General features: G+C 36.6%; 1 protein-coding gene across 1 annotated transcript; it reads right to left on the bottom strand.

The window, feature by feature from the left end:
- Nucleotides 1-35310: 35310 nt before the first annotated feature.
- On the bottom strand, nucleotides 35311-70649 carry sfrp5 (secreted frizzled-related protein 5). The gene is made up of 3 exons (XM_056470739.1): nucleotides 69896-70649; nucleotides 51442-51519; nucleotides 35311-36101 (listed from the first exon to the last, which is right to left on the bottom strand). The coding sequence occupies exons 1-3, from the start codon at nucleotides 70419-70421 to the stop codon at nucleotides 35773-35775; spliced, it is 933 nt and encodes a 310-aa protein (XP_056326714.1). The 5' UTR covers nucleotides 70422-70649; the 3' UTR covers nucleotides 35311-35772.
- Nucleotides 70650-72089: the final 1440 nt, after the last annotated feature.

The raw sequence follows: 72089 nt of genomic DNA, 5'->3' as shown, positions 1-72089 counted from the left end.
TTTAAAATTGTTTTAAAATACAACAAATACACAGTAAATTATAATATCAGTTTAATATCTGTTATCAGTAATATCAAATATCTAACTATATTATAGTTCTTACTCTTTTAATCAAACATAAAGCATTGATGAGCATACACAACATTGTGTGTGTGTGTGTGTGTGTGTGTGTGTGTGTGTGTGTGTGTGTGTGTGTGTGTGTGTGTGTGTGTGTGTGTGTGTGTGTGTGTGTGTGTGTGTGTGTGTGTGTGTGTGTGTGTCTGTGTGTGTGTGTGTGTGTGTGTGTTGTTTATGATTTATATAACATTTATAATTTAAAATGTATACATATTTTTATGATTTATCTATGATCTATATTTACACCAACATATTTTTTATTGCTATAGGAAGTGTATTAATGCAGTAATCCATATTTATTATTAACTGTCATGTTTATAAACCGCAAGTGTCACTTTTATTCCACTAAAGTAATTGCAAATGAAATATCCCCTTGAGGTGAGGACAATCCCAAACATTCCAAGAGTGAGAGCCAGGCCTGACATTAGATAAAACAGAGCAGCTTCCCGCCCAGCCCGGACACTCTGTCTCCAGATCTGGACATGTCTCCACTCACCCCTGAGCTTTGACTCCCCTCTCATGTGTCTCAAACTCAGTCTGGGATTTTGGGATTCAGTGGTGGAATTCATCATCTTCCACTTTTCCTAGAAATGACAGCTCACCTGCCGCCCACCAGAAACAAACCAGAAAAAGACACTGGGTACATTCACATGGACATCAGTAATCTAATTTATCTGCAGCTGACCGTCTGCAGAAGCTGTTGCTAATAAATAAAAAAAAAAAACATCACTTAAGAACTAATCTAATCTTTGTATCTTATTCTAAAATTAGACATGTTAAAGTACATCAATTAGATCTTTGTCCCTATACAAAATTCCCTCCATAAGTGTATGTATCAGTATAGAGTTAATCTTTGTTATGGGACCATATACAGTTTTGGGTTTCATTTAAAATTTTCTAAAAATGTCAAGTACAGTTAACTGTTTGTGAATTTTAAGATATGCAATTGCTTATTTATAATGCAATAATTTATATGTGATATGAAATTTAAAAAAATTCACATTTACATTTATTTATGTATAATGTATATAAGCAAGCATCACTAGAACTTCTGAAAGTTAACAGCCCTGTTTTAGGGTGCACTTACACTATACTATCCGAACCATGCTTAGGCATGTTTCCTGGTTCGTTTGACAAGTGTAAATGCTCCAAATCTGGCCCAGACGCAGTTCAGTTGGTCGGCCCTGGCCCAGTTGGAAGAAGTGTGCCAAAGTTCAGATAATTGCGCTTCGGCAATGTTCAAGGCAACTGTACCGAGTGTGAGCATGCCCGTACTGTTGCTTAAAACAAACCAGACAAACACTTGAAACAGAGTGGACTTCATTGTTGTCCTAATGCGTTTCTAGCTTAATTGTATGGATATGTTCCAGCACCTATATATTGCATATTTGCATATTTGAATTAAAAAAGCAATCAAAATGATTTAGAGATGCGCCAGGCTGTCCTTCAGAGGGTGATACTTTTGTATTAAATTGCTAATGCAATTTTTATATAAACATATGCACATTTTGGTAGCATAACGTTGTGAACAGGTCGCCGGGTCCAAATGCAGTTTATTAAAGATTAATCAGGGAAGCAAAGCTCAAATCAAGTGCAAATCGTAGCATGAGGGCCAAACAAAAAATTAGTAGTGGTTAAAGGTGAAGAAGTTGAGGCAGGCGGTAAAACAGTAAACAAACAAAGAGTCAAAAACACGTTAAGTCAAGACAAGGAAAGCCCTTACGGACTGCTCACTCTGAAAACAAGACTCAGCAACGTATGTGTGTGTGGTTGTTGCATACAGTATAAAATCCAGGAAATCAGTAATCAAGAATAGATCTGGAACTGGTGTGTGAGTGGAGTGCATGATGGGAAATGTAGTTTAGTTCAGTTGCAGATGTGATGTGTAGAGTGCCCTCTAGCACCTCTGGTGGGCACTCAACTGGGTGACTGTGACGGTGTATCTGTAAAAGTTCTATACAATGGCAATAATGTGATTAAGGAACATGTTTATGCTCCACTTTGATAATGCAACTAAAATGGCAATAACAACACACATTCAAATTTGATTTGAAGTAATAATACTTTGAGTGTAACTTTAGCCATTTTAAAAGATTAGTTCACACACAAAGACACATTATGTTATTAATTACTCACCCCTTAATTCATCTTCAGCACACAAATTAAGATATTTTTGATGAAATTTGAGACCTTCAAAGTTCAGAAAAGGGACCAAAAACATTGTCAAAACATTCATGTGACTTCAGTGGTTCGAGTGTAATCATACGAAGCTCCAAGAATACATTTGTGCACCAAAATAATCTACTAAAATTACTTTGTTTGCCTTTTTCTTCCTCGTCAGATTAGGGTGTGTGTTTATTATGAGCAATACTATGCCTGGCTGTTGCACTGCTGACTAAAAAGTGCTGACAAAGTGTTCTTAAAGCTTTTTATGATTACAGTTGAACCACTGAAGTCGCATGGAATGTTTTATGGAAACATTCTAGACTGGTTCTGTCTAAAAAGGAAGAGAGAGCTCGAGGATTTCATCTTTTTTGTGTGTTGCAAAATTCAAGACATAGGGGTGCGTAGTTAAAAGCATAACTTTAATTTTGGGTTAACAGAACCCCTTTAAGTTTGTAAAAAAAGTGTCTGTTTAGATTCTTAATCAGAGTACTGTCTTAATCATGGTAATTTTGGTATAACGTTGTCCACATAAATGTACCGACTGCTGTCATATAATATTATTTCTCAGAGGAATTATGTTAGCCACAATAAAATACTTCTGCGATGAACTCAGTTTGAAAAACAATACAAAGCAGGTTTGAGTTTGTCCTTGGCTCTGGCCTTCCACATATGGACTCATAAAGGTCTCAGAGTTGACTTTACCTGAATGTGACGTCCATGTGCAGACAGGAGTTTAGTCCAGGGACTGATGAACTGCTTTGAGCAAATAAAGAAGCCATCAGCTCTCTGGCTTCTGGCTGCCAGCAGAATATCGCTCTCACTTTATACGGAGGTGTTGAGTGCTGGAGACAAAGCGAAGAGCCGGTGATTTAAGATCTAGGGAACAGAGGCAGCGCTATCTATGCAGCAGACCAACAAACATGGTTTCGGCTTAAGAAAGAAAAAAAAAAAAAACTCACTAGTGACAGATGCTTTGGTACAAATTAAGATGAATCACCTCAGGGTTCCAACACTGTGGAGAATTTCAGATAACCTTTTTAAAAGGTGTTTGGGTGTTCCTGGATCACAAATTCCAAGCAATTCAAATGCAATACAGGGCTAGTTCACCCCTAAATATATATATACTTTAAGTCATTTATTCATTGTCTATTTGTTGCGATGAAAAAAAATGTTTTTTTTTTCCTTCTGTTGAATACAAGGAAAGAACATTCATTGACTTCTTAGCATTTTTTGTTCCTACTATAGATGTCAGTTGGTGCTGTTTCCAACATTTCTTCAAGAATGTTTTCATTTGTGTTCAATGGAAAAAAGGTGTACATATAGTTTATAACCACTTGAGTGAGAGGAAATGGTGAGGATATTTACATTTTTGCGTGAACCATCTCTTTAAGTAACTTTAAAATCTAAAATGCTAAATGTTATTTTGTTTAATGGAATATTACAGAATTTATTATGGATAACGTATCAGTGCTCATCTTATTATTTTAAATTCAATCTCTTTAATCAACACTAAAAACATCTACAGATGTGGTCACTGAGAATGTGCAAGTGGATGAAAGTTACAACACTATAACACAAAAGACGTTGACCAGCAGGGGGCAGTTATGTAACATATGTCAACAAACAGAACTGATAAAGCAGCGCACACGGAGGGATTTACTCAAGTTTATAGCAAAATAAATTTAATAGGCTAATTGTCATTGTCTCATCAATAGTATTATCAAGATTTTTATGATGATTTGTTTACTGAAAAGTCAACCAAAAATCACTATCTAAAAACATATCTCTGACTACAACTTGAATGGCACTTTCGAATGCCATTTCAATGTTATTCCATTCATTAGTTTTTTCCACTTAGTCCCTTTTTTAATTTGTGGTTGCCACAGCGGAATGAACCACCAACTTATCCAGCATATGTTATTTAGCAAACTCCACACAGAAATGCCAACTGACCCAGCTGGGACTCAAACCAGCAACCTTCTTGCTGTGAGGCGATTATGCTACCCACTGCACCTCTAATTAAATAAATACCTCAAAAACCTCCCTAAAATTGTAATAAAAGAATTTCTCTTTGAACAAATTAATTCGGTCATTTGACATATGTGGCTTATACAGTATGTGGTGCTTATATGAACATTATGCATATGTTTTTATTTTAAGTCTTTTTTAGTTTAAGTCTTTTAGTAGTTTAGTAGTTTAGTAGTTTAAGTACTTTAGTTTAAGTCGACAAATTAAAATAAAGCATTTGAAATTACTGACTGCCACAACATCTGCTCAGGAATACGGCCTGGTCCAGGATTATGGATACCTATAGAAGTCCTTTATGGTTGGCATTATCTCTCCACAGTACAGATATTTGTCATGAGCATTAGATTTATCTATGGTAAATGTAGTAGCACATCACATAATATAATCCTGTTAGATTTTCAGACCACACATTCCGTAATACTTCTGAAAGTTTTTCACTAAGTATGTTTACATGAACACCAATAATCCGATTTTAATGCCATTCTGATTAAGGGGTTAACAATATAAACAGTGATTTTGTTTATGGCCTTAATTCAAAAGTCATAATCCAACTAAACAGAAATCGAATTAAGACATGTGGAGTATGTCGATTTTAGTCATATTATTGAAGTTCAGTAGAGTTAATTCAATTCATTTTTATTTCTCTAGCACTTTTACTATATAGATTGTGTCAAAGCAGATTAATTTAGAAGATTATAGTCAATAAAATCTGTGTCAGTTTAATTTAGTTCAGTTCAGTGTAGTTTAATTTTCACTGCTGAAAGTCCAAACACTGAAGAGAAAATCCATCGTTGCGCAGATCCACGAGTCTCAAACAAACTTCACCATTTGACGAAAGTGAAAAAAAAAACTTGAGAGAAACCAGGCTCATTTCTCCTCTAGCCAAACTTCCTGTGCAAAGCTGCAGTCTAGGCGCCAGAGGCTGGAGAATGCTGGAAATCCAACGTAGAGAGGCTACAGGTGTGAGTAGGTCACCGGCGGGTCTTCTGGCTGGCCCACGGGATCAATGCGGAGACTCGACTGTCACTGACTGCCACAACATCTGCTCAGGAATACAGCCTGGTCCAGGATTATGGAGACATCTAGAAGTCCTTTATGGTTGGCATCATCTCTTCACAGTACAGATATGTAAACACCCTAATCAAACTATTACCGTAGGTTTTTTTTTTTTCCATACGGCATGCGGTGTCAAATTCCATTAAAACAACACTCTTCCAGCCATCCTTACTTCGTACTTGCATCCGATATCTTATTTGTCACAGGGACATGGATGAAATATTTCCGAATAAAAGTGAAAGTGCCAAACTGCAGTTTAAGTCGACAAATAAAAATGAAGCATTTGAAATTACATGGAACTCTGGAGGAAACATGGATAACATCGTGAGGCAATGACGTTAATCGACTTATGTACTATATACCATGTAAAAAGGGATCATAAAAGGAACATTCAAAAAGCAACTCATGTAAACACCTTAATCATATTATTATATTATTGTATTATTCCGATTAAGGCGAATATTTCGATTACTGACGTCCATGTAAACATAGTCAGTCACTGTGTTGTTTGCTCTGTTTTGATTTGTGGTGGCATTTATAGGAATCAAGACTCATATACTATAGATAAATGTATGTGTGGCTGCACTTTTGTTAAAATGCATAGATCAAATGTGTTTTCTTTGTGTTTTTGACTTGACCATATAGACAACATCCAACAGCAGACTAAATCAACAGCACTCAAAAAACTTGTTAAAATGCTTAATTAAAATGAGCTGAAACAAAACAATGAGATTTCATTGGGACAACTTAATTTTTTTATGTACAATCCACATCAACTTGTTAAAAGTGTTACGTTAACTTAATTTGTGTTGGGACAACATGAATGAATTGTGGAACCCTGCATTTTTTACAGGGTGAATGTGTGATTGCACAGTTAATTAAACATTGACATCATAATTTTGTTAATATTTTACCAACTTCAGAACAACATGCGGTTCAGAAGTCATTTGATCATCATTAGCAGAATTTCAATTACTTGCGAAAACACCTTTGTTGAACTTGGTGAAGTTCCTAAAGAGCTAATTTGCTATAAAAACACAACATTTGGTAAAATTGACGCCAAGAATGTGACTTTTTTTAATACAAGTTTCTTAACAGAAAATATGTATAACAGCAAATGTGTTATGAGGTCTTTTTGATGGAATACTTGGAGTTCAAAACAAGTTTATCTCCATCAGTGGCGATCCATTTGTGGCGAGTTGTTGATTACTGCAGTGTGTAATTCACTTAATGTACTGCTCGGAAACCAGGAATGAGAAGTCATTTAGAGCAGTGCATTTAGAGAATTGATGTCTTTCATGATGGCAGACATTTTTTATTGATTTTTAGATCATGGGCTGTTGGATTAGCAAGAAAAACCAGTATTGAGAAGCACTCAAAGAGATTTAATGAAACAGAGTGTGTGCAAAACTACAGAAATCTCGTAAATTTGGCCTCTGTTCACTTCTGGACACATGCCAAAGCACATAATCTAAACCTGATTTTAAATATGTATGCTTTAGGGTGGGCTGAAATGTTGTGTTGAGTACAGGATTCACTCATCAGCGTTTGGAAACCGAGATGTTTTTTTCTGTGACTGATGTGGTGAGAGAGTCATTTTTGTGTGGATTCCTTTCGGATGTTGCATGAGAGCATAAATGAACGTTTTTATTTCATTATTTAAGTGTTTGTGTTATTCATTCCCGCACGTGACTGAATGTCCACCCATACGTACACACGACAGTCCAAAATCTTTCATGTGTGGAGAAAGAAAGGCTCGTTTTGCGCCAACTGCTCATTAAATGGAGCTCCAAGAACGTGAGGGCTGAGATGTTTCGCAGTGCTCTCTTTTGCCAAGGGTATCAGCTCAACCTCAGATCTTCGAATCTGGCTCGGGTTGCTTAAGCGAAAGGCTCTGTTGGCACTTAAAATGTGTCGCATGATTTCTTGCCTGCCTCATAAATGGACGGCACACTGGAGCTGTGATAAGCCCTTCTGATTCCTTTGAAGTGCATGACCGCGTGTCTTGGAAAGAGATCATGGCATGTATGAACAGAGATCTCAAATTCAGAATTTGCATAGACATCGAGTGTACGTTGTCAAAGAGAGTGATCGGGGTGCTTCAGCTTCCAAACTCAGAGCAGAAAAAAAAAGAGAACAACATAGTTGCTCGTTAATCATTTCAATATGCGACCTGGCTCGGATGTACAAACACAAAAGCACAATATTTGTGCCTAATTTTTTGTTCTCTTTCTAAACTATGCCCTATTCTAGTGCTGTGATGTCACTGGATTAGATGGCCAAGTTATTTCTAAGTCCATCTTTTTCACAGTTCAGAAATTAGTGGAAGGATATGTGTGGTAACACATTATTTTTGATGGTCCATTTGAGTATTAGTAGACTGTCTGCTTAATATCTGCTGATACTGCTCCTTCAACAGACATTGAACTGACTATAAGAAACTTTACAAGTACATGTCAACTTACACCCCAACCTAACAGTCTACTTATAATTGAATGAGAATTAGTTGGCATGTAGATGCACTGTGACTTAAATTTAACAAACGGATCATCAAAATAAAGTGTGACCAAATGTGCTTATAGAACATTAAACTTCACATCAATAGCATGAATGAAAAGAAAGATTAAAATGTCATGTTGACGCTTGATTCTGTTTTTTGTGAATACACACAAATATAGAGCGGGGAAAACATATTGAAAATGTCACCATTTTTTTTCAGAAAACATTTATAAGGGTGCTGTTGATGGATGTTGGTGACAAATCCACAGAAATACTATCCAAGGAAAACTAAAGAAATTAGATTACAAATGAAGCCATGCATAAAAAATAAAATGACACATGGAAAAAAAGTATTGAACACATGAAGAAAGGGAGATGTAGAAAGACAGTGAAAGCCCAGAGAGCAGCTGAAATCTCTCAGAAGTTCTTCAGCAACCCTGTGCCCTGAGTCATTGTAAATTAACATTGGCTGCTTCAGTCCAACATCTGCATTATCAGGATGATGAAGATGAAACCAGAGTGGACATTTCAGCAAGACAATGATACAAAAAACAGCCAAGGAAACGCTCAGATGCTTTCAGAGAAAGAAAATAAAGCTGCTCGAATGGTCCAGCCAATCACCTGACCTGAGTCCAATATAAATTACAAAATACAGCTCAGATTTGATAGACGAGATCCATAGAACCATCAACATTTTTACACTGTTCAATTCTATAAATAATAACAGGTGAGCAATCTGTGTGACTTCTTTCTTAATATGAGAGGCGTCTTTAAGCTGACATCATTAAAAAACTTTTATATAAAGTATTAAATACATTTCAGTAGTTCAGTACTTTCTCCTCATGTCATTCTATTGTTATTACACGTAACTTTTATTTTTATGTTTGCATTGTTTGAGTTTTTACCGAAATCTGGTTGAATTCTATGTTAACAGCTCCTTTAGAAATATTATTCCCAGAAAAAAAAAAACGTAACATGTTCAATACTGATTTCCCCACTGTACATAGTTTTACAATGCTGCATATTAGATTAATAATGAACTGATTCATTGGAATGATTCAAACTGATATAAGAGTCCTTTGGATGAACTCATTTACAAAAGTGATGCAGTCTGTCATAAAAGTTTGGATAGCAGAACAATTTTGCTGTATGAGAGAGCCGTTTGGATGAACCAATTAACTGAAATTCAGACTCAATGTCAATATAATAGCAAGATACAGGTTTAATATTCATGATACTGACACAAATGTTTTGGATATCTCCTTTGTCACACCCGTTACAGGTTTTTCAGTCTCTGCTAATGAGCTGATGATCTGAATCAGGTGTGTTTGATTAAGGAGACTTCTTGGAAAATGTGCAGAGCTGGTGGTCCCCAAGGAACACTGGTCTAAATAATCTTATTGATAATCTGCAGTTCACAGAATGAATGAGGTGATGATTCAGTAACCGTTCTTATGGATTTATTTCAATGAATGAATTATCCGACTGATTCAAACTTATGTGTCTTCTTGAACAAATTATTTAAAGAACCACTCATAAGAATCCCAGGGTTTGGAAATACATATCTACATACTCTTTATTTCACTTTAAAGAATCATCTCTTTTGTCTCATTTATAAATACAGTTGAAGTCAGAATTATTAGCCCCCCCCCCCCTTAATTATTAGCCCCCCTGTTTATTTTTTCCCCAATTTATGTTTAACGGAGAGAAGATTTTTTCAACACATTTCTAAACATAATAGTTTTAATAACTCATTTCTAATAACTGATTTATTTTATCTTTGCCATAATGACAGTCAATAATATTTGACTAGATATTTTCAAGACACATCTATATAGTTTAAAGTGACATTTAAAGGCTTATCTAGGTTACTTAGGTCTACTAGGCAGGTTAGGGTAATTAGGCAAGTTATTGTATAATGATGGTTTGTTCTGTAGACTATCGTAAAAAAATTAGCTGAAAGGGGCTAATAATTTTGACCTTAAAATATTTTTAAAAAAATTAAAAACTGCTTTTATTCTAGCCGAAATAAAACAAATAAGACTTTCTCCAGAAGAAAAAATATTATCAGACATACTGTGAAAATTTCCTTGCTCTGTTTAACATCATTTGGAAAGTATTTAAAAGAGAAAAACATAATCAAAGCAGGGCGAATAATTCTGATTTCAACTATATCTAAAACAAATTTTAAATTAAGAAGCATTTTCTAGCCAAACAAGAAACAATATGCAACAATAGTGAGTTTTTCCCCAAAACAAGCAAAACAATCTGCCAATGGGGTAAGACAAATTATCTTGTTTTTCTTTTTGACAAAAGATTATTTTTCTTACCTCATCAGCAGATTATCTTGCTTGTTTAAAGAAAAACTTGCTTTATTTTGACATATTATTTCTTAAAACAAGACTATATTTTTTGCTTGTCTATAGAATGCTTCTTGGTTTAAGTATTTTTAGGATTTTGAACTAGAACCAAGACCAAAAATTTTAGTAAGAAAAGCATTTTTTACAGTGCATTGGTTTGCAAATCAAAATGTTGTTGAAGCATGTTTTCTTCCTGTTCAGTTGGCGATGACAACCCAATGTGCTACAATTAAAGGTGTACAGTTTTTTGTGTCTATACAGAATCAAATTGACTGACAAAACAATTAAGTCATCATTTTAGCATTGAAGACCTCTCCATGGAAGTTCTCCCCATTGTGCAAGGGAAGCAATCTTTCCTTCTATGGCTTGGCAGGTTATAACCTTGAAGTGACACCCCTGAATGGATGGATGTATTTGAGAAAGTCTGTGACGTAAATTAAAAAGTGAGAGGGAGATATTGTGGCAGTGATTGAGTGCTTAATGAAAGGTTGTGGATCATACAAAACTTCCCATCTTACCAGGTCGGTTTGCCAGCAAATTTGTGCTGCAGGATTCCTCCAGGTGGAGCCCCTGATTCAGCACTAAGACCTAGTGTATATATGTATGTAAATATGTATTTAAATATATATATATATATATATATATATATATATATATATATATATATATATATATATATATATATATATATATGTATATATATGTATATATATATATATATATATGTATATATATATATATATATATATATATATATATATGTATATATATATATATTTACATTTACATTTAGTCATTTAGCAGACGCTTTTATCCAAAGCGACTTACAAATGAGCACAAGAAAGCAATTTACACAACTATAAGAGCAACAGTGAACAAGTGCTATAGACAAGTTCCAGGTAAAGTCTAAGAAGCAAAGCATTAGAATTATTATTATTTTTTTTTTTGAGAGAGAGTGCAGTTAGTGGTATAGCCAGAGAGTCAGTTACAGATTAGGAAGGAAAGTGGAGGCTAAATAGTTGAGTTTTTAGTCGTTTCTTGAAGACAGCAAGTGACTCTGCTGTTCTGATGTAGTTAGGGAGTTCATTCCACCAACTGGGCAGATTGAATGCTAGAGTTCGAGAAAGTAATTTCTTCCCTCTTAGGGATGGAACCACGAGGCGACGTTCATTCACAGAACGCAAGTTTATGGAGGGCACATACATCTGCAGAAGGGAGAGCAGATAAGGAGCAAAGCCAGAGGTCACTTTGTAAGCAAACATCAGAGCTTTGAATTTGATGCGAGCAGCAACTGGCAGCCAGTGCAAGCGGGTGAGTAGCGGAGTGACATGTGCTCTTTTGGGTTCATCAAAGACCACTCGTAGCATGTATATATATGTATATATGTGTATATATATATATATATATATATATATATATATATATATATATATATATATATATATATATATATATATATATATATGTGTGTATGTACATGTGTATATATGTATGCTTTAATGCTAAGTAAATCCTAATTTGATTGTGATATTGTGCACAATATTGTAACATATTATTTAACCTTTTTTTTGGCCACAACTTTCTCTGTATTTTAGCAAATTGAATGATTTTTGACAACGAATCTTATCATATTTTAATATTTTGGGAAAATGCTTTTGGAGTTTATCAAAAACTCAACAGTACACTCAAATTTACTACCCTTTGGTTATGTTATTTTCTGTTTTTGCCCAACTGACTTCAATTATAACAACATGTTTTGATTGTAAAGCCATCACATTGCTGAATTCATGAATTATTTAATGTAGATTTTTTTCCCTGTTGGGAAAAGGTAAAATTGGTCATTTTTACTATTGATCATTAGTCACAGTGCAAAAAAATAGTAGTTTCTGGCTTTTTTAAGAGTGTAGTGTGTGTGCATGTGAGACCAATGCAAATATACCATATGTTTGAGAAAATAAAATAATAAGTACCGTAGCTCTCAAAACATAGTAAGTGTATTTATCTATGCACACTTTAATTTGCTGTTTTACTCAATATAAAAGCTTGAAACTTTTTTGTCCAGGCTATCTAAATTATAAATTATAAAGGGCTATTAACCCTATCTAAAGGGTTAATAGGGCAAACTGATGATCAACAGTAAAAATTAAAAATTGTATCTCTTCCCAACAGGGAAAACCACCAACAATCAAGAGTGTGTGATTATATGGTGTCAGGGTTTTGCAATCAAAAAATGTTGCAAATGGAAGTCAATGTGGCAAAAACTGCCACTAACTTAATGAAAGGGTAGTCAATTTGAACAAAACACAAAGGTTAATGCAAAATTACCAGATTTTTGCACACTTTAGGAACAGTTAATAAAAACAGACCTATTGTATTACATTGTTACACCAGAATATACCTTGCATTAACTTATTTTCTGTCTTTTCTTTCCTACAGCATAGTTTGTCTCAAAACAAATTTCTGAGAAAGTTCTCTTCCTGTTTGTCAAGCAGTTTCCTGTGGGCCTGAGCAACCTGAGCTCAGTGCTACAGATGTATTCCAGTGGATCACCTTCATGTATGTGAAGTATGGGATGACAGCATTATGGCTGTTCTTTAAGTAATGTTCAGCTCTGTGCTTGAATACAGGCATTGAGCGGTGTTTCTGGGCAGGAGCCAGGTGGATGTGCTTTGGTCTCTCTGGAGTGAGTGGACAAATCCCTGCTGGTCCCACAGAACCAGGTGCTCACAGAGAATCCCATAGAAATCCTTTAATCCTTTAATAAATGAGACAATTGTTGGCATGCAGTAAGAGTATAGAGCTATAAAATTAAAGTCATGCTGTTCGCAAAGAGATTTTGCTTACGTAACCTGATGTACTTTTGAGTGAAACAGTACATTAAGCTAGAAAGAAATGAAGGGTGGGACTTTGTTTCAATGGGAATTGATTGGACTGTGGTACATAGGCGTTATATACTGGAACGGAGATAGGTGGTTTGAGGGATTGGGTTGAAAAAGCACAAGGCATTCCTGCAATTATTTCTGTGATACACAGAAAAAGATATTCATTAGTGAGTGGTTGACCAAAATGTGCTTTGCAGTGGCCAATTCTTAAAAAAAAATTAATTGATGACTTTTAATTTGTCAATTGAAGACATACAAGTGGAGACACATGTCATTATGGTCATATTTTTTCTCTGGAGAAGCATTCTTATGACCAACAAACTTAATCTCATAACTGTTTAGGAGAAACAAGATGTTTAACAAATCATTTTTCTCATTGGTTTTCTGCTGGACAACAGTAAAGATACAGTGTTTGCTGTTTTCATGATTCTAATCAGGGCTTGACATTAGCACCCGCCAAATGCAGGTAGATTTCAGCTGTGGTGGGTTAGACAGTCACTCCCACTAGAAACTTTGACTGGTTGAAAATAATTTTTAAACTGTAGTTTTCTTAAAAAACAGGGTTCGACAAAAAGGATGACCCAATATGCATGATAATGTGATCTTAGTATCGAGAAGCAGCTTGACTGACAAAAATAATTGTGTTCGTGCGAGCAAAAGAAAGGAGGTGAATACCGAATGAGAGGATGATCACTCACGCTAACAGCTGATTAGCGCGCGACTGTTTAAAATGCGTGTGCGCTCCCGTTTCCTTGCGTGAAGCAACCATGCCTGGAAACACAACAATTTGAACCAGCACAACAAAAAAATGTTTCTGAAGACAATTACTATATGATTTAACTTTACTATATGATTAGGAGAATTCAGCTTATGTTTACAGTTAGTTGCTTATTAATTATAATTTGTTAGTTAATTATAATAACTATATGAAGTACATAATGTGTAACAAGGACACCTTAAAATAAAGTTTTTTTTTAATTTTAAATGAGAAATTTTAAATACTCTCTTCTCTAGTCTCTTGTATTTTAAGTGTTTACAAAAAAAGTCACTACCTGCAGTTCAATTATTAGTCATGCTGGGCAACAATTATGTGTGATGAATTGCATCTAAAAAAATAAACATTTATTTTTACATAATAAATGTGTGTGTGCTGGGTCTATTTATTATTCATAGAGTTGAAGTCAGAATTATAATCCCCCTGAATTGTTAGCCCCCCCTGTTTATTTTTTGCCCAATTTTTGTTTAACGGAGACATTTTTAAACATTTCTAAACATAATAGTTTTAATAACTCATTTCTAATAACTGTAGATAATACTTTACTAGATATTTTTCAAGACACTTCTATACAGCTTAAAGTGACATTTAAGGGCTTAACTAGGTGAACTAGGCAGGTTAGGGTAATTAGGCAAGTTGTTGTATAACGATGGTTTGTTCTGTAGACTATCAAAAAAATATAACTTAAAAGGGGCTAATAATTTTGATCTTAAAATGTTTTTTTTTTTTATAGACTTTCTCCAGTAGAAAAAATATTATTGGAAAATATTATGAAAAATTGTGGGAAATATTTAAAAAAGAAAAAAATTCAAAAAAGGTTTAATAATTCTGAATTCAACTGTATAAATAAATACACAAATGCATGTATATATTTGAGAAAATGTTTATTATATTATATATTATCTTATATTATATTTAGATATAAAATATATATGTATATGACACAAATTATATCTACATTTAAATATCTAAAAAATGTTTCTATGTATGTGCATGTACCAAACATAATAAATATATATAATACACATATACAGTATTACAGTATGTCAAACTTTTAATTTGGATGAGATTAATCGTGACTAATCTTTGCCCAGCATTACTTATTTGCCACCGGTTACACTAAAAACATAAGTTTTTAATCGTATTACTCTTAAGTAATCTTGTTTGCTCCTTGTGGAACTGCTTGTGTAAGTCACTTTGAATGAAAGTGTCTGCTGGATGCATAAATAATGCATTTATGTAAAGCAAAGAAATGTTTCACTTTAACTTAACACGCAAACATATTTTTCAGCAGTGTCTTCCATTTCCATTTATGTAGATGTGGTGTCACATGCTCATTGAATTTTACCGCAGATTAAATGTTTTACAGCTTTGTGTCTGGCTGAAACTAGTGTAGAATAGACCATCTGTTTGAATCATTGCCACCGAGCTTGTTCCTTGTGATTTTCTTTGACATTGAATTCATAGTTCACACAGCAGGCAAAGATTGCATTGCCAGCCAGCGCTGGGCAAGCTACACAAAACATGTAGCTAGCTGTGCTAACAAATCCTTTTCAGAAAAATATGAGGATAAGGATGGAATCAACCTTATAGAAAAAGTGTATTGTTCAGACGTGTTACTGTGTGAAACATGGTTAAGCAAAATTATATTTTTGTATACAGTATATATAATGGCTTATTATTTACCTTTTTCATGTACATTTATTGTGTTTAAAAAAAGTCTTAAGATGTACATGTAGGTCCTGAAAACAGTAAGATTCGGTTTGGGATTCAGTTGTAGATATGCTCTTTATAGTTTTCTGTTCTAAAATATATTTTAATTCTTTTGCAAATTTAGAAGAAACTCTTTAAGATTCAGTGGTTTGGTGATATATTCAAAATATATAATATTTTGAGTTTAAAGGTGCTGTATGTAAGTTTTTGACTCTACTGAAGCATAAAAATGCTAGAATATGTTTTCAGATATTTAAGAAATATGCTAATTAAACATTCTTGTTTATCTGAAAAACAAAGCTGAAGTCAGATATTCTGCTTTAGAAAGGTGCATTACGTGCCACAACGTCTATCTTTTTTTTTTTGGTCCCTTAATACGCCTAATGCCAATTTAGCCAATTATATTTCAGCAGCCGAATCATTAATTAGAAAATAATATAAATATTATGAAACGTAAACATTAGGTGAGCAGGTGACATTGTAACCCCAAGTCCTAACAACACGCTACATGACGAGATTTGCAGTGATTAGCAATTTGGTTGTTTGCACAAGACAAAACACGACTGAAGTGTAAAAACAGCCATTCTGAAGCACAGAATATATGTTTACTTACTGCACCCCAATGAACTGGTAATGTTTATAGTCTAATTAATACATATTAAACCTCTTTATCATTATTAAATATAGATGCTGAATCACTGATATGTGTTAGTTTGCGCTGAGTCACAGTTCTAAAGTTCAATTTCAAGTGTTTTTTTTTTTTTTTTTTCATTTTAGAGATCTGAGTTGAGTTGCTTTCAGTATATGGCAATTAATGTCATGTAAAATGCCATTCAAACTCACATTATTAGCATTTAACACTGAATAAAGCACATGTGGTGTACCTGAGGTGATCATCGTACGTTTTCTGTTGTTCACCTGTGAGAAATAGAAGCCATTTCTAAAATATATATTTTAGGTGTTGGTTATGGCAAAAACATTCATATTAAAATATTCATTCTATCACATGCTGTTGCTTTTATTTAGAACATGGTTTAAATCAGCCTTCAGGCTCAACAATCAGTCACGCTGCCGTTGATGTCGTCAATCTGGCAACCTACGCGTGTTTTGAACAAGAAGTGCAATACCTAGTTGAACCACTGGGTGTCAAACTTACATACTGCACCTTTAATTGCGTGCATTAACTGGGGTTGTATATATACAGTTATTATATAATTTAGCCAGTAATACATATTCCACAAACAATATAGTATGTTACACAATTGTTTTGACATACATGCAAATTATAAATAATAATTTAGGAAGGATTATGTGTCACTTATTTACTATTATGCGTCACTTATGTTACAAATTTCAGGGAATAATATTCTGTTTTTACTGTGTTTTTCATAAAATAAAAGCAGCCTTGGCATAATGTTAATATAAAATCTTAAAATATTTAATTTATATTATATTTATATTAAAATTATTGTAACAACTTTTAATAATACTTTTAATCCAAAAACAACTAAAATAATTTTACACATGAATTTGCTGTAAATTTACTACTTACTACTTTTTCCCAAATTAAGTTTAACAGAGCAAGGACATTTTCACAGTATGTCTGATATTGTTTTTTTCTTCTGGAGAAAGTATTATGTGTTTTATTTCGGCTAGAATAAAAGCAGTTTTTAATTTTTAAAGAAACATTTTAAGGTCAATATTTATTGACTATTATTGACTGATATTTATACATTATTAGCCCCTTTAAGCTATATTTTTTCGATAGTCTACTGAACAAAACATCATTATACAATAACTTGCCTAATAACCCTAACCTGCCTAGTTAACCTAATTAACCTAGTTAAGTCTTTAAATGTCACTTTAAGTTGTATAGAAGTGTCTTGAAAAATATCTAGTCAAATATTATTTACTGTCATCATGGCAAAGATAAAATAAATCAGTTATCAGAAATGAGTTATCACAGTTTTTTTTTTTTTTTACAATGGCTATGACAGTTTTTTTCAATACATTTAACAAGTTTCCTAAACTCTTAACACAGTTAGCACAACATCCGTCTTCGTGGGCTATAAAATTAACACATTTCTTGTTGCTTTGACACAAAATGCATAGAGTTAACACCAATTTAAAATGCTTGTACTTCTTTTACACACAATCTCAACCAAGACCAAAACAATGTAATTTTACAGTCAAATTTATCAGAACAGATAACATCATGTTCTAAACACAACTTATATAGGCTAAAGTCAACGTAAACAGCTGTTCATATTGTGAATTTAAACACAAATATATTCCCTGTATTTTATTCCATTGCCAATTAGAAACCGCTTATTGCAATTACAGTATGCAAATACATAAATCACAGCAGATTCCCATCTAGGAACCACACTCAGGTGTTGAGGTTTTTCCAATCACATGATCATATGTTCTAAAAGAGGACTCTTTGGGTTTTTTAAAGCAACAGTGAGAGCATGTATGATCGCCGGACCTATGGTTTCTGTGCAGTATTGGCAAAAGTGCCAGGAGTAAAAATGTTACTATTTACCCCACCTGCGGGGCGAGTTGTAACCAACAGGGGGTTAGTTGTAACACATGCTCAAAAAGGCAGATTACACACAGTTAATTTAAATTTAGTTTGCTTTAAATATTAGCTATATTTTCTATGTACCTAGCTCAACTTATTTTTTATTCTACATAGCATGGAATGTTTATTTATTTATTGGATAAACACATTGGATTTATTTGTATTATTATCCATTATTATACCATGCATTTATTTGTAGTATTAGCATTAAAAAAAATGTGTCTATTAAAAAAAAATTATATCATCAAAAATCATTTTATTAAAAAAGTTCTCAACATTACACTCAAAATTAAAAAATATTGTGTTAGTTTAATTAGTGTTCAACAGTGTGTGGCTTAATTGTAACACCGTTACAACTAACCCTGCTGTGTCGTGTTTTCCTCAAAACCGGCTGGCAGTCACTGTGTTTCTTGAATCTTTCAAAATGGTTTCATCTTTTAGCCTAGAAGACGGTAATCACAACAATATAAGAGTTCACGTTCATACTTTCACAGATTTAAAAAAAAATATATATATATTGACTATAATAAAAATACTTTTATGCTGCAAAAATGGTTTCTCCTTTTTTTCTCATCCAAATTTCACTGAACTTTTTCAATAATTTACAGGAAGACACTGCCGATACTGTGGTGAAAACCTCTGAAGCATGCCACGGTTAACCGTGAGCAAATACCTTAAAACTCCGTGTTACATTTACTTTGTGCCCCGCGCGCCCCTACATTTTATAAAGCTACTCTGAAATGGTCGTTCAAGAAAAAGAATGCATGCATTTACTAAACTCAGCAAAACAAAAGTGTAGAGAGGCTTCAAATATAAGGGCAGAGCTGACACCTAAAATAATGCAGTTTCTGTCATTTCAGCTGATGATGTGTTCTGATTGACTAAATGTTCCTGTCGGAAGAGAACATGTGTTAGTGTTTTGAAAAATGATTTGATTTTGAAACATGTTTGCAGTGTTTTGTTAGACATGGTGTATTTTGTTAGACTCTTATTGTATTTTGAAAATATGTTTTGGGGTTTAGTTTACAAAGTGTGATTTTGAGCATGAAATTAACCGTTTTGTCAATTGTATGTTTTAGGTGTGTTGGTGCGTTAAGAGTTTAGCAGACTTGTTAAAATGTATTGAAAAAACTGTTATAGCCATTGTAAAAAACTGTTAAACTATTATGTTTAGAAATGTGTTGAGAAAAATCTTCTCTGTTAACAGAATTTATTTATTTATTTTTAGGCCTGTGGTAGTTCATAAGCGAGTAGCTACCAGCCCTTTCAGTGTCCAATACACACAAGCAAAATTAAAAGCAAAATTAATATGACAATAAATTTGAGATTTAATGAAGTGAGGTGATCTGTTCTTGGATGGCTTGAGGGTGAGTACATTAACAGCAAATGTTAATTTTCGAATCAACTTTCCTGCAACATCGATGCTACTCCCTTGCTAATAAGAAATGCACTTAAATGACTCGCTTTGTTGTTTGCAGAGACCCCACTGCCCAACACTGGCTCCAGCACAGACTGAGTTCAATAGCCCATCACATATATGCAGTATGACAGTCGTGAGTGAGTGACAGATTGATTGGCAGGTCATCAGTGGCTGAGCTCCCCAGAAGCTTTTCTCAAGCCACTTCTGCATATGAATGCGGGACCTCTGGTAGAGCTGAGGGTGGGCTCTAATACAGCAATGAGGGAGGTAAAGGTTAGTGAGGGGGTGGCACAACCCTAATGACCCCAATTCTACCACCCTGATAAAAAGACGTATTTCTCCCGCTAAAGGGGCTTTGTGCTTTCCATCCACTTGCCTCATGGGAACTTACTCTGAGGACGTGCTGTAAGGAGTGGGTCGCAGGAGCCAGACATGGCAGTCGGCCGTTCCCAACGAACAATGCCAAGAGAATAGCTTTATTTGTTAAGGTTTCTGGAGAGGAGCTTTTGGAAAGGCTTGAATGGCTTCAGACTACAGGCCCACTCTCACCCTCCACTGTCTCAGCTCTATTGATTGAGAAATGGGGGCTGATTCTGGATTTGGCAGATTATGTCAATTAGCAAGAGACGATGTCCTCGTTTAACTCTTGCCTGTTTGGCTCTCCCAGGCTTGAGCTCTCAGGGCCTGGAGGTCAAAGTTTATGACCTCTCTGCCAAAACACAGAAGCTTGTCGCTCTTTGTGACCTTTCCAACAACCTTGACCCCATAGGGCCCCCTGTGTTGGTTCCTCTCTCAAAGCAGTGACACCGTCCCGCAAGGGAAATGGATTTATTTATCAAATTCTGTTGTTTTTCCGTGGTGGAGTAAATCTCATGGTGGACGTGTTTGTTCTGCGAGGCAGTCTGTGGGATGATGGACTTTACAGATGCTGCGCTCTTAAATTATGAGCTCCTGTGCTCGCAATTAATTCTCCACCGCTGATGAGAGTCGAGCGATGCATCAGTCTCAAATGATTTTTCAAGTCAGAAGCCATGAGTGCCTTCACTGCGGAGGTTCTCACTGTATCCTGTGGAACAGAGCTGCCATTAACACCCATCTCTCAAAACAGAGCTGTCGCACCACACATCCCGTTCAGCCAGGAATGCAGACACATTCATGTCTCCATAGTGCAGTTTCAATCAGGAAGGATTGCAAGGTCTTGCCCTCTCAAGTATATCCATCAGGTGAGGCTGTATATGAATCTGCTAACAGCTTGTGCCAGTGCAGACCCACTTTTGTAATGGTTGGAGTTTACTGGGACATGCAGAAAAAAAACATTTGAAGAGGCTTTCAAAGATTTAAACTTGTAGGAGATTTTATTTCAAGATGTAAGGGAAGAGATTCTGATGTATTGCCCGTTTCCACTGAGTGGTACAGTACGGTGCGGTATGGGTCGTTACGAGTCACCTTTATCAGGCTTGTGTTTCCACTGCTAAAAGGGTACCAATGGTACTCTTTTTGTGGGGGTGGTGTATGACAGAAAGTTTCAGTCAACGTCATTTTCGTTCGAGAAAATGTCTAGAGTAAAGCTTTACGGGTCGTTCACATATCATATGAGAAGCACTTCTCACAATACAGATGCTTTTTACACAAATACTTGTTGTTTATTACTAACCTTTCTATGAACATGATTTGATTATAACTGCAGATCAATGACAGTGCGAAATAGCCTACTGTAACGTCTGCAATTATAAAGAATACATAAATGCAGCATATATGAACACATACAGCCCCTTACAGTCTCTGAAATGTTACCAATAACTGAAAAACTACACACAACATACATTTAGTCCTTATTTAGGTTCAAAAACAACACAAAATATGTCTTTAACCTTCACCAGCACATGTAACCTCTGTTAGACAGTAATTCCAACAATCCAAGTTTATAATAGTCCAAAAGGTAATGATAATAGTTAAACATGGCAGTTTGTTCACGTTTGCTAAAAAAATTATTTGCTCCTCTTTTTCTGGCTTCTCCTTTGTTTTTTTCGCAAGATCCTGCTCAAATTAAGCACTGATTTATATACATTTATCTACATATAATGTCCCCTGAGCAGCAACTTAAAAAAAAAACTTTTTTTGAAGTGTTGTGAATGAAGCGTGCTGGGACGAATGTCTGCGTGTGCCAAATAGAAACGAGGCAGCCAGCAGGCACGGGAGAAAACACTCCATGGCTGTAACTTTCACTGAGAAATGTTTCTCTGTCTGCGTCAAGTCCAGCCAATGTCCCGCCCCCCAGAGCCATATACCCCACCGTGATTGGTAGGTACGTTACATATCAAAATTGCGGGCCGCACTGAAATTAAACTTTTAAATTAAGGCGGGGGTCTCAAACTATCTTCCCACGGGCCACGAGTTTGAGACCCCTGGGCTACGTCCGAAACTGCTTACTACTCAGTAGCTACTGCATTTGAATTTAAATGTACTACTCGGCCGTTAGAAAAGTATGTTCTATACAGTATGAATGGGAGAAGTATATATTTAAATGGCGAACGTACTACATTCGCCAGTTTTTCATGGTCACGTGACCTACCCGCGTCAGTTGCGTCACTTCACTCCCATTCATTCATTCTCTCACGGGGCATCATGGGATAGCGCAGCGTGCATGGGATGCGCACTTCACAATCTCGCCGGAAGTAGTAAGTCATCCGGGTATTTCTCGCATACTGATTTTCGAATTCTATGAATTCGGACATACTAATCGGCTCGCATACTGATTTTAGCGTACTGTATAGTATGGAAGTATGTGGTTTCGAACGCAGCCTTGGTCAACAGACTTGTCATCAGACGGGCAAAGTTCCACCCATTAGCAACAATCTCCCCCTTATTAGCATACACAGCCCTAAGTGAGAAGCAGCTGTCCGCTATTAAGCCTCATTCACACTAATGACTCGCAGCGGCAAAGCGACAAGCGACTGTTAATTTCAATTGAGAGCCAGTGACTTCCACCAACCTCCGTCTACGCGAGCTTCAGCAACTGTTGGCGACCAGGTGGGCATGTCAAGCGACGTGACAAAGTTGAAAATCCTTCAACTTTATACAAATGAAGAGCGACTTTCTTGAGGGACAACCAATAGGAGCACCAGTAGAACTCACGTGATCCTCTCTCAGCTCGCTCAGAGGCCAGTTTGATTCCTCATGCTGTAGACCTACACACACCTGCGTTTGCAGCAGATCACCACACAGAGCGACAGGAAGCTACAAAGTCGCTGCTAGTGTGAATGAGGCATTAGTGTTTTTAGTTGTTCACACTACATGACTTTAAACATCGGCAGATCGCTGTGCCATTCATACTACATGACTTGGTTTTGTGTCTTTAAATCGCTGTGGTGTTCACACTATGCGACTCTACAGAAATTATCCACAAGAGGGCGGTCACACTACATGATCTGACAACAACTCGTTCCCCAACAGATCAGTCAAGCTACCAAACCATAGACATTGAAATGTTGAGGGAGGAGCTAAACACTTGTGTTCTGATGACATCCCGGATAGTGTTTTAAACTTCACTGAAAGCTTTCAAGGGAGTGTTTAAAAGCATCATCAATCAGCTGATGTCTGTCAAAACAGCATATTCTGTGCCGCGAATTAACTCCCGTTTATGAAAGTGAAAATGAAAGCAGGTGTTCTAGTAACGCAAGTAGTTATAGGCTGTATTACCAAAAAGATAATATTTTTAGTGTAAACCCAGAGTGAAGCGAGTGCATCTATGCTATTTTAGCCAATCACAGACATTTCTGTTGAGCTCCTGAACACAATGGCCATTCAGCTCATGCTGATATGCTCTCTCATTGGCTGCAGCTAGTCACTACATGGGACCACACGAGGGGTCAAGTCGGCCAACTGCTCTGGAATATTCAGCATGCTAGATATTGGATTTCCGTCTGCGAGGTGTCGGCGAGATGTCAGTGAGCGTCTTTGATGCGTTGTTCAGTAGTTCACACATAAAGACTGCCGAGCGCTGAGCACCCCCAAATTTTTCCCCGATCACAGCCCGATCTGTCGGCGAGCTTGGTAACTTCTAGGCTTAAGAGGATTATAAATGTGGATTTTTAGATGCACAAATAAAAACTGTAATCTCCATAGACGACCTTTTTCTGAGCTACTTCTTTTGGCAGTTTCAGTTTTTCTCAGAGAGAACATTAGTCCTCGTTTGAATGTGCTGCTATGGTGACACACAGTCGTTTGAAGCTCTGCCCTCCTTTATCTTCTTTGAATTTAATGCGACAGTCACCAAAACTGCACAATTAGGATCAGAGCCTCAAAGGGACAGTTTCACAGAGGTATTTTGAGCTGAGACTTAACATACACACTCTATGGACATCATAGACTTATTTTACATCTTGCAAAATGGGACATAACAGGTTCCTTTTAGGGTTCATGGTGTTTAGCTTAACCAACCATATCATGGCAATTTGTGGATTTTTGATGCAGTGGCTAATTTGTATTTATTTGTACGATCTCATCTGGACATTTTAGTATGGTTTGCTCTTCCTCCAATGATGGGTAGGGTTAGATGTGGGATTTGGGTGACACATCTCTTTTTAAAAATCATGGGTTCGAAAGAATTACCCAGTTTTCTGACAATACATAAAATAGTTATGAAATCGGGCTGGGATAATGGTGTTTGTTGGTGTTTGCTTATTTGCAAAAACATTTTATAAATAATTAATTGTGTAATGTAAGGTGTAATACTAAAATAATGACGTCAAAAGACAAGTTAAATATATTGCCTAATATTTCTTGTCATATTGGAAATGGAAGGTCAAGTTCATTGCATCATGGGATTATTTCAGGATTTTGAAGCAGCTTGTCAAACTCTAAGTGGTTGAAAGTGATCTGGAACAATTTGGAGGAACATTGAAAATTTGAGTAGGAGTAGTCAGAAACAGTAATATCAATGTTAAGTCCAACCAGTGCTCAAGATTGACAGAGTTTGAACGCATGCTCAAAATTTAACCTAACCACTCACGAACAAGACGTCAAAGCTATTAACGAGACAATGCAAACCCAGAAATCACACTAATTGTGAGTAGCCAATCCTGAATGCACTTTTTTCAGTGACATGCGTCTAATAAAGTGTCAATGTCATTGAGGATTGATGTAAGCCTTTTTTAGAAGCCCCAGTTTGATCTTCAGACATGTGTATATATATATATATATATATAACTTTTGGACCCTTAACAAGTGGGAGGCACATACGCACACTGTTGTAATTCCTACAGCGTTCACCTGATTTGGATGTAAATACCCTCAAATTAAAGCTGACAGTTTGCAGTTAAAGCACATCTTGATCATTTCATCCATTGAGAAAATCCATTGTGTTGGTGTATAGAGGCAAAAATGTTAGAATTATGTCGATGTCCAAACATTTATGGACTTAACTGTATATATATATATATATATATATATATATATATATATATATATATATATATATATATATATATATATATATATATATATATATATATATATATATATATATATATATATATATATATATATATATATAAATAAAGGTCCCCCACCCTTGTCCTAAAAAAATGTTAAAAAAAAAAAAAAAAATGGCTAGTGCCTACTATATAACCTACTATAAAGACATTTCAGCTTGGCCAGATGGGTAAATGATGAGTTATTTTCAGGGCTAGCCAAACATGCTGTATTAAAACATGAGATGGAAAGTATAGGCCTGAGCTCAGTGTTCCTTAAGATTTCTTTCAGCTGAAATCCGCTGCCAGGACTCAATCGCATCCTGTCTGTTATTCCCTGTCTTATATGTACCCCATCAGGCCTCATTCATGAAACATGAGCGGAACAAATTTCTGTGCAAATCATCCATATAAACATTCTTACATAAATTGTCGTATTCAATTCGGTGCAATGGTTTACTTAAAAAAGGACTTAAGAACAGTTTGCACAGAAATTAGTCCCGCTCATATTTCATGAATGAGATCCAGTATGTGTGTGTGTGCTGCATTTTTTAAACATTGACTTCAGAACATGATTTTTCTATGTTATGTTGTTGCATAGTGGTTGTTTTTTTCCAGAAGTAAATCTGTCTTGGAGTGATTTCTGACATGGTTAATTTGCTCAGCAGCTCACCTGGTATTGTACAGTAAAAACTCAAACTTTTGTCACACTGCTTAAAAATGCTAGGCTGTTTAAACCTACATTTGGGGAAATATGAACAAATCCAACTGTTTGGTTTAAACATTTAATAAATACAATAAACTCAAGTGTTGAGTTTGTCCATATTTCATCCAAATTTGAGTTGAGGCAAGTAAGCCTTTTTTAGGTTTACAATGAGTGGTCAGAAAATGGAGGAATTGATATTTATAGTTTAATATCAAATGTACAGCATTTGAAAAAAACAAACAGTAAAACTCCTTAAAATTCCTAATTTCAAAGTGCTTATGGATGGCTACTCATCAGATGCTGTTTTTTTTTCTGTAGTGCCCAAAAACGTGGCTCAACAAGTCCTCTACAAAGACACTGGAGTCTCTACTGATCTCTCAGCCAGTTTTTAATCAACCTGCAACAACGCGCCTGCAAGCACAGTAGCAGCAATTGAACAACACAAAGGCGCCATTCTCCATCCCTGCTGATGGATCCTGAGATTACTGGGGTGAGATAAAACCAGAGAGAGTGAGGGGTTTGGGGCCACTCTTGGCTGGGCCCTGCATTCCCGGTGATATTAACCTTTCAGGGAAATCAGTATGACACAGAAGCTGACAGAGGGTATAAATTATCTTTTGATTGCTGGTGTGGTGGGCTGTTTATATCACTGGTCATCTGGCACAAAGCGGAGCCCTGTTCCCCCTGTCTGCGGCCGTCAGGGCTTTTTTAATTACGGTAAGTGACCTTTGCGGTGATGCTGAAAGAAGGATGAGAGTGTGGGGCCAGGACTGTCCGTCTGATAAGCTGCTATGAGAAGACTCTTTCTCTTCTGGTGTCGCGTCTCTCTCTCTGCTGCACCGTTATCTCATGTTCATGTCTCGCTGGATCTTTCCTCTCCTCCTTTTCAGTCTAATTGAGCACGTCTCCATTACTTTCAAATTTGTACATAGTTTGTAGAATCTGATTGACTGCTCTAAGCAGTTTTCCTGAATTTGTCTGGCAAACGTTTTTTGAAACACCATTTTGTAAAGGAAAATCATTTCAGAAATTGATTCTGCATCGATTCCGATGCATTGCTATTCTTGTATCGATTCTGAGATTGATTTTTAACAGCATATGGCGCTGTATGCATTACAAACAGCCACACTGCTTGCATCCAATTCCTTACAAGTACCACTTAAACCTGAAATAATCATTAATACAGCAAAGAAAGGTTTCAGTTACAAGTGTTTATGGTGAGCTGTGTTTACATTAATATCATGAGATAAAAACCAACTTATATGATACAAAATATCAGAATCTATTTCTCAAATTATTTTTCACCACAGCTCCCCTTTTTATTTATTTATTTGTTTATTTTGCAGGGACAGTGCACATTAATTAGCATTTCTGCAAATGCACCAGAGTAGTGTATATGCAGAAGTATGCGGAAGGACTTTTATTTTGTCAGTAACCTGGGTCAAGCGCTTGTGGTGAACCGTATGCTGTTACAAAATCGGCGCGTTAAGGTCTGTTTTCTTTAAAAATCAGCTACCTCCACTGGAAGAAGCACTAGCTCCACATATACCCTATTAGCCAGAAGGCTATTTTCATCCGTTGTCCCTTCATCCACTGTGCCTCACAATTTACATTTTACCATTAAATTTTAATTGAACATGTCAATAGAACAATAAAAATACAGATGGGTACTATGGCTATAGCCCATCCTTAAAAGGTTGTCACGGTTGTAGGTTGTATGCACTTCCTGATGTGTCTGTGTTGTTGTCACATGATTTTGTTTTGTTTCATTCATGTGCGTTGTAGTGGCATGTTGGTGTTGTTTTGGTCACATGATTGATTGTTTTGCCAATCAGATGTGGTTAATTATCATGCCTATATCTGAGCGCTGAGTTTTTGTATCATTGTCAGTTCGTTATCGTTCATCGTTGTGAAGCCTGGTTTCATCTGTATCATCCTGATACTGTAGATGTTGGACTGAAGCAGCAAATATTAATTTATAATGACGAAGGGCAGATGGTAGCTGAATAACTACTGAGAGATGTCAGTTGCTGTATGGGCTTTCACTGCCTTTCTACACCTCACTTTCTTCGTGTGAAGAGTCCAGATGCAAAAGCAGCTACACGCCACTTCCGCCAAAAAATGAGATAATGACATTAAGTGCATGCTTTAGGCACATAGTATTTGTTCAACAAATAGATTTGCTTCTAATCATCTAAATCGCAGCATCAGCGCATTCAGAAATAACAGTTTTTTGGCAAAAGCCGCTAAACGCCACTTTTCCCTTGACAGCAAAAGCCGATATATCCCGAGAACCAATCAGAAGCTGTGAACCGAATCATATGTTTTCAATGTAACAGCGCACTGATACATCATCTTTTATGAGGAGTTTGATGAACTGGATGAGCCTGTACCACTGTCAGGGAATGGCAAATGAAAACGTCCCTTACCTCAAAACTCTGTGCATTATAAGAAAAAGAAAGCACACTGTACAGTCGGAAGTGTAGCATGCATTCATAACGTTTTATGCACAGAGACGCTACTTTGAATGAGTCCGATTTACTATACATTAAACGGCAACACGGTTTCACGAAAGAGTTAAGATGCTCTTTTATGTTACGTGGATGCTATGAGGATTAACAAGAGACCAAGACCTTAAGTATGGTGAGAATGAATGAATGACAGCTTCAAAAATTGTCTAAGAGACATCTCTTTTTGCCCAGTAGGCACACTACCTTGTGTTTTATTTGCTAATGTAAGCTGTTTTTAAAAAGATAAATATACTGTATAAAACTTTACATTATTTGTATTACTTCATAATATCTATACGTCTGATAAGCTTTTTATATTAATGGACAATGCACAGATGTTGATGTTTCACAGTGTTTTTACATTACTTATTTGAATCTACCAAGTTTAGTTTACAGTGTTTGCAATGTTTAGATTACTTACATTTAATCTAAATCCCAAATATCAGACAACAGATTGTTAAGATTTAATTAATGTCAGTTTTAATGTTATTGATTAAAGCACTTACTTGACAGATTTCGTTCATTCATTTTCATTCTGCTTTTTCCCTGGTTTACCACAGCGGAATGAACCGCTACTTACTTGACAGATTTATGTATTTTTAATTTTAGGTGGTTTGTGTAATGTGTTTATGTTTGATAAAATAATTTCTAATTGCATCTTTAGTGATTTTCAACAAATTACACTGTATTATCCCAATAGTGGATTTAGAGGTTTTTGCAAAAACAAGCACTGGTGGATTTAGCTGCTTTTGACACAAAGGAAAATTTACCTTGTTAAAAACCAAAGAATTGTCTAAAGTGACATTTTTGAAAAAAAGAGTATTTTATTTACTAGCTAACAACCTTATCATTACATATAAAATAAAACTTCTAAACGTAATTATTGTCACGGATTGGTCAGGCTCTCACGATCCCCACTCACGAAGATCACCATCACCTGACTTCTAATGAGCACACAGCTGCATCACATTCACGAGCACCAGATAAAAGCACAGCACTCCAGTCGCTCATTGTCCGGGCTCGTCTCGACGAAAGCGGACAACTGAGCGACCACTCAGCGTAGTCATCCTCAGCTAAAACAAACGCTTTACTTACCTGTTCTCTTTGTATTCCTCCTAGTCTTCCTGGTCCACCCGAATCGTCCTGTCTTCCAGTCCTTCCAAGTCTGTGTCATCCTCTGTCAGCTGTATCTGGTGTGTGCTGTCCATCCTCGTGTATTCCTGTTACCCAGCCACGGAGGAAAAGACCCCAACATCATTCCTGATCCTCCTGGCTATCCTTCATGTGCTCCTTGTTGTCATTTAATAAACACCCTAACGTTTCCTTACCTCTGTCTCCTGTCCGCTTCATAACAGAAGCCCGGACCTTTAACGACGACAACATGAGCACCCCCGATCACTTTCAAGAGCTGGTGGACCAGTTGAAGCGGATTCTACAGCCACCAGCTCCACTTTCCAACGCACCACCAGCACCGAGCACTTCCGCCTCCACAGTTTCTTCTTCGGCCCTTCCTTCCAGTCCCATGGCCCGACCAGCGCCCTACTCAGGCGGAGCGGGGGAGTGCAATGGTTTTCTGTTACAATGTTCCCTCATATTCGAAATGCAACCTTCTCTATATCCCACAGATAAGTCAAAGATCGCCTACATCGTATCACTACTCTCTGGGCCTGCACTTAAATGGGCTGAGACGATCTGGAACCAAGCCGGGCCGGTCATGAATTCCATCACTACCTTCACGGAGTATTTCAAAGAGGTGTTTGGACGTTCTGATGGGGAAGTAGCCGCTGGAGAGCAGCTGTATCATCTAAAGCAAGGTACTCTATCTACACAGGAATATGCTCTCCGGTTTCGCACTCTAGCAGCTGCAAGTGGATGGAATGAGAGATCGTTGTTGACCACGTACCGGCTCGGCTTGGAACCCACTCTCCGAATCCAGCTGGCCACATTAGATGATACTATGGGTCTGGAGAGATTCATCCAACATTCTCTCCGATGTTCCGATCGTCTCCGTTCCTATCAACAGGACACCATCACCCCCTCGTCTGCACTCCTCCAATCGCCTGAGTCAACAGCCTCTCCAGAACCAGAACCCATGATAATAGAGTCTGGAAGACTGACATCAGCGGAACGACAGAGGAGGCTGACCCGGGGTCTGTGTCTATACTGCGGTGTCAGTGGACACACCCGTATGGAGTGTCCCCTTCGTCCCATTCGGACTTCAGTGAGTGTATTCAGTACGAATATTGAACAATGTAAACCACTTACTACCACCGTACAAATAACTACTGCCTCTATTTCTCTCCTTGTCACAGCCCTCATCGACTCCGGGTCAGCAGGGAACTTCATCTCCCAATCCCTCTGTCGTCAACTCCACCTACGTACTGAGGCGTCCTCGCATATATACCAGATACAACCGATAACCCAGTGCACTCGATCTTCGACCCGTATCCATCGACAATGCGAAGACATCCTTCTTCAAGTGGGGTTGTTACATCAAGAGAGGATTCAATTTCTGGTTCTGGAGGGTGCAAATATGGACATCATTCTAGGGCGCCCGTGGCTGGTGAAGCACGATCCCATCATCTCTTGGGGCACAGGAGAGATAAAGAAATGGGGATCTGGATGTACACCTACCTGTTTTCCAAATCTCCCTCTTCAAGGTCGGAACCCCATTTCTTTGTTTACAACATCGGTCGAGAGTCCTCCTGAGAAGCAGTCTATCCACATTCCTAAGGAGTACAGCTCCTTTCATGATGTCTTCTGCCCCAAGAGAGCTTCCCAGCTACCGCCGCATCGGCCATGGGACTGCGCGATCGACCTAGTTCCAGATGCCCAGTTGCCAAGAGGTAGGATCTACCCGCTCTCGCTTCCAGAGAATCAGGCAATGGAAGATTACATAAGGGAGGCTCTGAGTCAGGGGTACATACGTCACTCAAAATCACCAGCCGCCTCAAGCTTCTTCTTTGTGGCCAAGAAGGACGGAGGGCTGCGTCCATGCATCGACTACAGGGTCCTAAATAACGGTACAGTAAAATACCGATATCCCCTTCCTCTGGTACCAGCCGCTTTGGAACAGCTCCGAGAAGCTAAAGTCTTCACTAAATTGGACCTCCGCAGCGCGTATAATCTGATAAGAATACGTGAGGGGGACCAATGGAAGACAGCATTCGTGACCCCTACTGGCCACTATGAATATGAGGTCATGCCTTACGGTCTGGTCAACGCCCCCTCCGTATTCCAAAACTTCATTCATGAAGTCCTCCGGGAGTTTCTTCACCACTTTGTAATAGTGTACATAGATGACATCCTCATTTACTCCCGGAGTGAGGCCGAACATCGCCAACACGTTGCGGAGGTCCTACACACATTGAGAGAACATCACCTCTACCTCAAAGCGGAGAAATGCTCATTCCACCAGAAGGTCGATTCATTTCTTGGGATACATCATTGACCAAACCGGTATACGTATGGATGGGAAGAAAATTGAGGCTGTTCTATCCTGGTCAGAACCCACTTCCATTAAGGAGCTCCAGAGGTTTCTTGGGTTTGCTAACTTTTATAGACGGTTTATCAAGGACTACAGCAGGATTACATCACCTCTCACTAATCTCCTCAAGGGTAAACCCAAAGGACTGGAGTGGACCAAAGAAGCAGCCGCAGCCTTCCGCCTTCTTAAGAAGGAGTTCACAAGGGCCCCACTCCTGACTCATCCTGACCCAAATCTTCCTTTCGTGGTGGAAGTGGACGCATCCACCACCGGCGTCGGGGCAGTATTATCCCAACATCATGATACACCGCCCCGACTGCATCCCTGTGCCTATTTCTCTCGGAAGTTGAGCCCGGCGGAGCAGAATTACAGCATAGGAGACAGGGAGCTTCTAGCAATCAAGCTAGCCTTGGAGGAGTGGCGTCACTGGTTGGAGGGAGCCAAACATCCGTTCCAGGTGATCACAGATCACAAAAACCTCCAATATATCAAAGAGGCCAAGAGACTATGTCCACGTCAAGCCAGATGGTCACTTTTCTTCTCACGTTTTGATTTCTCCATTTCCTATCGTCCAGGACCCAAGAATCTAAGAGCAGACGCTCTCTCTCGTTTACACGAGCATCACGATCATGAAGAACTCCCAACGAAGATTCTTCCCGAACACATCTCCATTTGTCCGATCACCTGGAACGCTCCTCCAGTCGTTGCCACTCCGGAAGCCCCTGCTCCGCCGGGATGCCCTCCTCATCGGCAGTTCATACCACCTGAACACCGGGTAGATCTGATCCACTCCTTACATACCTCGCTAGGCACTGGACATCCAGGGATCAACAATACTCTCTCGCTAGTATCCCAACGATTCTGGTGGCCAAACATGGCAAGGGATGTGAGGCAATATGTTCAGGGCTGTAAGGACTGTGCCCAATCCAAGAGCCCACGTCATCTACCCGCTGGAAAGCTCCATCCCTTGCCGATTCCGAACCGTCCCTGGTCACACCTAGGAGTGGACTTTATCACTGACCTCCCCTCGTCAGAAGGTAATACCTGTATTCTAGTCATCGTAGATAGATTCTCAAAGTTTGTCAAACTAATCCCTCTGAAAGGTCTTCCCACAGCCTTTGAAACAGCCGACAATATCTTTAATCAAGTCTTCAGGTCATTTGGTATTCCAGAAGATATTGTGTCGGACAGAGGTCCACAGTTCATCTCACGTCTATGGAAAGCCTTCTTCAAGCTCCTAGGTGTGGCCGTCAGCCTCTCTTCTGGATATCATCCCCAAACCAACGGGCAGACAGAGAGGAAGATTCAGGAGGTGGGACGGTTCCTGAGGACCTTCTGCAGTGGTCACCAGAGCTCCTGGAGCCAGTATTTGGGCTGGGCAGAATATGCCCAAAATTCACTGCGGCAACCCTCCACCGGACTCACGCCATTCCAGTGCGTCCTGGGCTTCCAACCACCGCTCTTTCCCTGGGATGGCGAACCATCGGATGTCCCCGCAGTGGATCACTGGTTCCGGGAGAGCGAGAGAGTCTGGGACGAGGCTCATCAACATCTGCAGAGGGCAGTCCGTCGAAGCAAGGTAACCGCCGATAGAAGAAGGTCTGAAGAACCCAGATACACACCCGGACAAAAGGTGTGGCTATCCACCCGGGACATACGCATGCGACTGCCCTCTCGCAAGTTAAGTCCCCGATTTGTTGGTCCCTTCACCATCGTGGAACAGGTTAACCCCGTCACCTACAAACTACAATTACCCTCTCACTACCGTATTCACCCTACATTCCACGTATCACTCCTGAAACCCTATCACGATCCTGTTCTTCCCTCCACAGAGCCTGACCACGAAGAGGAACCCCCCTCCTCCACTGCTCCTAGAAGAAGGAGCCGTCTACGCAGTGAAGGAGATCTTGCGTTCCCGACGTCGTGGTGGCCAGTTGGAGTACCTGGTGGACTGGGAAGGGTACGGCCCCGAAGAAAGGACATGGGTTCCCAGAGCTGATATTCTCGATCCTAGTCTCATGGTGGAGTTTCATGAGAGCCACCCTGAGTTCCCAGCGCCTAGAGGCAGAGGGAGACCACCACGGCGTCGGAGGTGTCGGCCCTCAGGAGCGGGCCCTGGGGAGGGGGGTACTGTCACGGATTGGTCAGGCTCTCACGATCCCCACTCACGAAGATCACCATCACCTGACTTCTAATGAGCACACAGCTGCATCACATTCACGAGCACCAGATAAAAGCACAGCACTCCAGTCGCTCATTGTCCGGGCTCGTCTCGACGAAGCGGACAACTGAGCGACCACTCAGCGTAGTCATCCTCAGCTAAAACAAACGCTTTACTTACCTGTTCTCTTTGTATTCCTCCTAGTCTTCCTGGTCCACCCGAATCGTCCTGTCTTCCAGTCCTTCCAAGTCTGTGTCATCCTCTGTCAGCTGTATCTGGTGTGTGCTGTCCATCCTCGTGTATTCCTGTTACCCCAGCCACGGAGGAAAAGACCCCAACATCATTCCTGATCCTCCTGGCTATCCTTCATGTGCTCCTTGTTGTCATTTAATAAACACCCTAACGTTTCCTTACCTCTGTCTCCTGTCCGCTTCATAACAATTATAGGAGCCTGATAGAAATGCTCATTTACAAGAAAAGAGGTCTGATGATTTAGAGGGTTTGCATCTCTGAACTCTTCATGTGTACATTACCTTTTCCCTACGTCATTTCATTTCATTACACATAACTTTATTTGTAAACTGATTAGATTTGTTTTATTTGCACATATGCATTTCTTTGGTTATTATCAACATCCAGTGTAAATTTCAAGTCAACAGTACCTTTAGAAATATGTTTTTTGAGGAAAATGGTGACGCGTTCAATACTTATTTTCCGGCTATATATAGATTTGCCTATGTATGATTATAATTTTGATTAATCTTTTAATTTTGGGAGTGCACATCCCAATCATTAAATCATTAATTGCTTTAGATTTGACTGCAAAAAAAACTATACAAATCAGTCTACAGTTTTCATAAACCTCTCAGTTTGATGGATGAAACCCTAATGTTTTGTAAACTTTGTTATAAGCTTTTCACACATTGCCAGTAAATAAAATAATTTATCTTTTTTTTTTTAATTATACCTTAAAAAGTTTCCAAATTTTTGATTAAACAGAACTAGCTCAGTTAAATTTTATCCTTTATTACAGTCAGATGAAATGTTGGAAGGCTCTTTTCATACCATGTACTGTACGTAGGTTTGTAGCAATATATAATACCTTTAGTAAAAAAGAAAACACAGTTGCATACTGTATAGAAAGCAGAATAGAAACACCTCACCAACCAAATTGCTCGAACGAGTCCACAGTCTGTCATAAGCTCGACCGATATGATATTGTCCAGACTTGCTCGCAGGCCTGCGGTTGATGTATTTGGGCTGCCGTCCTGACCGACACTTTTCAATCCATCAGCTTTCTTACCTCCCAAGATTCAAGCCACAACCCGAGTTATGTCCCAATCTGGTGCTAATGATCACGATTGTGTCAATGTGGTATATAATAAAAACTTTTTATTCCTTATCTACAAAATAGAAGATACAAATAATAACCAGTTGGCACCATGTTTGCTCTTTTTCACTCGTTTAAATGGAATCTGGCCACTGAAATCAAATATGTGCTCATTAACTTTAAAGCTTTTGTTCACAATTTTCTTTCTCAAGTTGATTGAAAGGGTTGTCAGTGTCTTTCCGAAAAAAAGCCTGTACTCTGAACCAGGAAAGTTTTCCTAAAATATATGCATGAGTATCGTAAGTGTGCTGATTGCTTCATAAACAATAACTTTTTGTGCAGATACAGTTGCCAACAGAACGTAGCTGTACTTGATGATGGATTAAGTCCTAAGCAGTTTCCAAAAGCCATTTCTTGAGTAATAAAATACATCTGTACTAATGGTCGGAATTAGGCATGGATACAGTCTCTGAAAGAGTTATTGGAGGACCACCAAAGAGTCATTGGTCACTGGAAGACACTGTGATAGGTGGGACACTGCTGAGACTTGATGTATTTAATGGCGAACTTGAGTTCCTTGCTCTTTTTGTCCCATTTGTGGATGGACATGAGCAGTAGCTGTTGGTCTACTTTGCGGCCCATGATGAGGAAGTTGCTCCCAAGGTTGTCCAGTTGTGAGCAGGGGCAGTTGGCTCCGTTCTTGATGTATAGAGTGAGCTTCTTGAGGTCTTTCTTTCTCAGTATTCCCATCTTCAGAACCTTCTTCTTCTTTTGCGCTGCGATAAGCTTGCGGTCGCCTTTTTCCTTTTTCGCCTCTTTAATTTTCATCTTGAGTGCTGTAGATAGAACAAGAGATTGAAATGATATCGGATCAAGGACATATTGTTGATTAATCTAACAGCCAATCATAGAAAAGAAAAAAACATTCAACAGCTAATGAATGCTTCTAATTGTACTAGATGTTCTTTTGTGCAGGTTTGTATATGACAAAAATATTAACACATAATATTTAGTGGTAATTTAGTTAAAAATTTAACCGTAAACTATAATTTAGCCTAAATTCTGACAGCAGTTTTAATCATCGAACCATTAAACATATTTATGTTAAAATTATCTATTAATTATCTATCTCAGTGCTTCTCAAACTGTAGTACCACTAGTGGTACGTGAAATACTGAATAATGAAAGAAAAATAATAACACACTTTTAATCCTTTGACACGAACGATTACACTGATTTGATCAGCAACGGCTGTTCCCTAAAGCGTACAATCACATTGGTGTGCTAAGAATGTTTAATTTGGTTCATCGCATCATCAGATACTAAATATCAACTGTCTTTGGCGCACAGCCAGTGAAAGAGGTGTGCGGCACTTGCAGATACACACTAGAGGAGTACTTTTGCACTTTTTCCAGTGCTGTTGTGTTGGTATTTCAGTCATTTCAAACTCAGGAATCTCCCCATGCTGCATCATTGGTAAAATAATGATCATAAATGCATTAAATGTGTGTTTGTAGTTGTGTAAAATAATGCCTGTTTTCGATATATAAAGTTATTTGTTTTGTAAAGCAGCGTGGCTTTTAATTCATTTGTTACCTCAGATTTAGGCTAATTTATTTGGATGTGATTCAAATGTCATGGGACACAGAAGTAGACTTAAGCTCTTTGCCTTGCTTGAAGCTTGTTGTGCGGCTAACACAGAGTCCACGGTCCATTGAAGATGAGCTCTCAAAATGGCGGAAATTCCGGACATTTAAATGGATAAATCGCGTATGAATTGGTCAAGCAGTGTATTTATGCATATAATCACTCACTTTTCTGACCAGTACTGTAAAGGATACGCAGTAAGCAGATCAACTTTCTAATTTAAATATGTAATTCCAAATCATTTATTTTAAAATACAAGTTAATGTTTAGATTTCAAAGAAATAGAAATATGTCATGTGTGCATGCAACATATTTTAAAATTGATCAAAAACGGTTTATATATGAATATGATGACGTATAGCCTGTATTTATGGGGTCCAAGCAACATTTCCACATTTGATGAATAGGTTACTATTTGTTAATACTTTACATTTAAGTACAGCAGTTTTCTTTTTACTTTAAGAGCAGTAGCCTACCGTTTTTAATTAACGTTTTAAAGCACATTTTAAACTTTGACTTTTTATTTATTTTTGTATTAACACAGTACAGTGTTAATGTTCAAACTATTTATAATGTTTAAAGTGGCTGACAATGATAAATATTCTTAATAATAGGAATTAGTCTGCCTTGTCATTATGGTGGTACTTGGAGAGAATTTGATTTCTGAGGTGGTACTTGATGAAAAAAGTTTGAGAACCACTAATCTAACTTATATAATTATATCTATATTCTTGACTGGTTTTGAAATGTGTAAAAAAAATGTGTAAGGTATAATCAATGGCTTGCCATGCGTTAGGGATTTTAATACATGACATGGAGGTGAAGGACCACAAGACGAGCTAGCAGAGTCCTGACTGCCTGGAGCTCAGAGTCCGACATTTTTAAAGACACTCTATCCTTACACATAAACTGCTTATTTGACTTTCAAATGACTATATTCCTGTATGATTAACTCTTAAAATTTCATTTTGTGGCATAATTGATGAGTACTAATTTTAAGAATTTCCCATCTGCCATTAACCGTGTTTCCTGTGCAGCACATGTGAGTTGTTATGGTACTGTAACTACAAATGTTTGCGAGAAGCACATATTGAACTGTGAACAAAATTGACTGGAACTACCTGTGAATGAAAATTTTGGCATTATTTGTCTTTTAAAAACATGACAATATTTTTAATCAAATTGATATTGACCCTTTATGTATCTTTTAAAAATAGTTTGTTTAAATGTAGCACTTTTGTGATTGAATTCTTTAATATATCAATGAGCCCTCTGCATTTGCCCCCATGTCCCCCAAAAATGAAACATTTGTCATTGGAATGACATAAAGGAGTGTAAATATAATGACATCATTTTCATTTACAACTGAAGTATCTCTTTAAAACCTCCAAGAAGAGATCAGAGAGATTCTTCTGAAAGGTCTTGGTTCTGTGTGTCATCATTTAACTTTATCCATTGGAAAAGAAAAAAAGTGAATCTTCTCATGGGATCTTTGGTCACACTCTGGTTCTCCCATATATTTCTGCTGTCTCAAGCAACAAGAACGATCACAAAGAGCACACAGGAAGAAGCAGGGCTGTGCAGAATGCTGGGATAGTTTACACCTCCCCAGAGGAGCATCATTTAAATGTGGACGGCACTAATTGCGCTCACCCGGGAAAAGACGGAGAGTCGAACGGAAAGTTTTAAAGACAGATGTGAAAAGCGAAAATCCCTTCGGTAGCCCAGCCACATAACCAAACCTTCCTTGCTTTTTATAGTTTTTCTCCAAAAACCATCATTCTGGTAGCATATTAACCATCTTTTGGAGAATTACAGCAAGTCTTGTTTATCCAGAGAACATGTATTTTGGATGTGCACATGGATAAATTCCTCTAGAGCTTTCCTTTGTGAGTCCAGCACTGAAATCCCAGCTTTTATCTCTACAACTTTTGTTTGAACCATGTCTATTTTTTATTTTTCTTCAGAAACCATATTAATGTTTAAGGGATCAGCTCTGCTTCAAGTCCAAACATTTTTTGATCCACATTCTCTCATTCTCTTGTTTCTTACATCTTATATTATAGAAGTGGCAAATAAAGCCTATAATTGATGCGTTGTTACAGAACTCGTGCTGAAAGCTTGCTGAGAGCGCATTAATCAATGACAACATTTTGTCCCGAAGCATCTGGAGAATTTAAAAGCATTATCAGTGCAAGCTGGGCTCCTTGTCTGCTATCATAAACATTCATGCATCTCTGGAAGTGAAGGAATGTATTTTTAAAAAAGGTTCAGCTGATAAGAGTTTTAGTTCACCTGCTTGGGGATATTTGGTACTGGTATAAATCTGAGTTTGGATTTTTCTTTTAAATGTTATGAGACAAATCAGATATCAGGATTGAAACTTACGTGTATTCCACAGTCACTGGAAATTGAGTGAGAGAAAAGTTTTTAATGCATTGGGTGTAATATAACCAGCCACCTTCTTAAGTACACCTTTAATTTCATAAATAATTCCTTCTGCTTAGTCCCTTATTTATCAGGGGTTGCCACGGAATGAACCGCCAACTATTCCAGCACTTGTTTTACACAGCCGATGTCCTTCCAGTTGAAACCCAGTGCTGGGAAACCCATTCACTCGCATTTCACCTAATTCACCTGTAGCGCATGTCTTTGGACTGTGGAGGAAACCCCACACTGAAACTCCTCCTGGCCCAGCCAGGACTTGAACAAGTGACTTTCTTGCTGTGATGTGACAGTGCTAACCACTGTGCCACCTTAAGTACACCTGTTCAACTATTTATTAATGCAGATATTTAATCATATGTAAAATATGCAAAAATCAGAACAATCACATGGCAGCAACCCAATGAGCTTAGGCATGCACATGGTCAAGATAGTTTAGACGAAGCATCGGAATGGGAAGAAGTAGGATTTAAGTGACTAGATTGTAGAGATGAAGGCTGCTCTGAGTATATCAGAAACTGCTGAGCTACTGGGATTTTCATGCACAACTATCTTTAGAGTTTGCAGAAACTGATCAGAAAAAGAGACACATCCTGTGAGTGACAGCTTGTGGGTGAAAATGTCAGAGAAAAATGACCTGACTGGTTTAGTTGAAACAAAACTATAATATTAAACTGTGGCATTTGGATGGTACAGCAAACAATTTTACTATACTAAAACTGCCTACACATTCAATTCAAATCAATTCAATTCAATACATTTTGTTCTATAGCGCTTTTACAATGTAGCACATGTCAAAGTAGCTTAACATAGAAGTTCTAGTAGATTGAAACTGTCAGTAGAGTTTTCAGAGTTTAAGTTCATTTTAGTTCAGTTTAGTTCATTTCAGTGTGGTTTAATTTTCACTGTTAAAAGTCCAAACACTGAAGAGCAAATCCATCTATGCGCAGCTCCTCGACTCGCAAAACCAAGCACCAGATCTCAGTTTTAAAAAAACACCTTAGTGGTATTATGAAATATGATATTCGCATCATAATTAAGTACAATCTGCTGCAATTTTGTGATGCTGTCATGTCAAAATTGACCAAAATAGATTTGATATTTAAAATCTTTCAGTTGTGGCATAAATACAACTAAGGCAGTTCTTAAAGGGATAGTTTACCAAACAAACTGAAACACTAGCTTACTAATTATTCACACTGAAGTGGTCCTAAACCTTTATGAAGTTCTTTCTTCTGCTGAACACAAGACAATCTAGCAGCTGTTGACATCTATAGTAGAAAAAATGCAAAGGAACCCAATGGCTGCGGCTTTCCAGCAATCTTAAAATTATCTTGTGTTGTGTTCAATGCAAGAAAGAAACTTGAACAAGTTTGGAACAAGTGGAGTATGAGTAGATGAATAATGACAGAAATAAAATTTTTGGGTAAACTATCACTTTAAGTGCAGAAGGGGTTTCAACTCAGTACTACCACAATGAACACAGTGAATGGTAAGTATAGTTGTATAGGGTATTTTAGCAGTTACTTAGAGATTTTTTTGGTGGTTGCTAATGTATTTGAGTTGTGGTCTATTCAAGTTTAATTCAAGTTGATTTGTATAGCACTTTTCACAATAATTATTGTTTCAAAGCAGCTTTACAAAATGGTGCGCATTATTGCATAACAATCCAATTCGGAAAGGCTAAGGTTATTATTATTTCATTAGTTACTAATAACTTGAACCAATTAACCAGTAACTAATAGCTTTTAACGAGCGGTGCAGTGGGTAGCACTGTCGCCTCACAGCAAGAAGGTCGCTGGTTCCAGTCTCAGCTGGGTCAGTTGGCATCTGTGTGAAGTTTGCATGTTCTCCCCGTGTTCACGTGGGTTTCCTATATGCACTGTAGGTGAATTGGGTAAGCTAAATTATCCATAGTGTATCTGTGTGAATGAGAGTGTATGGATGTTTCCCCAGTTATGGGTTGCAGCTGGAAGGGCATCCGCTGCGTAAAACAAATGCTGGGTAAGTTGGGGGTTCATTCCACTGTGGCGACCCCTAATAAATAAAGGGACTAAGCCGAAAAGAAAATGAATGAATGAATAGCTTTAACAGTTAAAGTTATTACATGTACAGATGTGGCTACTGAGAATGCGTGAGTGAATGAACGTAACCACACACAGTGCTGCAGTACTGCGCGGCACAGCACAACATGGTCTAACACAAGAAAGACATGACCAGCAGGGGGAAGTTATGTAACATAGTGAACATACTGAACTGATATACTGTATCAGCCAGAGCATGTGAGCGGAGCTGAGCGGTGTGATGCTCCGCTAAGCATTCTGCTCCATGGTTGTGCACTCCACTCAGTTGCTAACTGCCCAAAGCAATTCACTCACACTCGCCGGTAAACTAATACCGCTCAGATCTTGCGCCGACATAAAATTTCTCTAGTAGGGTAACTCAAATTTTTTTGCAGCACTGCATAAAGAAACACACGTTCTCAGTAGCCATTTCTGTAAACATAGTTAACCTGCAGTTATGTAGTATATAGGTGATTTAATGGTCCATGTCACCTCTAACTATGTTAACATTTTATTTCTAAATGTGGAACCCTCTTTCGGTGTAAAAATCTTGTTGCTTAAAAAAAAAAAAAAAATAGTAGACTACTGTTGCTATGTCAGACGCTTGAACAAACAAACCAATTTTGAAGGCTTCCAGAGCTCTGTGTTTATTTACACTTTTGGGGGTAATCAGCCTTAGCATTACATAGTTATTTCTCTTTATATAGCAGAGACAATTGAGGAGGCATTAAACACAAGTCGCTTTGGACAAAAGCGTATGCCAAATGGATAAATGTCAATGTAACCTATTTAAAATATATACCACTATACAATTGCACATTAAGTCACAGATAAATTAGCATTTTACCTAAGTTCAAACTAACTGTACAGCTCACATGCCTAACCATGTAGTTCAGCTTCACAGTGTTTTTTTTTCTCTCTCAGATTCAGGTGATCGCTCATGACCCATAATGCTTGTGGGGAGTGAACACGCCTGGGCAATATCGGGGTGACAAGCCGAAACCACAAGAGCTGCTTTAAATTGCTGGCAGTAGGTCTGACAGCAGATGAAGGAAGGCAAGGAGAAAAGTGTCACCCTGAGCATTTGCAGCCTTCTTTCAGTAAGTCTCAAACCAAACCAAAACCATCGAGTAATAGACTTGCTTTAGTTTTTCGAAATAGAGACTGATAAAATTATAATGTAGTAAGCTAAAAAATATTCTAAATTGGCAAGTGGAATAAAATGGACATTGTTTTAATATAGATGATACAACAAGACTGTTGAATGCTTGATTCTGATTGGTTGATGTATATACTGTATGTATACGGCTATGCTATATATATGTGACCCTGGATGATAAAACCAGTCATGTTTCCAGTTATGTTGCATTGGTACATTTTTGCAACAGCAAAACATACATCGCCGCTGTCGCCACTGGCTTGCATGGTTCAGGATCTGTGGAGCTGCGCATCTATGGATTTGCTCTTCAGTGTTTGGACTCTCAGTAGTGATTATTAAACCACACTGAACTGAGCTAAACTGAACTTAAACACTGAAAACTGAACTGACACTGTTCCAATCTACATTGTAAAAGCACTATACAAATAAAGGTGAATTGAATTGTATGGGTAAAAATTATTCATATTTCTTTTATTGGAAAAAGGTTTTAGACTATTACAGTAAATAAAGAACATATTTAGTAAACTGGATACCGTAAATACATCAAAATCTAAATTTTTGACCAGTAAAATTCATTGCTACTGTATGTACCAAATTTAAACTACTTTAAAAATATTTTTCTGAATACTGTATATAGATTTTCTTTGCACCCTTACATTACAAATTTCTAAATAGTTGTATCTTAATATTATACAACTGTATCCTAATACAGTTATACAGCTATTGATATCCTAATATTGTCCTGTCCTAAAAAAACTAAACCATCAGCGGAAAGTTTATTTATTTAATTTCATATTTAAACATTTCAAAAAGACACTTATGACTGGTTTTGTGGTACAGAGTCACATATGAGGTGTTTACCATATTAGTCCCATATCACTTTGGCAAATGATTTTAGTTGTGTTGAAGGTCATTACAGCCTACAACATTGCAAGAGCCAAAATAAACAAGACACAAACATTTGGTTAAACATTTTCTATTTACTGCAAAAATAAGTTCAAGGCACTCGAAAAATGTGGTAAATAATAATAAAAAGCGGTTATTGATTGCACCTACGCATTTCAGCAAACACTTGTCTTTATCAGGGTAACCAAGATTAGGTACGTCTGGAGTTTCTTTTGAACACTATGGGCACTTGACTTATTAGAATATCTAAACAATACTAAAAAATAATATATTGAAGACAAAGTCAACTCAACAATTATTATGAATTCAGCAATGAGAGAAAAAACAATAATGAAAATAAAATAAAAAAGATGATGAGTGTTACACAACATATTTCTCAAATAATACAAAGTTAATGTGTATAGAATGAAACCACAAAAATAGGCATATATATGAGCAAATAAAAAAAAGTATAGTGTACAAATAAATGTATCTGTCCATTTACCATTTTAATATCTATGGTCTCTTATTCTTAAACTCTTAATTTCTTCTCAGACAAAATCCTGACAAATTTAAAAAATGACATCTGAACAATGTACTGTATTTACAGTAAGTTTCTATTACAGTAAGTTTTATTAAACTGTAATAAATGAATTATTCTTTACATTCCTACAATAAGTAATTTCTTCTGTTTTTTTTAACTGAACTGCTTTACCATTTTAGCCTAGTCTGTGAAAGCTATTAAAATGCCACACCAGCATTACCGCTGAAGTCATTCTGGAGAATTTTAGCAACATTTATAATGTTAAATCATACATATGCACTGTATATGCAATTAGCCAAGCCACTGTAATGCTGTGATTATCATTGGATTATGTTCAACTCAAAGGATTGTCAGTGCAGTGCAGTGATGAATCTCTAAAGAAAAGACTCCCTATTGGTGTTCTTTATCCTAATCAGGCCTTCTTTAAATAATGTGATTAAAGATAATTCATTTTCAGGCTGCTCAATATTACCATTAGTGGAAATAAGGTGAGTCAGAAGCACTGAGATCATATAGGTTATGTTTTGTCTTAAAAATCTCCTTTAAAATGGTGCTTATATATATTTAATATTAATACAAAATAAGAAATTCTGTTTAATGTCCTGCTCTTGTTTTCCTATGTAATGGCAGTGAATAACATCCACCAATAAGCTATAAAAAAGATTAAAATATATATCAGTGTTTCTCAACCATGTTCCTGGAGGACCACCAACACTGCATGTTTTGGATGTCACACTCATTGCAGTGAAATATGAAATTAATAGAATTAATATGTCTCAAATCATAGTATGTTGAAAAGAGTATGTAAAAGGTTCCTGTATGGTTTATAATTTCCAGGAAAAATTTGAAGTGTAGAACTGTCTATACTCTAACCACCGATGTTGCCCACAGTACATTGCGCGTTGGATGGTAATTCAATTAGAATGACAAACGTGGGAGAAAAATTTAAATAAACTACAAACGGGATGGTCGAGCAAGACCAAATGTCTAGTAGAGAGGCTTAATGATCTGTTAACGAGGAAGTAGTATGTTCCAAAGCTTGCATACTCTTCTGTTACACTCAAATGTATGTATTTTTCCTTCACAAAAAAAGTGCATACTTTTAGGGCGTAGTATACGTAAGTATGCAAATAGGGACGCAGCAAGGGTCTTTCAGTCTCTGCTAATGAGCTGTTGATCTGAATCAGGTGTGTTTAATTAATGAGACACGGAAAATGTGCAGAGCTGGTGGTCTTTAAGGAACATGGTTGAGAAACACTACAATATATCATATGATACAGTTTGGTGAAAAACTGTACTATATACCCCATCATTTAAACAGCTTCATATTGTTTCTGAAATGTATGATTTTTTTTTTCTCTGAACACAAAAGATGAAGTTGTGGGGCTAGAATCTAAAATGCACTGAAGTTTTATAGACAAAAAAAAACATGTTTTACTTTATTGCTTTACAATGTGATAAGACACATCCTTCTGCCTTAAAGAAAATTAATCGCACATGCACACACATACTTGCAGTTAAAGTCAGAATTATTAGCCCCACTTGGAATTTGTTTTTCTTTTTTAAATATTTCCCAAATGATGTTTAACAAAGCAAGGTAATTTTCACAGTATGTCTGATAATATTTTTCCTTCTTGAGAAAGTCTTATTTGTTTTATTTCAGCTGGAATAAAAGCAGTTTAAAAATTTTTAAAACCATTTTAAGGTCAAAATTATTAGCTCCTTTAAGCAATTTTTTTAATACCCTAACCTGCCTAGTTAACCTAATTAACCTAGTTAAGCCTTTAAATGTCACTTTAAACTGTATAGAAGTGTCTTGAAAAATATCTTGTAAAATATTATTTACTGTCATCATGGCAGAGATAAAATAAATCAGTTATTAGAAATTAGTTATTAAAACTATTATGTTTAGAAATGTGTTGAAAAAATCTCTGTTAAACAGAAATTGGAGAAAAAAATGAGGGGTGCTAGTAATTCTGACTTCAACTGTATATGGTTTAAAAGGACTCAATTGGCACGTAATGTATTTTATACTCTAAAATAATGTATATATAAATGGCTTACCCTACCCCTAATCCCGACCTTCACAGGACACCTGTAGCACACTTTAAATGTCAAAAGACCCAGCTAAGTATGATTTTAAAGTGTTTAAAATTATGAAGACACTAGGTATGTCTGCGTAAACCACATCAATACAGTACTACTTGGTCTTACCCATTTCTTTCTATATATATATATAAATATATATATTTTAGTGTCCTCATAAACTACACAAACAAGTACACACACACACACACACACACACACACACAACTATATTTATAGTTGGCAGCTAGCTCTACATAACTCTATACTGTCAGTAAGCACCATCTTTTGGATGAGACGTTAAACTCGGATCCTGACTCAGATCCCGGTTGGTAATAATCCCAGGATGTCCTTTGAAAAAGAGTACGGGTGTGTCCCCAGTATTCTGGCCAAATTTGCCCACTGGCCTCTGTCTATCATGGCCTCCTAACCATCCCCATAACATGCGCTTTAAATCAAACCTAATCACTTTTATTGTCACATCATCAGCAGCACATGTGCTATGATAAGAGATAAATACGGTCAGTACAGAATAATTAAATACGTAAAAGGAAAACACACATTACACAAATACCACTTTATTAGGTACACCTTACTAGTACTGGGTTGGACTCACTTTTGCCTTTAGAACTGGCTTAATCCTTCGTGGCATAGATTCAACAAGGTACTGTATTCCTTAGAGATTTTGGTCCATATTGACATGACACAGTTGCTGCAGATTTGTCGGCTGCACATCCATGATATGATCTCCCGTTCCACCACATCCCAAAGGTGCTCTATTGGATTGAGTTCTGGTGACTGTGGAGGCCATTTGAGTACAGTGAACTCATTATTATGTTCAAGAAACCAGTCTGAGATGATGCTTTCAAGGTGTTGATGCCAAATTCTGATCCTACCATCCAAATGTCGCAGCAGAAATCAAGACTCATCAGACCAGGCAACGTTTTTCCCATCTTCTATTGTCCAGTTTTGGTGAGCCTGTGCGAATTATAGCCTCAGTTTCCTTTTCTTAGCTGACAAGAGTGGCACTCGATGTAGTCTTCTGCTGCTGTAGCCCATCCGTCCCAAGGCTGGACGTATTGTGTGTTTGGAGATGTTCTTCTGCATACTTCAGTTGTAACGAGTGGTTATTTGAGTTACTGTTGCCTTTCTATCAGCTCAAACCAGTCTGGCCATTCTCCTCTGACCTCTGGCGTTTAAAAAAAGGCATTTGCGCCTACAGAACTGCCGCTCACTAGATATTTTCTCTTTTTCTGACCATTCTCTGTCAACCCTAGAGATGGTTGTGCATGAAAATCCCAGTAGATCAGCAGTTTCTGAAATACTCAGAGCAGCCTGTCTGGCACTAAAAACCATGCCACATTCAAGGTCACTTAAATCACCTTTCTTCCCCATACTGATGCTCAGTTTGAACTACAGCAGATCATCTTGACCATGTCTACATGCCTAAATGCATTGAGTTGCTGACATGTGATTGGCTGATTAGAAATTTGCATTAACAAGAAGTTGGACAGGTGTACCTAATAAAGTGGCCAGTGAGTGTAAAGAAACAAATAGACATGTACACAGTCAAAAAGGTGTGCACATAGTTTGACTGTTGGAGGATGATTATTGTAGGCAGTATTTCTCATTATAAATGTAAGGAATTATCAAAAGGTGTGCACATGTAAACAGTTTGACTGTTGGAGGACGATTACTGTAGGCAGTATTTATCTTTATACATGTAAAGAATTATCATTATTTTCAGGACTCTACAGTAGAAGAGATATTGTATCTCAGCAGGACCTTCTGGGTTAAATAAGTAAATAAAACAACAGTAGATTTTTTTCTTTTAGGTAAAGACACAATAAATAAACAATAAATCAGATATAAACAAAACTGAGCTAGTTAAAATCTCAAAACCAAACTATAAAACAATGCATTTTAACATCTCTATATAGCACATTGAAAGCATTGTACTCAGAGCCAATAAATACACTCTAGTGAAGAGTTCTACACATGCAAAAACCTTAAGCGATTTGACCTAAAACCAAATGTGCTGCTGTCCGCTATGTGTTGACACACTGATTGCTGTTACATTGTAGAAACCAGCCGCCACATCCAAGTAAGACTAACAGACTGCACTATTAAACTCACTATCATAATAAACTGTGCAGCTTTAGTCAACAAACAAGAAGTCATGTGGCCATATACCAGTGAAATGAAGTGAGATAGAGATCGGGGGAAGACATGAATCAGGCGGTAATATCCTGTCGTGCATTATGCTTTCAGTATGTGGAGTATTAGATCTCAACAACCAGATTTTACTTGTATTTTCTTATTTTTTTCAAACATTATAACTGAATGTCTGGACTTTTTGACTGTAACGTGCAGAATCTAAAACACAGAGCACTCATACTACTACTAACAATATTTTCTGATGTCATCTGTCTTAGTTATTAAGGAAAATAGTTGCAAATCCAAGAGAAACAGGCCTCACAGCCAAAGATAAGTCAGGCATATGTGTGACTCTACTGTGCTGTAATCCTCTGCTCTCTATAGGGATGGCTTTTCCAATGACTTCTAAACTTGAAAGTCTTTTATTCGATGCCAGAGACTCATTCTGGAGATTCACCTTTGACAGATCAATGGAACTCTGGTCTGAATGCATCACTTTAAATGAGCCATAAAGAATCCAAAACTATTAAAACAGGAATCTTCCAGCACTAATCTTTAAAACTGTTGTCCATTCCATATGAATGCTTACATGTGTCCAGTGTTTTGTCATTCTGCTGCAATTAGATATGCAGAGTTTTTAGCATAAGAACTTTCATTCTCCAAAAGTCATTTCAAACTGGTCTGACTCAGGTTGCTGTTTCTTTTCCAACTGATCTTAATTTTGGTATTCTCAAAATTGACCTCCAAAAAAATCTGAAAAGACCCATTGACTTAACATTGGGTCAAATGTTGTGAGCTCATAACTCTGCATCAGACTGTCCTACAGACTTGAGAATAGCATCATTTAACCCAGTCTAGCCAGCAGCCAATCGCTGATAACCTTTAAACTTACTAGCCATGCCCTAAGAACCACTTACAGCACCCTAGCAACTGTTCCATAGCTGTTCTAACACATGCTAATAATTCTAATGTGCTGACATGCTAATCTTGCTAGAAATATGCTAGCAACATACTAGTGACATGCTGTTCATGCTAATTCATGCTAAAACATGGTGATTCATGCTAGAAACATGCTGATTCATCTTAAAATCGTGCTAGTTACATGTTAATTCATACTAGGATAATGCTAACATTCTAATTCATGTTAGAAAAATGTTGATTCATGCTAAAATCATGCTAGTTACATTATAATTCATGCTAGGATCATGCTAAAAACATGCTTATTCATGTTAGAATCATGCTGATTTATGATAAAATTGTGCTAGTTACATGCTAATTCATGCTATGATCATGCTAACAACATGCTAATTCATATTAGAAACATGCTGATTCATGCTAAAATCATGCTAGTTACATTCAAACCCATGCTAGAATCATATTAACAACAAGTTAATTCATGTTATAAACATGCTAGCAACATGCACATTCATGTTGGAATCATGCTAACAAAATGTTAATTCCTGGTAGAGACATTTTAACAACATGGTAATCCCTGCTGGAGTCATGTTAACAACATGCTAATTCATGCAAGAATCATGATAGCAACATGCTAGTCAATTTTAGAAACATGCTAATGAATGGGTCTGAAACCACATACTTCAATACTATATAGTACGCTAAAATAAGTTTGCGAGCTGAGTAGTGTGTCATTTCATAGTATTCATAGAATTCGAAAATCCGTATGCAAGAAATACCCGGATGACTTCCTTCTGGCGAGATTGTGAAGTGCGTATCCCATGCATGCTGTGCTATCCCATGATGCCCCATAAGAGAATTCATGAATGGGAGTGAAGTGACACAACTCACAAGGGTAGGTCATGTAATTGTGACAAAATGGTGGATGTAGTATGTCCGAATTTCATTCATATGGCTCACATTTACTGTATAGAATGTACTTTTCTAATGGCCGAGTAGTACATTTAAATTGAAATGCATCTGAGTAGAAGGCAGATTCGGAAGCAGCCATGCAAATTCATGCTAGAAACATCTTAGCAGCATGCTAATTCAAACAAGAAACATGCTAACAGCATGCTAATTCATATTGCAAACATGGAAACAACATGCTAGTTGATGTTGGATTCATGCTAACAACATGTTAATTCATGCTAGAATCATGCTAACAACATGCTAAATTATGTTAGAATAATGCTAATTTGTGCTGGAATCATGCTAACAGCATGCTAATTAATCTTGAAAACATGGTAACAGTATGCCAATTCATGCTATAATCATGCTAATTCATGATAGAATCATGCTAATTCCTGATAGAATTGTGCTAACGACATGCTAATTCATGCTTTATAATGTAATTTTGTTTGTTGTTGTTGCTTTTAGCTAACTTGATACTTTTTCAAACTAAATAAACCACTTCCAACAGGCTTTCTCAAGACACCATAAAGTTTGTCTGAGAACTTTTCTAGTTTGATGTTAGCATGTTTAACAAAAGTAAAGTCACTTTCACTATTTGTATAGTCAAACTAGCTCAAAATACTTAAATTGTGTACAATATATCTTGTGTGTTGATTCAGTTTGTCCTGGCAAAATTCCCTCAATTTGCCTTTACCCATCATGGCCTCCCAATCATCCCCATCCACCAAATTGGCTCCATCACTGTCTCTCCACTCCACCTATAGCTGGTGTGTGGTGAGCGCACTGGCGCTGTTGTTCTGTGGCTGCCGTCGCATCATTCAAGTGAATGCTGCACACTGGTGGTGGTGTGGAGAGACAACCCCCACCCCCCCTCCTTATGATTGTGAAGTGCTTTGGGTGAATGGCCATACACAATAAATGCACTATATAAATACGCACATTACATTACATTTGATTGTGTGGATGTCTTTTGCTGAATGTTAGGAACTAAAAGATTTAAGCACAACTATTACGATTTTTATCAGTTGTTTATTAAAGTAATATAATTAATATTAATATTTCATTTTTAAAGTATTAATACTGATAATTGTGCAGTAATGCACAGTAGAACAGCCTTAGGTCGTATCTGTTCTTTATCGTAATGTCACCTTTTTTATTTTCCCCTCAAATATTAAAGTGGCCACTTTCCCACACAAGCAAACCGCAGCCTTTCTCATCAATTTTCTCATCACATATTTCTACCATTATGAAGAGAGCGTAACTCTAGAGAGCAGTTATTTAAGTTGTCAAATTTAATGTCTCTATAAAAGTTAATATCTTACCAAAATCACTGGCGCAGTAGTGCTCCATTATGGTGTCGGCTTTCAACTCGTTGTCACAGGGTGGACACACTTTGGAAACTACAGGGGTAAAGAGAAGGAAAGGTGGATAAATTAGTGTCTCGTCAAGTATCAAATAGAAAATGTAGTCATTAGAGACACACACACAAAAACCACAATTTTTGGCATGTAAAGTAGACTTTAATAGATAATAATAAATCTATAAATATCATACAGTATGCTTCAGGTGATGGTGTTTACACTTTTGTGAAATTAATCTTTGAATGGATTATTTTGTAGACATCTCTAAATATTAAAGTTGGCATAAATTAGAGCTGTTATTACATAAATCAGAGTGAAACAGCTTTTCAAATGAGATTAAGAATAATTGTAGAGTGGACCTTGACTTTGTCCATTTGGAATTGGGTGTATTGTTGTGGCTTGCTATTGGTCAGTCTGATGTGAGCGACAGGTTGCCCCGTCCTCCTGCCTACTATTATCACATCATTCGAAAAGAAAAAAAAAAGTGTTGCTTTTGTTGATTATCGTTATTACAGCATGAATGGACATGAATAAAAATGCTTGCATAAAAACAAGATATACAAAGTCAGAATTATTAGCCCCCCTTTGAATTTTTTTCTTTTTCAAATATTTCCAAAATTATGTTTAACAGAGCAAGGAAATTTTCACAGTATGTCTGATAATATTTTTTCTTCTGGAGAAAGTCTTATTTATTTTATTTTGGCTAGAATAAATGCTGTTCTAAATGTTTTAAAATCCATTTTAGGGTCAAAATTATTAGCCCCTTTAGGCTATATATATTTTTGTTTCGATTGTCTACAGAACAAACGATTGTTATACAATAACTTGCCTAATTACCCTAACCTGCCTAGTTAACCTAATTAACCTACTGTAGTTAAGCCTTTAAATGTCATTTTAAACTGTATAGAAGTGTCTTGTAAAATATCTAGTCAAATATTATTTACTGTCATCATGGCAAAGATAAAATAAATCAGTTATTAGAAATGAGTTATTAAAACTATTATGTTTAGAAATGTGTTGAAAAAAAATCTGCTCTCAGTTAAACAGAAATTGGGAAAAAAAAATAAACGGGGCTAATAATTCTGACTTCAACTGTATGTGTGTATATATATATATATATATATATATATATATATATATATATATATATATATATATATATATATATATATATATATGTGTGTGTGTGTGTGTGTGCGTGTGTGTGTGTGTGTCATATACAAACGGCTTAGTTGAATTCAATAGACCAAAAATCCTATTTAAATAAACAGTTTTGTGATTTTCTTCTGTATTCACGTACAGAAATGCAATAATCAGAAGTGAAATAGCACTCTATTGTAATACTATTCATCTTTGTCAAACCTACAAACTTTAGAATGTATTGTGCCCAAATAGTTTATTAATAATAATAATAATAATAATAATAATAATAATAATAATAATTCCTTACATTTATATAGTGTTTTTCTGGACACTCAAAGCGCTTTACACATTGGAGGGAATCTCCTCATCCACCACCAGTGTGCAACATCCCCCTGGATGACATGACAGCAGCCATATTGAGCCAGACTGCACACCACACACCAGCTGATTGATGATGGACAGAGGCCAGTGGGCAAATTTGGCCAGGATGCCAGGGTTACACCCCTACTCATTTTCAAAGGACATATTAGGATTTTTAACGACCACAGAGAGTCAGGATCTCTGTTTAATGTCTCATCCAAAAGATGGCACTGAGCAGTATAGAGTCCCCATAGATATACTGGGGCGTTAGGAACCACACAGACCGCAAGTTGAGTGTCCCCTGCTGGCCTCACTAACACTTTCGGCTTCAACCTAACTTTCCCATGTGGTCTCCCATCCAGGTGTTGACCAGGCACAGCTCTGCTTATCTTCAGTGGGCAACCATGTGAGAGTTGCAGAGAGCTAGCTGCCAGCAACTCACTTAAACATCACAGTTCATAAAAACACTTAGAAATGACTCTTTATGATTGTACTTTGCAGTGACTCCACACATCACGTTCTGAAATCTTATAATCCCAACTCGATCCTGTGATGTGATGAATGCAAATGTCCACATTGCGATGTTAATGCTGAATTGATAGATTGTGCAGCCCTAGTTGAAAGCAAATTCGAATTCTCTCAAAAAGTAATTTCCCAAGTAAAGTTTAACAGAGCAAGGAGATTTTCACAGCATTTTTACTTTACTTTCGTTATTGTCCACAAGTGGAAATTTATCTTTGGCTTCACCACACAACCACATCAGTGTTCAAATTACACACATCACTGAGAAAACAGGCAACACAAATACATTTAATGTCATCATATACGCTGTATCACAACTCATCTATTTCATCTATTTAAAACCCTTTACGTACTTAAACCCAGTATTTAAAATTCTAATGGCAGTCGGCACAAAGGACATTTGATACACGTTTTTCTTTACTTGAGGTTGCCTAAAATGTCATTTTGATGGCAAGAGCTGAAATTTTATATTTAAGGGATGGGAACAATCTTCAATGTTGTATATTTTCTATTATATATTTTTTTCATCTGTTGAAAGTATTATTTATTTATTTTTTTGTTTATTATTATGATCAGTAATATTAACCCCACCCCCTTTTTTGTTGATTGGCTACAAAACAAACCACTATTGTCCAATGACTTGTCTAATTAATCTAACTTAAAAAGTTAACCTAATTTAATCATTTATATTGTACTTTAAGCTGACTAATAAAGGGAATAACGGCGCTACATCAATACTAATGGCCAGTGGTGAAAAGAGTACTAAAAAAAGTCATACTTAAGTAAAAGTACCATTACTTGCCTAAAATGTAGTGCAAGAAGAGTAAAAGTATCTGTTGTAAATATTACTCAAAGTATGAGTAAAAAGTAGCTCTTTCAAAAGTACTCAAGAGTAGAGAGTATTACGCTGTAAAAAGCTGATGCATTTACATGTAATTTGTAGATGTGTGTAAGCGTAACATTCTGTAGTGCATTTAGTTACTGCCCAGCAGGCACACGATGTCATAAGATATTAATACTAGGTTAGATTTAGGTTGTGATGTCAGGTGACTCAAATTCAATGTCTAGCCAGCATCTAAGGACAACGTTATTTTGTCAAATGATGTAGAATTTCAAATGACATTGATATTTGGTTGATTTTAGGTTGTGTTAGAAAGTGACCAAAATTCAACACTAAGCAAACATCTTAAACCACCTTCAAATCGACGTCAAATACTGACATTTATTCATCAGGTATGGCAACCAAAATCCGACATCTGATAGACGTCATAGTGGTAACGTCCACTCAACATCAAGCTGTAACATCATTAGACATTGATATTTGGTTGATTTTAGATTGGACGTTGAACATTGACGTCAGCCTGAGTTCTGACGTCAACCCGATTTTCATTTCCAAATAAAATGCAACATCCCCACGACATTGGGGTACAACGTCAATCTGACATCATGTTGACGTCTTGTGCCTGCTGGGTGTTTAAGGCCATTTCGGTCATCATACAGTAAACATCCTTCATCTTCTCATCAGTGACATGCATCTAAACAGTCTCTGGGTAAAGATTTTGGACATCTTCTTGGACACCTTTAATGGTTCCAAACCATTTGTCTTGAGGTAGTTCATTATGATTCAATTTACCTTGTGCGATTTGATTGGACAGGAATCACAGGACTGATTTTTCTAATCCCCATAGACAAAAACAAAGTAGTGACTGCAGGTTGAAGAAAAGTAGTGGAGTAAAAGTACCGATACTGCATTAAAATGTACTCAAGAGCAAGTAAAAGTACACATTTTTAAAACTACTTAGTAAATTACAAATTTCTGAGAAAAACTACTCAATTACAGTTATTTGAGTATTTGTAATTTGTTACTTTTGTAACGAGTAATCAAATGAACTACAGTTTCCACTGTTACAATAATGTTACCGTTACTAACAATAAAATGCACGTTACTATGATTAAGAACACTGATGAGATTTTTTATGTGAGCTGCGTCTCTCTCAGCCATAGGACCTCTCTTACTCTGGGGTGGGTGTGTGTGTGTTTAGGGCTGGGGCGGGACACATAACCAACCAATCAATGATGATTGGTGTGTCTGTGAACGTGATGTAACTGAAAACGTTATGATTGGCTTAGATTTCCATCGTTTGCCAATCAGAGGCAGAGTAGAGCACTTCTTTTCCTTCGTTGAGGTGAAATGCAAGAATGTTTATGTATCGTACAACTTATGCAGAGGAAAAAAGAGTCTCTGCGTCTGTGACAAGTAATTCTAATCTAATGAAGCACCTCACATCACCACATGCCGCCACAAAATTAGTGGCTACGCAGGTGATAAAGTAAGCTCTGCAACCAAAGGAGGAGACGAAGCCACGACGTCAAAGCAACTAAAACTTAATTTTTCTCCCCTGAAAACACTAATTTCTCACACAGAATTAAACAAAAGAATATCTAGATATTTAGTTGAGGACATGCTGCCGATGTCTCTCACATTGTCCCACAACAACATTAAAATAGTAGATTAGTGTACAATGTTTTATATGTATTTTATTGTCATAGTCACAGTAGTCCCTGGTAATTAGTAACTTTTTTAATTATGTAACTCAGTTACTAACTCTATTTGTGAGAAGTAAATGGTAACTATAACTAATTACTCTTTTAAAGGAACGTGCCCAACACTGAAGCTAACTAACCAGTAATTTGGAAAACAACTAGTAAAATATTATGTATTGTCATCATGGTAAAGACAAAATAAATTAATTATTAGAAATTAGTTGTATAAAAATGTCTTTTAAAAAAAAAAATCTTGCTTCTGTTAAACAACACTTGGGAAATATTCAAAAAATTAATTATTGGCTAATAATTTTGCCTTCAACAGTATGTTTGTGTTCTGCTTGTTATGACCTTTTCACATATTTTATTTTCAATTTAGTATAATACCAGCTCATATTTTGCCTTTTATCTCTTTCGTTGAATAACCAATTGTGTCTTTTGAATGTTAAAAATTGTTCATTTTTATTCATGCATTTTATTTATGCATTCATCATATTTTGGGATGCACCGTTATGGAAATTTTCACCGATACCGATAACTCTTTAGATTTGAAGACCGATAGCCGATAGGTTAGCTGATATCTATGATTTTTCTGCATGATTGCAAAAACAAAAGGCAAACGTATAAAGTGAGCAACTGATTTTATTTTAAAATCTTAATCTCTAAGCTAATGTTTTCTATGGCCAATTTTCTTTTATATAAATAAAATCTACATAAAATATAACACAATAAATAAAGCACCCATATCAATGAACATAAACCAAATAAGCAGCAGACATCAAGCGTGTGCAAATAATGCATAATTTAATGGCTAAAAGATATCGGCTTAATTTTGTTGTCAAACCGATAACAACCGATATTAAAAATAGCCGATATTAATATGGGCACTGATATATCGTGCATCCCTAATCATATTTCACCAAGGACCACTGACTACTGTAGTTTCAATCGTTTCAGAGAAAAGATTTATGTATCTTTCAAGAGTCAATCAAAGAAACAAAAGGTCAAATGTTTCATATTTACTCCAATTTTGCGCTGGCCAGTCAAATAATCTCTCATGTGACTGTGTTAATTCTAAGAGCTCTAATAGGGGTTTGGTTTGGTGGGTTTCTCTGCGGTGCTATACTCACGCGGGGCAGCGGGCCAGTGCTAATGGAGCTTAATCCACAGCGTTTGAACACATGAGAGGGGGAGAGTTTTGGCAGCTGCTCACTTTATTTCCTCACAGACGCAGGAAAGTTATAAAACAAGATTAAGACTTTCGGTGGTTCATCTGCTGATCTGTCGTATCCGACTGCATATCGCTGGATCCTAATAAAGTGCGAGGAAAATGTTGCTTGCCTGGCCAAATGACAGGATGTTATAGAAAGCTGAATATTTCACACTCGCTGCAGACGTACGAAGACGAATGCAGAGGTAAACTTTTAATAGGTGGACGCGAAAACATTCCTCTCGGCCGTTTGACAGTGTAAATGTTCACTGGAACATGCAAACAGCTGTACATGACCCTGGAGCTGATAGTTATTTGCTGATGTTATTTTGGACTGTAGATATGTCTCACACACGCACACACACGCACACAGAGTGAAAATGGAGATGTTTATTCTGCCACCTACTGGGGGTTGGCTTTCTGTTCGATGGAGTTCTGTGTTACTGTACAAGACACAAACTGTACACACTCAGAAAATAAATAATAATAAAGGTTGTTTCTATGCACATTTGGGTCAAATATGTAAAACTCAATCATCAGGTTAAATTTGGAATCAGATTAAATTATAAATGCAGTCCAGTGAAGTTGTGTTGTTTCATAATTTACCCATTTGATCGAGTATATTTTACATGATTAGTGCAAAACATAATTATACCATTTCATTCTTTATATTTTATATTTTCTCTACACTACAACACCTGCACACACGTCATCATATGTGTTCGCGATCTCTTGCTTCATATGAGATAGATGATTGCGACTGCTGTAGTTATTCCAGTTGCGTTATTTTTTTGTATTTATCTTCAGAAAATCACTTAAGGCAACAATATCATGTTATCATAACAATATAATGTGACAATAAGCTCGTAACTATACTGTGTATTTACACCATGGCCATATTCATCTATGAAAAACACCAAAAACAACATTAACATTTTAGCAGACACTGTAAAAAGCTCATTCCCAGCCACTAGACTTTCCTGACAGGGTATTCAAGTGTCATCGAGTGACAGAAACGAATGACAGCATTTTTTTTTAAAGCATGACGGTAAAACACGAACACGGTTATGAATTTATTGAAACATGTGCTTGTGTGTTGTAAAAATCGCAATAATGACAAAAAATTTATTTGTGCATCTCCTGACTTCCGTGTGAAGCTATGCTGACGTTTTAGCTGGAAATTTTCTTACCGTTTGGTTTCGAGTGTGGTCCTGAAAACTCTCTGTTTAAAGGGTTATCTAGCCCTTCTCCCATAGCCCTACGCCTTCAAGCTAAAGAGAATTGGGACACCCCTATCTCTTTACGTGAACACGCAAAACGAGGAGTAGGGGAAAGGGTTAAGGGGTAGAATTGGGATTGGGCCTTACTTAATATTGAGGAAAAAGCCCCAATGTCTGCAGCCACGCCTTCTTTTTCAAATATCTCTGTTTTCCCCCATCCACATTAACATGGAGCAGCAGCGTTTTAAAATGAAAACGGTCTCTTCAGCATTTTTAAAAAGCTCTGTTTTCAGCGCTAGAAAACTCCGGCATAGTGTGGACGGATGGTGAAATCGTAGCAAAACTTATGCGCTTTAAAGCTAAAAAGTATTAGTGTAAACATGGCCTAAGTTAAGCCTTTAAATTGAATTTTAAGCTGAATACTTGCAAAATAACATGTCAATTATTATATGTCATCATAGCAAAGAAAAAATTAAGTAATTATTAGAAAATATTTTTCAAAACTACCAAAAGTTGAAGAAATCTTCTTTCTCTCCAGCACTTGGGAAATATTTGATATAAAATGCATGTGTAAGTATGTATTATCTTCTGCAAACGGTTATTTTGCTTGGATTTTCCTTTCTACAAAGTATCTGATGGTTTTGATTCAGTTATTATTATTGTCCTTCCTCCAGCTGACTGAACCTATCCGGGTGTGTTTTCCAGTTTTCAAAGCTTCCGGGCTCCTATCACATCATCGATCCGCTTAACCGAGTAATTAGGAAGAATGCAGGATGTGGCTTGTGAAGATTTGGAAAAGTCATTCCGTTATAAAATACCAAAAGCTCTATTGGATCCCTCTGACAGAACAAACCATGACCAGATTGGCCAAAGCTTGAAATTCCCCATTGAAATCAACCGCACAATGATCTGTGTGTGTGTTATATCTGATCTCTGAGGTGGCGAATGTGATTTTGCCATTTACTCGGCGCAGGTCCACCCTTCCAGCGCACAAAAAAAGCATCTGGTAACAAGAACTTACATGGCTCGTCCCCAGACTCCCCCTTCCAGGTTAAAAAGCAAGGGTCAGAGTTTATCACCCCAGCCTCGAGCGCAGCCTCAGCGCTAGATAATGAGGCGAGAGGTCAGAGGTCGCCAGGCTTCAGTGCACAGGTCGTGGGGAGTTGAACCCCTCTGTAAGTTTCAACCGTCACTTGGTCCCAGAGCAGAGATTCCCATACATTGAGTGTTGGGGCGGGCGGGAGACTGGCACACACTTAGCGTGTGTGGAAGCAGCTTTATGTCGCACTCTCAATCAGACTTGCAGGTCATAGCGAGCTGCATTCTTCAAGCCCAATGTCTTATTTGCACTGCAGAGTGATTTATTGTTTTTCAGGGTGACTCGCTGGCTGGATGCCCGGAAGAAACTGAGCCAAAGCATGTGTCAGGAGACTGAGCGAGGGTTATTCTGCAAACCCATGTTTTGCAAGAAGTGGCAGTTCACAGGTTCACTGAGTGCTATCAGAGAATTTCTGCTTATTTTATTATTATTATTTAATTCCTACAGTAGATGTCCTGTTAAAAAGCTCAACTGAACAGCTTGTGGAAAAATCTTTAGTGACACATTTAGAAGCTCTGTACTTAGGCAGTTTCTGCAATCTAAAACCATTGTCAGGTATCCCAAAAATGTGAATGATTTTTATTTATTTATTTATTTTTGACCAATAGATTATAACCAAAATGCTATTTATTGCTCCCATTTCAGGGATAGTTTGTAAGATTTGCACATCTTATTTAACAATTTTAACTTTATTTTGTACAATTAAGAGTTGATCGATTTAATCAATTGAAATTAATTGGTTTATTTGGATAAAACTGATTTAATCATTTTGTGTCATGTTCCCAGCTGATTGAAAGTAGCAGGTGTATTTTAGTTCATACATTTATATTTCACAATTCTTGCTGATTTCAAATGTGTGTATCTATTTTATATATACAGGTGAAGTCAGAATTATTAGCCTCCCTTTGATTTTTTTTTTTTCTTTTTAAAATATTTTCCAAATGATGTTTAACAGAGCAAGGACATTTTCACAGCATGTCTAATAATATTTAAATTTTTCTTCTGGAGAAAGTCTTATTTGTTTTATTTCGGCTAGAATAAAAGCAGTTTCAAACATTTTAAGGTCAATATTATTAGCCCCTTTAAGCTAGATATATTTTTTAATTGTCTACAGAACAAACCATCATTATACAATAACTTGCCTAATTACCCTAACCTGGCTAGTTAACCTAATTAACCTAGTTAAGCCTTTAAATGTCACTTTAAGTTGTATAGAAGTGTCTTAAATATCTAGCAAAATTTTATGTACTGTCCTCATGGCAAAGATAAAAGAAATCAGTTATTAGAAATGAGTTATTAAAACTATTATGTTTAGAAATGTGTTGGAAAAATCTTCTCTCCATTAAACAGAAATTGGGGAAAAAAATAAACAGGGGGACTATTACTATTACTAGTATAGCTCTTACTAGATATACTACAAACTTCCTGCAGGTGTTGAAGCAAGTTGGAGCTAAACTCAGCAGGACACCGGAAGTAGCAAAATTTCATACGTTGACGTTCAATTTTTAGGCATTCTCTACATTTCCTAGGCATTCTATAGAATGCGGGATTTCACACATTGCCGGTAACATGTTTATATGTTTATGAAGTTATCACAAGGAATATTTCTCAGTTGACCACACATTCAAGACAAAAGACTCATTTTTAATGATTTAAAGAAAGTAACTGAAAGGTTTACCTGTTTTCAAAACAAAGGGTCTTTTTCTTAAATTGTTATCCAAAACAAAAGTTATATATTCAAACAAACTTTTATATTTTTGCTACAAAACTTTACAATCTTTTTACAAAAATATTTGTATTAGTAGCGCTTGACGTGAATAGTCTCTTTACAATGAATTACTTGATGTCTTACACCAGGGGTCTCAAACTGACAGCCCGCGGGCCATTTGCGGCCCTCCCTCCTTCTCTCTCCGGCCCACAACTGACGTCAAAATATAACGAGATTCGGCGAACCAATATATATATATATTTTTTTTTTTTTGAATTACTATCATAGGTGTGCAGTTGCATATAGCCACTTGTGGGTTTTGACCCTCCACCTACTGGACATTTAAAGTGCTTTACTGTATGTTTGGGTTACTTTCGGTTTCTCTCAGCATGCGGCCAAAAGTAGTGCACATGCAGATTATTTCTGCAGCTGATTTAAACGTTGAAATAAATGTTCGTAAGTGCTTTATTTTTACTAAAGCTCTATTTTTGAAAATATTCCAGGGTCATTTGATTATAATCAGTTTTATACCACCTGTATTTTGTTGTACAAACACCTCTTCATGGCTTACACGTTATGTTGGTGGTGTAAATATGATAATTTTGCTAATATTCAATTCAGATGGTCTCATTTAATAGATTTTTCCTCATATGCATATTAAGATTTGTATAAAAAAATGTGCATTAGTATAATTTTACTGCTGGCTTAATTGAACATGTTAAAGTAAATGTGAATATATACATACTTTTCCCCTCTTTGTTGTAGTTTTACAAAAAGAAAGATATTGAGAAGAACAATGGCCAGTAAAGTCACTGAAGTTACCCAAACTGCTTTCTGCTATTTTACACTATCAGTTCAACTTTTGATTAAGCAACAATTGATTGGGACATAATAATTCATAATTAATATTACGCCTATTATTAAATTGTAGTATTTTCATAGCAATTACTACCCTTTCAATATGCACAACAAGTAACAAAAAGAAGGAGCTTTGACTGCATACTCTGGAGAAGAATGTCTGAGTGCATCAAATACGTCAGGCTTCCACTTTTTTCGTGTGCTAGAATGTTAAAGCAGCCCTCCTATTAATTGTCAGTAACTGATATAGCCCTCCACCAATAACAAGTCACATAACAATGGATAAACCTGTCTGCTAAATGACTAAAGGTAAAGTTCATTTATATACACTCACCGGCCACTTTATTAGGTACACCTGTCCAACTGCTCGTTAACAAAAATGTCTAATCAGTCAATCACAATCTGCTGCAGTTTAAGCTGAACATCAGAATGGGGAAGAAAGGTGATTTTTCTGATGGCTACTTCCAGCAGGATAACGCACCATGTCATAAAGCGCGAATCATCTCAGACTGGTTTCTTGAACGTGACAATGAGTTAACTGTACTCAAATGGCCTCCTCAGTCACCAGATTTCAATCAAATAGAGCACCTTTGGGATGTGGTGGAACGGAAGATTCGCATCATGGATGTGCAGCTGACAAATCTGCAGCAACTGCATGATGCTATCATGTGAATATGGACTAAAATCTCTGAGGAATATTTCCAGTACCTTGTTGAATCTATGCCAGGAAGGATTAAGGCAGTTCTGAAGGCAAAAGGGAGTCCAACCCGGTACTAATAAGGTGTACCTAATAAAGTGGCTGGTAAATGTAGGGCTTGTATGTATATGAATAAATGGAAAAACCATTACAGCCCTGGTCTCCCCTATTGTTCATCTAAAGTTTATAAAGCACATTTAAAATGTCATCAAAAACAATAAGCAATGACATCTATCACTGAGAACTTTTCACAGTTTTTCTCTTGGATAAAGTGTAGGTGGATGATGTTTTTAAGTCCTCACTGTTTCCTCTTCCTACATGTGTTTCCGTGTCCGAGCGATTTCCGCATCGCTGACTCTCTCTATCACAGTTTATGGGGAAAATGTTCTGTTTAAACTATGCGCAGGTCATAATTTTATGGCTCATTTGGACCCTTGAAGTTATGAGCAGCAACACTTTGGACATAAAACATTAATCAGGATGAAAAACTGCTGTGATTTATGTCTGTTTAAATGTGCAGTGAGCGGAGACAGAGCCAGCTTTACATGTCTTTCCCAGTCGCCCCTCAGGCAGCATCGCCTCTGCTTTCACCACAGTAAGGCTAACAATGCAACACACATTCACTATGAGACTATGGGTCTTGTGTTTAGCCAAAAATGTATTATCTCAGTACTGTACAATGTCGTCCTTGAATCCTTTAGGTAATGTAACCCACCAGTGTCATCATGATTTTCAAACTGGTTTACAGTGACTCAACTTTATTATCCTGTTTAGGGAAACTAAAAATGCAGCAAGGTGCCATAATACAGGCGAAGTTCCATGTACACATTACCAAGTTTTTACCTTAAAACTCTAAAACGACGTCCTAATGGCAACAACTGAAACGCAGAATACAATGGGTGATCTGGAGAGCATAAGATACCCCGGGGCTCTGTTTAAGACATTTAGGTCTTTGGTAAACGAGTCATTGGCCCAGTTTGGTTAAAACCGATAATCTTGCCTGCCACCTTCACAAGGCTACTTAACTTAACTGTTCTTATTTGACAGATTCAGATTACTGTACCAAGCTACAATGCTTTATGTAAAATGTTTGCTTTCTAACACAAAGGTGTAATAAAACCGCAAATATAATGTTTTCCAGACAGGTCTCCACAGACACGCCCCTTCATTCTTCAGTAAGCACATAATCTCTTTAAAAGATAAAGATATTATTAAATATTATAATTTTTTTAAATTATTTACACAATAATGACCATGCTATTTTACATTTGATTGTTCAATTTTTTGTGCTGTTTGACTCCATAGAAAACCATAAAGCGTTCTTTATTTGACTTATTTGCTCTGTAGTGTTTATATAGGCTTGTAATTTATAACACTTCATGCAGATGCACTGCATAGAAAAAAACTTGATCACCCCGGTTAATCTTAATTCATGAAATCTTTCCCAATAGAGCGATTCAAATCATCTACTGAAATTATTTTCATATTGTTATATATATCGCAGCAAAACAAAATATCGCAATGTCAGAGTTTTCCAATGTCGTGCAGCTAAAGTCACACCATTAGGTTAAATCGGTTTCACTAAAATGACCTGCTGCTGCATATTAAACTGCGATCTGAGAACGTATTTTATGATAATAAGTTGCATGATTCAGCATTAACGTCTCCTGGATGTGGTAATAAGATTTTTTTAAAGAGCCTCTTATTTTGCTGTTTGTATAACACTATCTTACAGCAGTTCGTAACTTTTTGATTTAGTGGCTAATTTGTATGAAATCATAGGTTCTCATTTGTACAATTTAGTACGATTTGCATATCCCCTCGGATGGCTTGGTTTAGAGGTGGGGTTGGGTGCCACACTTCTTTAAAAATCATGTATTTTTGTATGTCTAAACTCGTACAAATTGATACGAATTAGCCACTAAATGGACACAACGTAAAATAGTTACATTTCCACATGAGATCATGCTGGTTTTTAGGAAAAAAAGTATTTTAATTGTATAATGAATAATGTTGTTTATAGAGTCATGTTGATACAATGTCCAGTCTGATTGACTGGAATGTACACAGCCTGTTTGTTTTATTTTCTACCTTTTTTTGAGCCAAATAAATTGTCTCAATTTCAATATCAAAATGAAACCCTAAAAAAATTCTGTAAAATTTATGCTTTAAACCCAACGGCATCATCAAAAAGAGCAACAAACATGCAGTTTTTCCAGCAGGTTTCAACAAACACGCCCCTCTTCTACCATTGGTCATCAGTTTCTGAAAAATTTTCCAAAAAAATGATGTGTTTCCGTGTGTCAGCTTTAAACGCAAATAGAATAAAAAGATTCAGGTAAGTGGTTGCAAACAATTTATATGGGCTGAATTTAAACAAATTAAATTTAGTAATGTTCAACTTAATTTGTTTGTTTAAATTCAACCCATATTGTTTGCAACAACTTACCTTAAAAGAAATTTGCAAATCCAATGATAATGTTAAATCATAGCTTTCCAATATAAATTGTATATGAAGCTGATACGATTTGCACATATTTTGATGTCTTCTGTTTACAGAATGAAATATGCCTTCAAATATGATTTAGCAGACTGTATATTTGCCATCAGTCTTAAAAGACAGCCTGCTTGTTCTATTATTTGTAAAATCCTTTCTCCTAAATGTATAAAATCATTAACATTTTACAATAAGGTTGTATTAGTTAATGTTGGTTAATGTATTTACTAACACTGACAAAGAATGAGCAATACATGTATTACAGTATTTGTTTATGTTAGTTAAGGGAAGTAAAGTGGTTCATGTTTACTTACGGTGCATTAACTAATGATAACAAGCATGAATTTGGATTTAACTACCTTTAACTACCCCACCAAGAAAAAAAATGTTTGGATTGCATTTCTTAACTCCTTATGCCGCTAGTTAACACACTCAATGCATGTTTTTTTCAACACATCCCATATTTTCTAAAATATCAGCCACTACCAAATGGTTGATATGTCGGTTTATGGTAAAAGTACTGGGCTTAATACATATACTATGAAAAATCTGAAAATATGAAGTGTAAGACCAATTTATTTTACAAAAATATTCAAAATAAAACATTTTTGAATACCAAATCACTTTTATTTTTTTGAAGTGCCATACAATATTTCAGATTCTCATTTAACATGTTTTTTTGTTTTTTTTATTGTTTTTTTTTTTACAATAAAACCAAAATTAAGTGTAGTAGTGCAACAGGATTATGTTTGTAAACCAACTATAGTGTGTGTGTGTAAGCCATTATTTAAAACAGTCATTCTTTAAATGACTTTAACAGTCATTATTCAAAACAGTAAAAACATGGTCAACCGTTAGGTAGAAGGGCAGGCAAAGGGTAAATAAGGCATTAGTGAATGTTGAACTGTGATTAATAAAGCCTGTACACAAGTATTTTTCATACACTGTAAAAAAATTATGTAAATGACCATAAACTTTCCATAGTTTCTGATCCATGTTTTTGTTTTTTCCCATTTATTTATGTTTTTCTATTGCATTATGATACCCTGATCTTTCTTCCAACAACTTTTAAGCTTGAAAAGTTTGAAAAGTGACTTGTATTAACATATTTGACAGTTTAAAGTGATCTATTATCTGGGTTGGTGTTACAGTACAAACACCTTGTAATGAACTGCTAGTGTATTTTCTGTTATTTTACAGGCTTATTTGTCTATGTATTATTTCTTGTACATTATTTTATTTCAAACTACTAAAATGTCAATCAAAATTTTCAACATCAAAAGCCGACAGAGCAAAGATCAAGGTCTCGTAATGCAATCCGCAACTGTAAATAAACAGAAAACCCTTAATTGTTAATTAACAGATTTGTTTTACAACATACTTAGAGTTTATGTTAGTAAATACATTAACTAAAATAAACTAATGAAACCTTATTTTATAGTGTAACCATAAAATCTAAACTCGAGCTAATCTGAGGAGCCAATTGAATTGTATTTATTTTAAGAAATTCTTCTATTTGTAGGATAAATAATATTTTTAAGAGTCTTTTTATTGCACTGTCCGTTGTGATTTACTGGAATCTATCATTTACTCGCAGCCTCCAGAAACAGCCTGCGAAACAAGTCTGTGGCTCTGGCTGTGAACGGGCCTCATCCCAGCGATTCACCTCAAACCACAGGGGAAAAAACAGCTCTTCATGTGTCCCTGCTCTGCCGCTGGTGTGTGTCGGAGCTGAAGACTGCAGGCCGTGTCAAACGAGGGGTTTGTGCTGTCATGTTATCTCTAGAGTCCTGTTTCACGTCGATGTGCACGCTCACCAAAACACGCATCGCTCTCTATAAATGCCTGGCCACCGTCCGGCTGCGATATGGAAAGCACATTTCACTCGGTTCTGCTAGTTTTCAAACTCTCAGTATCATGTAATTTCAGAACCGCTATGGTTGTAATCGATATTGTCTCGAAGGTCCCTCTACTTGCTCTTGCGTTTGCTGAAATTTTAAGGAGCTTATTTTTCCAACAGAAGCCAAGCTACTTAACTTGGAAGTATGAAAACAGTGTCGTGGAGTCACTTTTTTTTTTCTTCTTTCAAAAGCCCCTTTTTTTCTACGCTGAGAACACTGTAATCCATCAAATCTGTGCAGGGAAGAAGTAAGCCGTGTGCATGTTTACACAAATGATTATTACTAAATCGCCACATACCACAGGCTTCTATTGTTTTTATATACATTTTTTTATGTACTGTAGTGATATATAAATGATTCAAACCTTACCCACACTGTAAAAAAATGACAACAAAAAATTTCATTTTGTTTTAACAAGTTTTAGCAAGTTAATCAGGTTTTAATTACATTTTTTAGGTTATACAAAGTTTAATTTAATATTTTAGTCCATTTGACTGTTGTACAGTTGCAATCAGAATTATTAACCCCCTGAATTATTAGCCATTTTTGTTTAACGATTTTTTCAACAAATTTCTAAACATAATAGTTTTAATAACTCATTTCTAATAACTGATTTATTTTATCTTTGTCATGATGACAGTACATAATATTAGATATTTTTTAAGACACTTCTATACAGCTTAAAGTGACATTTAAAGGCTTAACTAGGTTAATTAGGTTAACTAGGCAGGTTAGGGTGATTAGACAAGTTATTGTATAATGATGGTTTGATCTGTAGACTATTAAAAAATATAGCTTAAAGGGGCTAATAATATTGACCTTAAAATGTTTTTAAAAAATTAAAAACTGATTTTATTCTAGCCGAAATAAATGAAAATTTCCTTGCTCTGTTAAACATAATTTGGAAAATATCTAAAAAAGAAAAAAACATTTCAATGGGAGTTTAATAATTTTGATTGCAACTGTAAGAAAAGTTATTTGATTTAACTAAAAAATTTAAGGCAGGAATTAGTTTTTTTTTTTTTTTTTTTTTTACAGTGAATAAAATAAGAATACTGTCTCTTTTATAATATAAAGATGTACCAAATGGACACTTTAAGTTTTCTGTTTTATGAAAGTTCCTTATATATCAGTTCAGTTGTTTTAATACTTTATAGTTTATATACAGTACTCAGCATATATACGTACACCCCTCACAAATCTATCTTTTTATATAGGAAGCTTTATAATATCATATTTGTGCATATACATTAGATTAATCAGTATTGAAGCCAAATCTGGTCCAAAAACTAGTACACCCAAATATATATGTTATAGAAAAATATTGAATAAAAGGAATTTAAAAAGAGAAGAAATCAAGAGAAGCCAAACAATTGAAAAATTATGTAGGTTGTAATTTATTTTTGCACTATTTTGCTTGAATTTAATTGTATTATCTTTCAGTTTCTAAATATGTTTGGTGACTAAAATACTATTTTCATAAATATATCTGTTTAATAAATCTGTTTTGTTTAAATGCACCAAAATACATTGCCTATATTCACTGAGAAATGGATAAAAATATTTATTTTCAAAATGGGGTGTACTTAATATGCTGAGCACTGTAAATATTAAAAAAAAAACAAAAAAAACTGCATTTTACAGTAAACATGATTCATTTTAAGCACAACATACAGTGTGATACATTAGTTTATGAATCATTTTGCCTATAATTTTTTGTAGTGTTTTTACAAATAAGCCAATGAACACATACACTGTAAAAGATGCAGGGTTCCACACAATTCATTCATTTCATCTCAACACAAATCGATTAAGTTAACTTTTTTTTGTTTTTGCAAGTTTAAGTTGATTGAAGATAAAACAATTAAGTTATCCCTCAAAAACCCTCAAGAATTGGGTTGATTCAGCTTAATATAAATAAGTAGTTTGAACAAGCAGCAAAAAAATTTTGGAGTGTATGAAGCTGATAAAGAACAGGGTTCATTTATTTCTTCATTTATAATGTTATAATTCATATATAATTGTAATATAATATTGATTTAGCAATGTCCCTAAGTTTTCCCTGAGCACTAACTACACTCCCCTTTCTTTCTCTTTTAGAAAAGTCCTTCTCATCTCAGTGAGGCAGAGTAATGTTCAACTTTTCAGACTAATTAGTGATCCAAAGGGTTTGGCTGCCTGGCTAATTGGAAACCTAAATGCACGATTAAACAAAGAGAGAGAGGCAAGGCGCAGCAGGAACGCTCCTCTCCACATTCCACATGAGATGTTTGCTTTAGATAGTGAAAGTTTTTTTGTCCTTCCAAGAGCTTTCCTTAATTTTACTTTCTCAAGAGCCTCAGGCTAAATAAAAGATGAGGAAGTTCACCAATGAGCCTTATTGTATATAAAATAAGAAGGTTTAAAAATAAAGCAAGTGCTAATGCTTGAAGAACATACATATAAAAATGTAATATTTCTTTAAGACTTTTTGAAACATTTTTTTATAAATTACAGATTTTGGGGCTTTTTTGTTGCTGTTTTTGAAAATATTAATTTAGGTTTGTCATATATGCTGTGCACTCTTTACATAAGATATCTCCTTTGCCATTTTTAGGCAATAATATTTTCATAAAATGTCAAAATTCTAAAACCACAATATTCTTGCAGGTCCTACCTGGAGTCTGTGTGGCGTGTCCAGCAGAGAACTGCATAGGAATGCATAGATCATTGTCGATGGGGAACTTCTCACACTGTAGCATCTCCGGCCAGGGAAAGCCGTAGGTCTCCATGACCGGGGCGCAGCTGTCCCGCACTGCTTCACACAGAGACCTGCAGGGGTAGATGGGCCGGTCCAGGCACACCGGAGCAAACAGTGAGCAGAGGAACACCTGCGTGTCAGCGTGGCATCGCTTTGCCAGAAGCGGCACCCAGCTGCCCGCCTGCTGCTTGACCTCAGGCATGGTCTCGTGGTCCAATAGGTTTGGCAGGCGCATCTTTTTGTAGCCCACGTTGTAGCAGAGCCGCAGGTCGGCTGGGATATCCACACATTGCGGCTGCTTGGCATAGAAGCGGCCGTTGTGGAAATTGTCCGACTGCCAGCTGTAATAGTCATACTCCTCTGCCGAAGCGGCTGAAGTGAGCAGAACCAGCGCCAGGGTCACAGCCTGGGTCAGAGACACCTGCCTCTTCAGCTCCGCCATCCTCTGCTGTGATTCAGAAGGGGAACGGGGGGTAAGTGTTAAGTCAAAATCTTCAAAACCTAAATTTTAATCCTTTTTTGTTGTGTTTGAGAAATAAAGTAAAAATCTGAGTTTTCCCTCCTTTTCTGCGTCTGTCCTGTGGTTTAACAGAAACTGTAGCAGAGCTCTTGTCTAGTTTGACTCAAGTGCACCTAGTGTGTAAAAGCCAGTGGACTCAGGGCCCTATGAGCTGACAAGCCCTGAGTAACTCGCCCACCCACCTCCCACTGGTTTCCCCTGTCCACTATAAGCCCCGCCCCCTCTCAAAGACTCATCCAACCGCAGCGCACTGGGCGGGACCCCTGCAGCCCACCCCCCTCGCAGACTCTTGAGCAGGCAGACCAAGCAGTCATTCAGTTTCTCTTTAGGACACACTGTGGTTTTCCACTCTCGTCTTGTGCGCTCCCCTTTCACATTCTGCTTGATTAGGAAATGATCAGAACAACATTCAGGTCAGGGCTGTGCTGTGCTGTTTAAGAAATGCTAATGCTGCTGCTGGATGTGAATGGACGCCAGCTTTCTCTCTCTCTCTGTCTCCTTCTATCATTCGCTGTCACACTGTGAGGCCCAGAATTCAACCCACAGACAGCCAGCAGCAGGGGGCCGTGCTGCCATATTACAGCCACACAAATTGAGAACTGACACTGACAGATCTTTATCTGTTAGCACTTTTGTGTTTGTCTGTTTTATTTTTGTGTGGCGAATGTGATTGTTTGTTTCTGTTAAGTGAAATCAGACATTGTCTGTGTTGGTTATCTGAAGTAAAACAGAGATTTTGCTCATATCTCATAAGAACTGACATATTTATCCCAGTCAAAAGTTTAGGATCAGTACGATTTTTTAGTTCACTCAAAAAATATTTTTGCTGCTTGTTCAAACAACTTTTATTCAAATGAGCTGAATCAAGCTGAATTCCTGAGTTTTTAATTAATTGTATTATGTTCAGTCCACTTAAGTTTGTAAAAAAACTATTAAGTTAACTTAATCGATTTATGCTGGGACAACATGAAGGAATTGTGTGGAATGCAGCATTTTTTACAGTGTGTTTTCTTTTTTTTTTTTGAAGGGGCTTATTCTGCTCACCAGTGCAGCATTTATTTGATTAAAAAAAAGTTGTATATCAAAAGTTCTGTTCATCAAGGTGGCGTTTATTAAATGAAAAAAAAAAAGTCAAATTGTTACATTTATTTATAAAATATTTATTTATTTATAATTGTACGTAGTTTCAAATGAAATTATTATTCCATTCATTATTGATTTTATTACTGTTACCGTTAATAATAATAATAACAACAACAACAACAACAACAACAACAACAACAATAATTAATATAAGAGTGATTTCTGAAGGATCATGAAGACTGGAGTAAAGAAGCTGAACATTCATCTCTAAAATCACTGGAATAAGTTATTCAATTAAGTTATAAACTACATTTAATCAGTTATTTTATAGTGCAATAACATTTCACAATTTTACAATGTGTACTGTATTTTTGATGAAATAAATGCAGCCTTGGTAAGCAGAAGGAGCTTATTTAAAAACGTTTAAAAATCCTACTGACCCCAAACCTTTGAACCGTATGTATGTATGTATGTATGTATGTATGTATGTATGTATGTATGTATGTA

The sequence above is a fragment of the Danio aesculapii genome, chromosome 13, assembly GCF_903798145.1.
Source record: "Danio aesculapii chromosome 13, fDanAes4.1, whole genome shotgun sequence".
In the NCBI taxonomy this organism is placed as follows: Eukaryota; Metazoa; Chordata; class Actinopteri; order Cypriniformes; family Danionidae; genus Danio; species Danio aesculapii.
Note: the sequence above shows the minus strand (reverse complement) of the source record. Positions and strands in the feature narration are given on the sequence as shown.

Excerpts from the sequence above, each read along its gene's own strand:
- sfrp5 (XM_056470739.1), bottom strand. The coding sequence starts at position 70,421 with ATGGCGGAGCTGAAGAGGCAGGTGTCTCTGACCCAGGCTGTGACCCTG. Across the intron at positions 51,520-69,895 it reads ACACGCCACACAGACTCCAG|TTTCCAAAGTGTGTCCACCC; the intron begins GTAGGACCTGCA and ends TTACCCCTGTAG. Across the intron at positions 36,102-51,441 it reads CTACTGCGCCAGTGATTTTG|CACTCAAGATGAAAATTAAA; the intron begins GTAAGATATTAA and ends TTCTATCTACAG.